The sequence below is a fragment of the Mobula birostris genome, chromosome 10, assembly GCF_030028105.1.
Source record: "Mobula birostris isolate sMobBir1 chromosome 10, sMobBir1.hap1, whole genome shotgun sequence".
In the NCBI taxonomy this organism is placed as follows: Eukaryota; Metazoa; Chordata; class Chondrichthyes; order Myliobatiformes; family Myliobatidae; genus Mobula; species Mobula birostris.
Genome location: NC_092379.1, coordinates 128,440,910 through 128,512,998, shown reverse-complemented (window position 1 = coordinate 128,512,998; position 72,089 = coordinate 128,440,910).

Genomic DNA, 72,089 nt, shown 5'->3' with positions numbered 1-72,089 from the left:
CTATAGATTACACTGAGAAATATACAGTATATAAAAATTAAATTAAATAAGTGCAAAATGAGTACAAAAATAGTGAGGTTTATGGTTTGGTTCATTGTCTGCTCAGAAATCTGATGGTGTTGGGGAAGAAGTTGTTCCTAGAACATTCAGTCTGTGTCTTCAGGCTCCTGTACCTCCTTTCTGATGGAGGTAATAAGAAGAGGGCATGTTCTGGCTGATGAGTGTCCTTAATGGTGGGTGCCACCTTTTTGAAGCCTCACCTTTTTGTTGACATTGCGTCATCGGAACCAGGTTAGGAAATTCACTGCACAACTTATAATTAATCGAAGCTCGTGCTTTATTGTCTCTGCACAAACAACAACATAACTACGTTGGCTCCAGGCCAACAGCTTAGAACATGAATTCTACTCATCCCTCTGTACCAATAATCACTCAGACCACTTTTCCAATTTATTTACCAGAATAGGGGATCTCTGTTGGCCAGATGATCGATACTTTCTTCTCTCAGCCCCTGGTGTGGGAGTTCTTCCCTGTTATGGAGGGTCTCTTGGGAGAGTGATCACTGATAGCTCACTCAAAGTGTCTGTTTTCATATTTGTTCCTTGCCAATTCAAAAATTGCATTCCAGTGCTATTGGCTGCAGGTCATCTGATTGACCTTTAACACCGTTTTATTGGCTCTGACCAGCATCCATTCATTGTCCTCTTCCCAGCAATAAACAGTCAGTAATTTATGGCTGTTTGTTCTGTTCAGTAACCAGCTCAAATCACTCCAGGCAGGCACCAGCCTCAACATTCACAAACCTCAATGTTATGTTGTATCAAAGAACACCTCGCAAATAACTTCTTCTTTGGAAATGATCTCCAGCCCAGCAGATTATCTGAAACATCATTGTGTTTACTTTAAGACACAGAAAGCAAAGCAACTCCATCTCACAAAATGGAGGACATAAAACAGTTCCACAAAATGGCAGCCTCAATCTCTAAGCACCTGGCAGTAACAAAGACAATTGATCTGTCTGCTTCCACTGTCCATGATACATTCGTGTTCAATATTGTCTTCCATATTTTAAATCCGCCAAAGCCAACATTTTGAAGATGTTTTTGATGCTGGTGAGGTTAATGCTGAATGTAGAGCAGGCTGAGTTTGCAACCCTCTGCAGATTTTTTCGGTCCTGTACAGTGGCCCCCTGCATACCAGACTGTGATGCAACCAGTTAGAATGCTTTCCACAGTATGTCTGTAGAAATTTGCTTGAGTCTGTAGTGACATACCAATTCAACTCAAACTCCTACTGAAATATATTCACTAGTGAGGCTTCTTTGTAATCACATCATACATCGGGCCCAGGAGCAATCTCCAGAGATGTTGGCGTCCAGGAACTTGAAACTGTTTCCGCTTTCAATTGCTGATCCTTTGATAAGAACTGGTGTGTGTTCCTTTGACTTCCTCTTCCTGTAGTCCACAATCAATTCATTGAAGTCATTGTCTATCAAAGGCTTTCCCTGGCCACAGCATCCTTCTAACCAATTAACATCAGCAGAAGTGATAATGACTCACACACACAAACCCCAACTTCGGTCTTTCAATGGACAATCCAGGCAATCATATTAAAGCAGCTGGAGTTGCCTAGGACTGAGAGAACCACAGATACGAGGGTTGGGACAGGCAAAGGCTGCAACTCACTATAGTGTTTTCAGGTGACTCTGGAAACTTTAGGGGTACAAAGGGGAACTATGCCCCACTAAGGGGAAAGCCTTTGATTAGAACTGTGGCTGGAGGTTGCTGGATGGTATCACATGTCTGAATTCAGTATTGAATATGGACTAATGCCTTGAGTAGAGTAAGAGATCTTAACAGAGTGACCTATTCTCCACATCTGAGACATCTAAGAACCTCTCGGTCTGTTATGTGAAGCTTATTCCAGAAACCCTTCCTCACAACAACGACTGTACCAGAGGTATGCTCAGTATTCCCAACCTAAACACAGCCTCAAATCTTTGTGCATCTGTCGAGCACTGGCACACTCTCATTGAACAGGATGGCATGATAGTGTAGTGGTTAGCACAATTTTATTACAGTGCCAGCAACCATATAACAATTACAGCATGGAAACAGGCCAGTTCGGCCCTTCTAGTCCATGCTGAACTCTTACTCTTACTTAGTTCCACCGACCTGCACTCAGCCCATAACCCTCCATCCCTTTCCTGTCCATACAGCTATCCAATTTAACTTTAAATGACAACATCGAACCTGCCTCAACCACTTCTGCTGGAAGCTCGTTCCATACAGCTACCACTCTCTGAGTAAAGAACTTCTCCCTCATGTTACCCCTAAACTTTAACTCTCAACTCATGTCCTCTTGTTTGAATCTCCCCCACTCTCAGTGGAAAATGCCTATCCACGTCAACTCTATCTATCCCCCTCATAATTTTAAATACCTCTATCAAGTCCCCCCTCAACCTTCTATGCTCCAAAGAATAAAGACCCAACTTGTTCAACCTTTCTCTGTAACTTAGGAGATGAAACCCAGGTAACATTCTAGTAAATCTTCTCTGTACTCTCTCAATTTTGTTGACATCTCTCCTATAATTTGGTGACCAGAACTGTACACAATACTCCAAATTTGGCCTCACCAATGCCTTGTACAATTTCAACATTACATCCCAACTCCTATACTCAATGCTCTGATTTATAAAGGCCAGCATACCAAAAGCTTTCTTCACCACCCTATCCACATGAGATTCCACCTTCAGGGAACTATGCACCATTATTCCTAGATCCCTCTGTTCTACAACATTCTCCACTGCCCTACCATTTACTATGTATGTCCTATTTTGATTAGTCCTACAAAAATGTAGCACCTCACATCTATCAGTATTAAACTCCATCCGCCATCTTTCAGCCTACTCTTCTAACTGGCCTAAATCTCTCTGCAAGCTTTGAAAACCTACTTCATTATCTACAACTCCACCTATCTTAGTATCATCGGAATACTTACTAATCCAATTTACCACCCCATCATCCAGATCATTAATATATATGACAAACAACATTGGACCCAGTGCAGATCCCTGAGGCACACCACTAGTCACCAGGCTCCAATCTGACAAACAGTTATCCACCACTACTCTCTGGCGACTCCCATCCAGCCACTGCTGAATCTATTTTACTACTTCAATATTAATACCTAACGATTGAACCTTCCTAACTAACCTTCCGTGTGGAACCTTGTCAAAGGCCTTACTGAAGTCCATATAGACAACATCCACCGCTTTACCCTCGTCAACTTTCCTAGTAACTTCATAAAATTCAATAAGATTTGTCAAACATGACTTTCCATGCACAAATCCATGTTGACTGTTCCTAACCAAACCCTGTCTATCCAGATAATTATATATACCGTCTCTAAGAATACTTTCCATCAATTTACCCACCACTGATGTCAAACTCACAGGCCGATAATTGCTAGGTTTACTCTTAGAATCCTTTTTAAACAATGGAACAAAATGAGCAATACGCCAATCCTCCGGCACCATCCCTGTTTCTAATGACATCTGAAATATTTTTGTCAGAGCCGCTACTATTTCCACACTAACTTCTCTCAAGGTCCTAGGGAGACCTATCCACTTTTATGTTCCTTAAAAGTGCCAGTACTTCCTCTTCTTTAATCATCATAGTTCCCTGGGTTCATCTCTCACCACTGTCTGTAGGAAGTTTGTAAATTCTCCCAATGATTGTATGGGTTTCCTCTGGGTGCTCCAGTTTCCTTCCATATTCCAAAGTGGTGGATTAATTGGCCTCATGGGTGTTATTCGGTGGCACAGGCTTGTTGGGCTGGAAAGGCCAGTTTCTGTGCAGTATCTCAAAATAAAAATATTGATTGCGGTCTACCATGGATGCTGCGTCCCAGCTGTCTACATGATACGCAAACCAGGGCAATACAATTTGGAAAGAAAGATGTTGTCCATGTAGCATGCATCCCCTCTCGACACAGCTGATGAATCCGATGAATTGGAAGAGACCTATACAGTTTGGCACCAGCACTGTTGCATTAATTGTCAATCAACTTTGAACGCAATACAGAATGGCCTTGGGGGCTCCACATCTGGGTTTTCCCTTGGGGTTTACTCCTGAAGCCTTCCCCATGTGTGGATATATCTGTAAGGCAGTGAAGGTTTGAGATCAGAGTTTCCCTCCTCCGAGATGAGCTGCTAACCAATGGCTGATGAACCCTATCTACCCAAAGTGACTGGTTTTAAGATGCCAACAACCCAACTTTGCCATTTCTCCTGCAGTAGAAATGGTTCCATTGGGCATAGTAGCTAAACTGTATATGAAGGCCAGGAGCTATTTGAGATTTACACCACTGGGAGCATTTAACAAATAGTGGGAGATTATCCCCACCACTCCCTCCACCTCCAGCTACAACAACCTTATAGAATTATATAAAATATATAAATACAGTAATGCAATGTTTTGATCCCTTTAACTACCTTCCATTAAAGCATCCTCTCATGGCGTTCTTCTAAATCAAGCTATTCTTTGCCTCATTGGTCACAGAAAGAACTCATTGATCAGCAGAGAGATGTAGAAAGCAAAATCATCCTCTTGTCATTGCACAATCTTGTCATCTCGGCAGAAGAGATGGGGTTTCAGTTTTCTTGGCTGTGGGAGTGGATAAAACTCAAAGCTACTCGGAAACAGAATTAAATATCATCCAGCACATGGGAATGTGACAATCTTCATGCAATTTAAAGTCAACAGTGAGCAAAGTGTGATTATCGGCATAATGATAATTTAAAGCATCCGCCTTAAGGATTTGATTGCATAGTGCAATATTTATTGTTCAAAGTTCAAAGTAAATTCATTATCAAAGTGCGCATGTATACGTCACCTTATACTACCTTGAAAGCATTTTCTTGCAGGCATTCACAGAAGAACAAAAAAAATCATCAGAACCAATGAAAAACTACACACAAGAACTGACAATCACAGCACTTAAAGGAAAAGTACAGACTGCAAATTTCAGCAACAGTAGCTCAAAAGAAGTATATCATGTAGTTTTGCGAGCTGTCCTCAAAATATCGGTGTGTATCACCAGTACCATCTTGGATGTGCTGTTTAATTCAACTTCAATGAACAAACCAATCCCAAACGAATTAACAAACCTCATTAACAACCATAACTGTTTTGTTGATTAATGATAACACAAAAATAAAAAATGCAAAAAGAAATTATATATTTGCAAAACCTGTTTACTTGGAAGTAATTTTCTTACAAGAGTTTGCTTAGTAATTGGACAATATGATGGTGCAATTTTCTGCATCCTCAACTAAAATGAAACATCATTCACAAATTCACAAAGGAGAAATGATGGCAATGCTGCCAGTTTTGCAATGCTCAGTAATTTTCATTTCGGATCTCTTTAAATATGATAATTTTGCTTTCACTGCATGGTTTAATGTACATGTGATTAAAAAAGTTCAAGATTGAAGATTGTTTAATGTCATTTTCAATAAGCAGGTGTAATGGAGATGAATTAATCTTTACCCCCAATCCAATGCGGCACAAAAAACACGTAATAAGATAGAGAGTACAGTATAGATTTAGCACTGATTCTCCAAAATGCTTGGTGCTGGAAGTGTTTCGAATCTTAGATTTTTTTCAGATTTTGGAACATTTGCATCTATATAATGAGATACCTTGGGGATGGGACCCAAAATTCATTTACATTACATATAGAGCTTATATGTATACTCTGAAGGTAATTCTATGTCATATTTTAATAGGTTTGTGCATGAAACAATAGTTTATATATTGAGCCATCAGAAAGGTAAGCTATCACTATCTCAGCCACCCAGGTGGACATTCAGTAGCTGTTTGGCATTCATCACTCCCAACTCTGAATTTATTTGCTACCAGTAAGCAGTCTTTGTCTGACACTTGTTCATCACATGTGCAGCCATTCAGCGGGTCAGATTTTCATCAGTGATGACCTTGATGAACTCAACAATGAATTTTTCTGCTGCTTTGTGATCAGCAAACACCTTATCACCACGTCTTTAAAGGATAATGTTGCACCTTTTCTTAAATTCTACCTTCAAATTTCAGTTTATCGTGATAGATCTTTGCTTGTTTCATGATCAGCATAAAGTTAAGTGGCATGTATTCACATGAATACTGACAAATCCACTCTATCAATACACATTTGAAATCTTCATTTCTCACTTTATGCAGTGCTTTTCTATTTTTCATTAATTTCTGTTCATTACGTATGTGAGGTAACTTCTCAGAATTTTGTGGCGCACAGAGACCTCTGTACAACCAGGAAACCTTCCTAGTCCTTCGTGGAATTTTCTATTTATGACATCATTTCAGTGCTCAAAAAATTTTGGATTTTAGAGATTTTCAGATTTTGAAATTTCGGATAAGGAGTGATCAACCTGTAATAATATTTTTAAAACATAATAAATATAAATACATACGGTAGCTTATATACTTAGTTTGATGTAAGGCACAGAAGTGTCTGTACATAGGTTGACTAACAGGAAATTATAAAACAGTGGAGGTTGGGGTGTGAAGGGGTAGGTTAATGATAGAGCCTTTCCGCTTGGGGAAAGTAATGTTTTGAGTCTGATGGTCCTAGCTTGGATGCTACATAGCCTCCTCCTTGATGAGAGTGGGACAAACAGTCCATGATCAGGGTGGGTGGGATCCTTCATGATATTACTGGCCCTTTCCTTGAATCTTGAATCTTGATATTTGAATGCTCAGAAGACCAGCAAACACAGTCTCCAGTCTGTGACTGAAGACCACCCTTACAGTTAGTTGCCCTCTGACAGTCGCTTCTCAATGCATCACATTTGAAACTATTTAGTCCTTAACTGACTCTGTTGGTAAAATATAAAATCAAATCCTTAGAAAGAGGTGAGTTAGAACTGGATGATGTAGAATCCTTGCAGGTAAAGTTAAGAAACTGCAGGGTAAAAAGACTCTGATGCATGTTATACACAAGCTTCTGAACAGCAGCTTGGAGGTGGGATATAAAATTACAATGGGAGATTCAAAAAAAGGCATCACAAAAGGGCAAAAGGGATTTCAATATGCAGATAGATTTGGAAAATCATATTTTTGCTGGATTCCAAGAGAGGAAATTCGTAGAATGCATACAAGATAGCTTTTCAGAGCAGCTCATGGTTGAGTCTACTAGGAGAAAGGCAATTCTGCATTGGGTATTTGATTGGGAAGCTTAAGGTAAAGGAACCCTTGGGAGGCAGTAATCATAATATAATAGAATTCACCCTACAGTTTGAGAAGAAGATAAAGTTGGATGTATTAGCATTACAGTGGAATAAAGGAAATTACAGAGGAATGAGAGAGTAGCTGGCCAAAGTTTGAAGGAAGGGAGTCTATCAGGGATAACAGTAGAACAGCAACAGCTGGAGATTTTTGAGGCAATTTGGAATGTGCAGGATAGACATATCCCAAAGATGAAGAAGCATTCTAAAGGGAGAATGAGGCAACCATGATTGACAAAGGAAGTCAAAGTGTCACGGTCCTGATCGGTTATTGCCCGGGTTCCTTTAAATTTACTTTGTGTCACAAACAGGACCGTTGACTCCTTGTTTTCCTTAATTCATTGTTTCCCCATGTTTCTTGGGCTCTGTAATTAAAGGCACTTGAGTCTCAGCTGAATGAGCAGTATTTAGTGTCGGTCTTACAGCTACTTGGCGCGAGATCGTCATTGGATGTCACCGAAGTAAATGCGAGCAAGTCACTCTGCTGGAACAAGCCAAGTTATATCACCGGAACTACTCAAGTCTTCTCCCTGAAGCGAGTGCCAGTAAGTCGCCTCTCCTCACCGGAGCCAACCTGTTAAGTTATCTTGCCTGATCGAGCCGCTAAGTTACCCTGACTGGGGCGGGACCGTCAAGTTAACCTGCTGGAGTAAGATTAGAGCCGCTGTCTGTAGTTCCTGGGCCGAGTCAAGGGCTTGCCACTACTTGGAGCCATTTCATGCCAAGGTATGAACTGTCTATTGTTGTGCGGTACTGTCTCTTCGTGTCCTCGTCTCCACTGAGTAGGTCTGGCCGTTTTGCTGCTACTCTGAGTTAGGAACTGTCTCTTCATGTCCATGTCTCTGCTGGGTAAGTCCAGCCATTTGCTGCTACCCTGAGTGGGGAACTGTCTCTTTGTGCTCTTGTCTCCACTAAGTAGGTCTGGCCGTTTGCTGCTAATATGAGTTATGGGATCCTGTCTCTGTGTTCTGTGTCCTGTGTCTAAGAGAAGAGTCCCAGCTCTATGTCCTGTATCCAAGGAGGAGCCCTGGCTCAGTGTTCCATGTCCTGTGTCTAGAAAGGTCCAGGCTTCTGATGTTCCGAGTTCCAAGTCGAGGCTTCTGATGTTCCGAGTTCCAAGTCGAGGCTTCTGATGTTCCGAGTTCCAAGTCGAGGCTTCTGATGTTCCGAGTTCCAAGTCGAGGCTTCTGATGTTCCGAGTTCCAAGTCGAGGCTTCTGATGTTCCGAGTTCCAAGTCGAGGCTTCTGATGTTCCGAGTTCCAAGTCGAGGCTTCTGATGTTCCGAGTTCCAAGTCGAGGCTTCTGATGTTCCGAGTTCCAAGTCGAGGCTTCTGATGTTCCGAGTTCCAAGTCGAGGCTTCTGATGTTCCGAGTTCCAAGTCGAGGCTTCTGATGTTCCGAGTTCCAAGTCGAGGCTTCTGATGTTCCGAGTTCCAAGTCGAGGCTTCTGATGTTCCGAGTTCCAAGTCGAGGCTTCTGATGTTCCGAGTTCCAAGTCGAGGCTTCTGATGTTCCGAGTTCCAAGTCGAGGCTTCTGATGTTCCGAGTTCCAAGTCGAGGCTTCTGATGTTCCGAGTTCCAAGTCCAGGCTTCTGATGTTCCGAGTTCCAAGTCCAGGCTTCTGATGTTCCGAGTTCCAAGTCCAGGCTTCTGATGTTCCGAGTTCCAAGTCCAGGCTTCTGATGTTCCGAGTTCCAAGTCCAGGCTTCTGATGTTCCGAGTTCCAAGTCCAGGCTTCTGATGTTCCGAGTTCCATGTCCGGGTCCTGAGGTCCAAGTCCAAGTCCGAGTCTAGCCACGCTTATTCCTGCTTCTGCTTTGGTCACTCCTTGATCTCCCTGTGAACAATCCTTGCTTCCCTGCTTTCCTAGTAACGATTAATAAACTCTATTCTTGTTAACACTACAAAACGTGTTTGTGTCCTGCTTTTGGGCCCAACAGTGCTCTGCACTTATAACACAAAGATAGCATAAAATCAAAAGAGAGGGCATATAATATTGCAAAAACTTGTGGGCGGTCACAGGTTTGGGAACCAACTAAAAAGCCACAAGGAGTGAGAAGATGAAATATGAAAGTAAGCTAGGTAATAATATAAAAGAGAAACCGAAAGTTTTTTCAGATATGTAAAGAGTAAAAGAGATGTGTGATAGAATATTGGACCATTGGAAAATGACACTGGAGAGGTAACAATGGAGGACAAAGAAACAGCAAACAAACTTAATAAATATTTTGCATCAGTTTTAACTGTGGAGGACTCTAGCAGTATATCAGAAATTCAAGAGTGTCAGGGGGCAGAAGTGAGTGTAGTTGCTATTACTAAGGAGAAACTGCTTGGGAAGCTAAAAGCTCTGAAGGTAGATAAATCACGTGGACCAGATGGGCTAAACCCCAGGGTTCTGAAAAAGATATCTGAAGAGATTGTGGAGGCATTAGTAATGACCTTTCAAGAATTACTAGATTCTGGAATGGTTCTGGAGTACTGGAAAATTGCAAATATCACTCCACTCTTTAAGAATGGATGCAAATGATGGAAGAAAGGAAATAAGGAAATGGTGGACCTGCTAGCCTGTGGTACTTGGAGGCGCATGATAAAATATGCCAAAGTCAGCATAGTTTCCTGATGGGGTAATCTTGCCTGATGAATCTTTTGGAATTCTTTGGGGAAATAATAGGCAGGATAGACAAAGGAGAGTAAATGGATGTTGTTTACTGGGATTTTCAGAAAGCCTTCAACAAGGTGTCGCATATGAAGCTGCTTAATAAGATAAAAGCCCATGATATTACTGGAGGGCTACTAGCATGAATAGAAGATTGGCTGGTTGGCAGGAGGGAAAGAGTGGGAATAAGTGGGGACTATTATGATTGGTTACTTGTGACTAGTGGTTTTCTACAAGGGTGGGTGCTGGGACAGCTTCTTTTCAGATTATATGTCACTCATTTGGATGAAGGAATTCATGACCTTGTGGCCAAGTCTGCAGATGGTACAAAGATAGGAGCAGGGGCAGGTAGTGTTGAAGAAAAGGTCCGAAAAAGGACTTAAACAGCTTAGGAGAATGGACAAAGAAGTGTCAGATAGAATATAGTGTAGGGATTTGTATAGTCAAACACTTTAGTAGAAGGAACAAAGGAACAGAATATTTTCTAAATGGGGAGAAAATTCAAAAATTAGAGGTGCAAAGGGACTTGGGAGTCCTCATGCAGGATCTAAAGGTTGACTTGCAGCTTGAGTCGGTGATAAGGAAGGCAAATGCTGAGGCTTTATAAGGCATTAGTCAGACTGCACTTGGAGTAATGTGAGCAGTTTTGGCCCCCTTATCAAATAAAAGATGTGCTGGCATTGAAGCGGGTTCAGAGGAGGTTCATGAGAATGATTCCGAGAATGGAAGGGTTAACGTAGGAGATGGGTTTGATGGCTCTGGGCCTGTACTCGCTGGAGTTTAGAAGAATGAGGAGGGATTGCATTAAAATTTATTGATTATTGAAAGGCCTAGATAGACGAAGGGAGGATGTTTCCTACAGTGTGTGAGTCTAGGACCAGAGGACACAGCTTCAGAAGAGAGGGACATCCATTTATAACAGAGACGAGGAGAAATTTCTGTAGCCAGAGGTGGTGAATCTGTGGAACTCATTGCCAGGGACGATTGTGGAGGCCAAGTCATCGAATATACCTAAAGCAGAGGTTAATAGGTTCTTGATTAGTAAAGGCATCAAAGGATACAGGGAGAAGGCAGGAGAATAGAGTTGGGAGGGATAAAATTCAGCCATGATTGAATGATAACATAGACTTGATGGGCCAAATACCCTAGTTCTGCTTCTATGCCTTATGGTCTTATCGGTGCCTGGAACAAACTGTCAGGGGTAATGGTGGAAGCAGAAACAATAATGGTTTGTAAGAGGTTGTTAGACATATGAATATGCAAGTAATGGAGGGATACGGATCACGTAGAAGCAGGACAGCTTTAACTTAAATCTGTATTGTATTTGTTCCAGATTTTGTTGTCTGAAGGGGCTGTTTTGTCCTATATTCTATTGAAGGCCTATTTTCCACTGTATGGTACCTTGGGCCTTGTGCATTTCTGATCCTTGCAGTAGGAGTCTCCTGTGCAGAATATGAGCTGAGCTTTGTGCTCTGCCCTGTTAATGCCCTGTTAGAGGCATCATACACTTTATGGGTGGCAGGTTTGCCCAGCACAATATCAAATTGGTCAGTCAATATCTCAAGCCGTTGTGGTGCCCTCCATCTATGGCCCTAATCATGTCTGGGGTCTGGAGGCTCTAACATGCATGGGGGGAAAAGACTTTAACTCATCTGTGTACTGTCCATTGACCTTATGCAACTGGAAGGTCAAGGTCATCTGAAGAAGAAGCAGGTATAGAACAGGGACAAGAGTGAGAGCCCCATTGCCTAAATGAAAACAAATAATCATGTTATTAAAATAAAGAAAACATTATAATAGTAAATGTTCAAGAGCATGTGGCCAGAGGCATTCACCTCATTAGACACAGCTGCTGTTTCGAAGATAAGCCAGAGATTTGGAAACTCCCTCTGTGCAGGACTCTTTCCTTGATAATGTTGACCTTTTTGAAGCAGTCCAAAGAAATGGGGATCAGATTCATAAGACATGGGAGTAGAATTAGGCCATTCAGACTATTGAGTCTATTCCTCCATTCCATTGTGGCTGATTTATTTTCCTTCTCAACCCCATTCTCTTGTCTTCGTCCCATGACATTTGACACCCTTACTAATAAAGAAACTATCAACCTCCACTATTTGTTTTTTGATTACCCAATCACTTGGCCTCCACAGCCATCTGTGGCAATGAATTCCTCAGGTTCACCGCCCTCTGGCTAAAGGAATTCCTCTTCATCTCTGTTCTAAAGGGACATCCTTCTATTTTGAGGTTGTCCCCTCTGCTTATACACTATAGGGTTCATCCTTTCCACGTCCACCTTAATTAGCACTTACAATGTTTACTATATTTCAATGAGAACCTATGTCATTCTTCTAAATTCCAGCAAATACAGGCCCAGAACCACAGATTTGAGCAAAGGACTTGAGAATCTCTGCACTCTTCCTGGTCACTGACCAGATGTGGGTCACGTCTCTGTGGCTTTTCATCATTGGTTGGCTGGCAAGATTGATTCTTGGTTGCATATTTACCTGCTCTGGAATTGCATGCATAGAATTTCGACTAAATTAAATCATGTTTGAACATTGCAGCATCTGGAAGAAAGCAGAGGTAAGCATTTCCGTCAGAAATTAGCATTATGTTTGTGACATTATGCCTTATAACTTTTCCTCCCATTGAAAATAATTATGGTTGTAGATTAATGATTATTGCCCACATTGCTGAGTGCTAATGTTTTCCAAATAAATTTTATCAGTATGATAGCTTTGCTTAGAAAAAGCATATTTTCAAATTGTCCTTGTGGATCTTAATAGGTATGACAAACAATTTCATGTGCTGAATTTTGAAAACTAGTAATTTCCAGCTGCATTCTGCATTAAAATGTAAAAGAAAGCAAGAACTTCAGAATGAGAAAAAAGCTTTTATGAGCCATATGTTTTGAGGAACTCTTTGTGAACCATTTGCCAAGCGAACTACTTCTGGGCTCAGACTTGCTTTTCTATGGTTTGTGATAGTCAAATATCTGCCTACCAGTCTGTATATCTATCTGTCTGTCAATTTATCTATTTATCTATCTAATGTCTGACAGTCTGTCTGTCTTTCTATCTGTCTATTGTATCTGTCTGTCTACCTACCTATCTGTCATTCTACGTATCTATCTATTTATATTTGGAGATACTGCATAGTTGCAGGCCCTTCTGGCCCAACAAGACTGTGCCACCGAATTATACCCATGTGACAAATTAACCTACTATCCTGAATATCTTTTGAATATGGGAGGAAACTGGAGCACTCGGAGGAAACCCACATGATTATGGAGAGAATGTACAAATTCTTTACAGGCGGTGGTGGGAATTGAACCCAGGCCACTGGTACTGTAATATTGTTATGCTAACCACTATTCTACCAATCCACTCAGTTACTTCTGCTTTCTTTAGTGCAGAAAAAAATGTAACAAAACATTATTAATCTTTTTTCCAGTGCACAGGGTATAGAAGTGTACCTCAACTTTCAAACAATGAAAGAAAAGATGCACCAATTAGCCATGAATTGTAGTCACTAAAACAAGTGAAATATTATTGGGCTGGTAAAACTTATATACAATCTGAGCGAAACTATAAAATGGAATCATATAGAATGAAAAGAAATTATCCAACCCTTGATAACTTTGCTGGCTTTTTGAAAGAGTCACTCAGGTACAACATTGAATGTGTCCGTAATTCTTTAGAATTATTCAATATTGTAACTTGCTCCCTTAATAAGAAAATACTCCATTGGATAGAAATCCATTACTGTATAGGTGACAGAGGCTTGACTTTGCTTCAGTCTATACCAACAGAAAAAGTGATGAAACTGTAATAGCAAAGACAAAGATTTTGACTAAGAAGCTCTGTTGAGGAGTGGATGTGGGTGGTGGGGGAGTGTGAAAGGGAATTGTAAGCTTCACCAGTGATATGGATTCTACTGGGAGTTCATCTACAAGTCAGGCATTTGCAGAGCTGAGGTAACGCCACAGTGGTCATTAGTGAGGAAGAGCTTTGGATGGTAAACACTGGGAATTTAATTTTTCTTTGTTTTCGAAGAGTGAATGAAAATATAGCAGATAACTTGAATGATAATACATAACCCTACTAGAAAATAAAGACTAACACAAACAAAATGCTGGAGGAAGTCAGGAGGTCAGGCGGCAACTATGGAAAGGAATAAATGATGAAGTTTTGGGCAGAGATCCTTCATCAGGACTGGAAAGGAAGGGGGAAGAAGCCAGAATAAGAAGATGGAAGGAGGAGGAGTAGGAACAGGCTGGTGAAAGGTGAGACCAGGTGAGGGGGAAGGTGGGTGGATGGGGGTGGGGAGATGAAGTAAGAAGTTGGGAGGTGATAGGTGGAGGAGGTAAAAGGCTGAAGAAGAAGCAATCTGATAGGCAAGGACAGTACAGCATGAGAGAAAGGGAAAGAAGAGGAACATCAGAGAAAGGAGATGGGCAGGTCATGAGGACGGGGGAGAAGAGAAGGGAGAAGTGTAACAAGATTGGGGAATAGAAAAACAAAGAGGGAAGGGGGAGAGGGAGAAATTACCAAAAGTTAGAGTAATTGATATTCATGCCATCAAGTTGGAGGCTACCCAGAAGGCACATAAGGTGCTGCTCCTTCGACCTGCGTGTGTCCTCATCATGGCTGTAGAGCAGGCTCTGGATCGACATGTCAGAATGGGAATGGGAAGTTGAACTGAAATAGGTAGCCACCGGGAAATGTTGCATTTGATGGCAGACAGAGCGAAGGTACTCAACAAAGCGATCACCCAATCTTCGTCATGTCTCGTCTATGTAGAGGAGGCCACACTGGGAACACCAGATATCCTTGATGATCCACGAGAGACTTGCAGATGAAGTGATGCCTCACCTGGAAGGACTGTCTGGGGCCCTGAAAGGCAATGAGGGAGCAGGTGAAGGGGCAAATTTAGCACTTCCGCCACTTAGAGGGATGTGTCAGGGGAGAGATCAGTAAAATAAAGATAGGGAGACTGAAATGACATGCTGGAAATACACGTTCAATCTCCACTTTTTTAGATGCACCTGTACACCTGCTCATTAATGCAAATATCTAACCAGCCAATCATGTGGCAACAACTCAGTGCACAAAAGCATGTGGGCACGATCAAAAGGTTCAGTTGTTGTTCAGACCAAATATCAGAACGGGGAAGAAATGTGATCTAAGTGACTTTGACCGTGTAATAATAGTTGATGCTGGACGGTGTGGTCTGTGTATCTCAGAAATTGCTGATCTTCTGGGATCTTCACACACAACAATCTCTCGTGTTTACAGAAAATGGTGTGAAAACCAAAAATAAAATCCAGTGAACAGCAGTTCTGTGGGTGAAAACACCTCGTTATGAGGGAGGTGAGAGTAGAGTGGCCAAACTGGTTCGGGATGACAGGAAGGAGGCATTAATTCCGATCACCCATGAGTTATACAGTGGTGTGCAAAACAGCATCTCTGAATGCACAACACATCGAACCTTGAGTGGATGGGCTACAACAACAGAAGACCAGGAACATACACTGAGTGGCCACTTGATTAATTATTATAGAGGCGCCAAGGCATTGTAGTGGCTAGTGTAACGCCATCACAGCTCAGGGCATCTGAATTCAGTGTTCAGTTTCGGCATCCTCTGCAAGTCCTCCCTGTGAACCTGTAGGTTTGCTCCAAGTGCTCTGGTTTCCTCCCACAATACAAAACATACTAGTTAGTAGGTAAATAGGCCATTGAAAATTGTCTTGTGATTAGGCTAGTGTTAAATAGGTGGGTTGAATTACTCTGCACTGTATTGCTAAAATAAAATATAAATAAAAATAAATTAAATGGCCACTGAGGGTAGCGGGATATCAAATTGGAATCATTTAGTTCATATTTATTAGGGTTCATTATATTTAAGAGTGTATGGGGGGGGGAGTAGCACCTCTGGTGAAGGGGCTTGTCATATCCATTCCGCGGCAGCTCACTCCTTTGGTCCCCACCGGACACTCAGCTCTCAGCTGTGGCTCCAAATAGCTGTTTGCATGTGACAGCAGCCACAACTCTGGTAAGCTGCTTTGACGGACGGACTAAACCAGGTAAAGGTAGCTGATGGCCTCATACCTCAGTGAGACAGGGACAGGCCTGTCCTAGTGAAGTCAGCTCCAGCGGACTGGGCAGATGAGATCTACAGTGAGATCCAACGGACAGGAAGGTAGTTATGCAGTGCTCGGTGGAGAATGAAGGGCATGACAAGGCACAGAAGGCACTATGGTCCTCCACTGCAAACAAGGAGGACACCAGCTTGTAACACTTGCTCATCCCAATAGATCCGGACTTCTGAGGTCGAGAGAGTGGAACAGCCCCAAAGCAATGGCTTTTCCACTTTAAAAGCTCTCCCGCACAGGTTTCCTGCCATCGTTGGACAGGATGGATAACTACCATACTTAAGATGTTGTATTGATGCTGTAAATCTCCTTAAGCTGGAAGTACACACAAGAAATCTGGGAACTGCTCTCCAGCGTTATTAACAAGAATTCAGCAGTTTAGATGGTATCGGTGGAAAGGGAAACAGTTAATGTTTCAGATCAACAACCCTTCATCGGTTCTGGAATGAAATGTTAACTCTTTTCCTCTTTCCGTAGATATTGTTTGACCTGTTGAGTACCTTCAGCATCTTTTGTTTTAATTTCAGACTTCCAGAACCTACAGTTTGTTTTTCCATTTCCCTCCCGCAATTTTAGTCTATTAAATTTAGTCAGCTAAAATCCCCAAGACCTGTACTGAAAGTACATGGGTACCCTTGAATTGTAAATGTATCCTAAGCACACAGATTTAAAAGAAACATTCTGTGCCTGAGTTATTTTATTGGAGTGTCAAATCTGGATATTTCAGATTTACTCCATCATTTCTTTCAGCAGCGAACCTCAAATGGTTAGTTGAGAAGGCTTTATTTCATGTGTACTTAGGATAATTACATCCCTCGTAAAAGTGTGTTGTTGACTTATTTTACACAAAAATGACTTACCAACCACTGTATGAGCATTCTTAGCAAGAGACTGAGTACTTAATAAGCATACTTTGGAGGAGGTGTTCCTGAAATGACTGCAGTTAGCCCTGCAGTGCACCCCTATGGTAACTCACGAGGCTATGCAGTTGTAAGCCTTGGTAATGGATCAGTCGACTTATACCAGGTCTTCGCAGGTGTTTCTGGAGGTTCCGCGGTTTCCTTTTGCACAGAACTTTGTAAGCCCCCAAGATTCTTCACCGCATTAGAGGGAGTGATGGGGGAGGGGTGCGCGGGTGGAGGAAGCAATGGTCAGAGATCCGAGCACTGCTTAGGGCTTGAGGTCTGATACCAAAGATTCAACAGGCAGAAACAGCAAGCACGAGGTATATTCGTCATTACCATGGATGACTGGCTTAAGATAGCAGTCTGCGCCAAGGAAGCAACTTTAACCCATTGATAAACATAAGGGATTCTGCGGATGCTAGAAAACCAGAGGAACGCACAAAATTCTGGAGGAACTCAGAAGGTCGGGCAGCATCTATGGAGAGGAATAAACAGTTAACATTTCTTGCCAATACCCTTCATCAGGACTGGAAAGGAAGTGGGAAGAAGCCAGAATAAGAAGGTGGGCGGGGGTGGAGGGGTGGAATACAAGATGGCAGGTGATAGTTGAGACCAGGTGAGGGGGTAGGTGGGTGGATGCAAGGGGGCGGGAGGATGAAGAGAGAAGCTGGGATGTGATAGATGGCAAAGGTAAAGGCTGAAGAGGCAGGAATCTGACAGGAGAGGACAGTGGACAGTGTGAGAAAAGGAAGGAGAAGAGACAGCAGAGGAAGGCGATAGCTGAGGCAAAGAGGAGGTGCAAATGGGGAAAGCAAAAGAGAGAAGGGAAGGGGAAGGGGAAGGGGAAGAAAATACTGGAAGTTAGAGAAATCATTGTTCCTGCTGTAAGCTACTCAGAATATGATGTGTTGCTCTTCCAATCTGAGAGTGGCAGTAGAGGAGGCCATGGACCAACACGTCAGAATGGGAAGTCAAACCAAAATGCATAACTACGAGGAAATCTCACTTGTTGGGATGAGATCCTCTGATGGTTTTACTGATGTGTAGACTCTTACAAAGAGGGGTTGCTTGGTGCTAAACTGGAACCTATTGGATATGGTTCCAATGGCTGGAAGTTTGGGAGCAGCCAGCCAGATCCCACTTAGTTTGAAAAGTTTTATTTCTTGTATGTCAGTGGCTGATCTATTTGTTTCTACTTCATCTTCTGAAATTTTACTTTGTATCAGGACCATCGCAGAGGCTGCTGAGCAAACCTCCAGAAGGCTTTGGATCAAGAGGTGTGACCCGTAGACCAAAGCTGCTGGGACACAAGCCAGGACCTGATCAACCCTAGCTAGGTTGCCTGGGTGGGTGTGTCTGATGCTGAAAGACCTGAAAAACCCAATGACCCCAGGTTACATTACTGATGGTACATCCAGCGCATCCTCGGATATACAGTTTCTCAGCACCCTACAGCCTGAGTGCTAACTGGCAATCTGCTAACTCAGTGCAGCCCACAATGCGGGCATGGGATTGACCTCTGATCTCAACATTGCATTTCTGTATTGCAGGGTGCATACTAAGTGAACTGGGGATTAGCTGACTAAATAGTAGTTCTTACAGCCAATATGAGGAGTAGAACAAGGAGCAATTTCCACATATCGCTTCTGTCTATTGATATCACTAATTACAAAGGAGGCCTTTGTGTCAGCAAATGAATTGGCTTCACTCACAGTTGTAGGAATGACTTGTAAGAGTCAGGGTCTTTTTTAAAATTATACTGCAACATCCACCAGGTATCTGTTTCTGTGATCTGGAGTATCACATTATCTTGCCTTTTGCTGTCATTGTTCTCTTGCCCCAATCATTGCTGGAATTAGATTTCAAAGGTCAAACAACCAATCTACAGAAGACAAACAGTGCAAATAAAACATAATATTCTGAACAGGGGCTGTAAAGGGCTCTTGAAGGTGAGTCTGAACGTAGAATCAGTTCAGAGTGGTGGTGAATGAATTTATCCATGCTGGTTCAGGGTCCTGATGGTTGTAGGGTAATAACTATTCCTGATCCTGATGGTATGGGACCTAAGGCTCCTGCCGCTCTTGTCTGATGATGGTGGCGAGAAGAGGACATGGTCTAGATGGTGGGGTCTTTGAGGATGGATGGTACTTTTTGTGGTAACTCCATGTGAACGTACTCAGTGGTACTCAATGGTGTTGCCTATGCTGGACTGGGCTGTATTCGCCACTGTCTGTAAACTTTTCTGTTTCTGTGCATTAGTGCAGCGGTCCCCAACCACTGGGCCGCACAGCATGTGCTACCGGGCCGCCAGGAAACGATATGAATCAGCTGCACCTTTCCTCATTCCCTGTCACGTACTGTTGAACTTGAACATAGGGTTGCCAACTGTCCCGTATTTGCCGGGACATCCAGTATCTCAGGCTAAATTGGTTTGTCCCATACGGGACCACCCTGGTCCCGTATTTCCCCGGCTAAGTAGAACGTTCCTATGAAACCTTTTGTGCCAAAATGGCGTAAAGCAAAGAAGCAATTACTATTAATTTATATGAGAAAAATGTTTGAGCGTTCCCAGACCCAAAAAGTTACCTACCAAATCATACCAAATAACACATAAAACCGAAAATAACCCTAACATTTAGTAAAAGCGGGAATGATATGATAAATACACAGCCTCTATGAAGTAGAAATAATGTATGTACAGTGTAGTCGGGAAGATTAAGCCAAAATCGATTTGTGGAAAAAAATTGGCACGTACACGCATGCGCACGTCACATATGCGCAAGTCACGCATGCGCACACAGGTGCCCATGCAAGGCTTCATGGTCATGGTAGTCTTTAGGGGTAAACACAAGTATCTGGTCAACACACACAAAAAATGCTGGTGAATGCAGCAGACCAGGCAGCATCTATAGGAAGAGGTACAGTCAACGTTTCGGGCCGGGACCCTTCGTCAGGATTTGACCGCTACTTTTGTCCCTTATTTGGGGAGTGAGAAAGTTGGCAACCTTAACTGTAAAAGACATGTTGAGGTGAGTTTAACCCTACTGGAACACCCCCCACCCCCCGACCACCACGGTTGGCTGCTCCGCAAGAATATTGTCAATATTAAACCGGTCTGCGGTGCAAAATAGGTTGGGGACCCCTGCATTAGTGTACCATGCCAGGCGGTGATGCTCTCCACTGTGCATCTATAGAAGTTTGTCAAAGATTTTTTTGTATCCACTTTTCAGATAACCAAAATTGAACAACGCGGGGAGCTAAGTGGGCAGAACTACATTTAGTGATCTTTCTGAGTGCTCTTGACAATTGATTCTACTGAAGTTAGTGAAACTGAAAATCAGGTGGAGCTTCTAGTAAGAGATCAATGCAATTACATCTGATCCTATTCAATTCTGTCAGACAGAAATGATGCGTCATACACCTACTTCACATTTATAGGCTTACTGAATGTGCTTACTGGGCGTGGAGGACAGCAGGTCAGGGCACTACAGCAAAGTAGGAAAATTGCACAACATCACTGATACAGGCAAGTGTCACAGGTTTTGACCTCTGGGTCTGGATGACAAATAAACATCCAGCAATTTGGGCCAAAATGTCGACTGTTTATTCTCCTCTATAGATGCTGTCTAATCTGCCTAACGTCCAGCACTTTATGTGTGTGTAATGCACTGTAAGGTTTCACTGTTAATGTAATGGCTTTTTTTTGTAATGTTCACTGCTGAAGTAACGGTTTCTCTTTAGCAGCAATGTTTGGGTTATGGCTGGAGATAACAGGACTGTGCTCGCATGTTAGCCAATCAGGATTTTGTTGCCCTATCTTGTGAAGCAGTTGATTTTGTGGGGGGAGGGCAGGAGAAAAAGTGATGAAAGAGACATACATACAGGGTGGACTCAGAGTGAGCGTCTGAAGGGCAGCGACAATCGGAGGAGGTCGATGGGGACCGATCGGCCTATGAGTGAGCTCCAACTTTGTGCACAGAATGTTTAATAAGATTTGGGCCCTTTTTTTAATTTCATTTCTCTACTAACCATATAGTCAAAGTAAGAGTTATAAAGCTTAATTGTTTAATCGCACATTGTGTACAGTTTGTTATTTCAGGGTACTGATTTGTAACAGGGGACACATCGCGTAGCATCCACCCAAACAAGATTTCTTAAGTTTGGCCGGGCTGGGGGTTATCACCCCCTATATTAAGCTGCTAGGCAAAGCTAGTGTTACATGTGTTATCCAGGAATCTCATTGTGATATGAAAACAGGCTATGCTTAAGATTAATGATAAGCATTTTCAAACTGAAATATCCTTTCTGCATTTTTAGAAGCTCATATCACTTTACCGTGGCCAGGTATCTTGAAGTCTAGCTTTACTCATTCTGACTTTTTATTGGATAAATCGGCACACCATGCCAGCCAGAGATAGCTTCACTGTAAATCTTTCATTTGCTTTCACCACTTGTACCAAAAGTCTTTTCTGATGTTCTCACAGTGGAGGGGTGACCAGTTCTATAGTGTGATGCATCAGCTTGGTGCTCATCTCCACTATGAAACCTTGGTGAACACAAGGTCTTATAGACACAGTCATAGGCAGGAAGAAGGATGAGGTCTTGAAGTGTGAATTTCGAGAACTAGGCAGAAGGCTGAAGAACAGAACCTCAAGGGTGGCGTTCTCAGGATTGCCGTCAGTGCTATGTGATAGTGATGGTAAGAATTGGAAGAGATGGCAGTTGAATGCGTGGCTGAGGAGTTGGTGCAGGGAGCAGGGTTTTAGATTTTTGGACCATTGGGATCTCTTCTGGGGAAGGTGGGACCGTACAGATTGAATGGTTTGCACCTGAACTCCAGGGGGAGCAATATCATTGCAGGTAGGTTTGCTAGCATGGCTCAGGAGGGTTTAAACTAATTTGCAAAGGGGATGGGACCCAGAGCGATAGAGCAGTGAAAGAAGTGCATGGAGTAAAGCCAGATCTAACATATAGAGAGGCTTTGAGGAAAGAGAAGCAGAATAAACGATGTAAAGACAGTAAGGTAGAAGGGCTGAAGTGTGTGTACCTCAATGCAAGAAGCATCAGGAACAAAGGTGATGAACTGAGAGCTTGGATACATACATGGAATTATGATGTAGTGGCCATTACAGAGACTTGGCTGGCACCAGGGCAGGAATGGATTCTCAATATTCCTGGATTTCAATGCTTTAAAAGGGTTAGAGAGGGGGAAAAGGGGGAGGAGGGGTGGCATTACTGGTCAGGGATAATATTACAGCTACAGAAAGGGTGGGTAATGTAGCAGGATCCACTTTTGAGTCAGCATGGGTGGAAGTCAGGAAAAAGAAGGGAGCAGTTACTCTATTGGGGGTATTCTATAGGCCCCCTAGTAGCAGCAGAGATACAGAGGAGCAGATTGGGAGGCAGATTTTGGAAAGGTGCAAAAATAACAGCGTTGTTATCATGGGTGACTTTAACTTCCCTAGTATTGATTGGCACCTGATTAGTTCCAAGGGTTTAGATGGGGCAGAGTTTGTTAAGTGTGTCCAGGACAGATTCCTGTCACAGTATGTGGACAGGCCGACTAGGGGGAATGCCATTCTAGATCTACTACTAGGTAATGAACCAGGTCAGGTCACAGATCTCTCAGTGGGTGAGCATCTGGGGGACAGTGACCACCGCTCCTTGGTCTTTAGCATTATCATAGAAAAGGATAGAATCAGAAAGGACAGGAAAATTTTTAATTGGGGAAGGGCAAATTATGAGGCTATAAGGCTAGAACTTGCGGTGTGAATTTGGGATGATGTTTTTGCAGGAAAATGTACTATGGACATGTGGTCGATGTTTAGAGATCTCTTGCAGGATGTTAGGGATAAATTTGTCCTGGTGAGGAAGATAAAGAATGGCAGGGTGAAGGAACCATGGGTGACAAGTGAGGTGGAAAATCTAGTCAGGTGGAAGAAGGCAGCATACATGAGGTTTAGGAAGCAAGGATCAGATGGGTCTATTGAGGAATATAGGGAAGCAAGAAAGGAGCTTAAGAAGGGGCCGAGAAGAGCAAGAAGGGGGCATGAGAAGGCCTTGGCGAGTAGGGTAAAGGAAAACCCCAAGGCATTCTTCAATTATGTGAAGAAAAACAGGATGACAGGAGTGAAGGTAGGTCCGATTAGAGATAAAGGTGGGAAGATGTGCCTGGAGGCTGTGGAAGTGAGTGAGGTCCTCAATGAATACCTCTTCGGTATTCACCAATGAGAGGGAACTTGATGATGGTGAGGACATTATAAGTGAGGTTGATGTTCTGGAGCATGTTGATATTAAGGGAGAGGAGGTGTTGGAGTTGTTAAAATACATTAGGAAGGATAAGTCCCTGGGGCCTGATGGAATATTCCCCAGGCTGCTCCACGAGGCGAGGGAAGAGATTGCTGAGCCTCTGGCTAGGATCTTTATGTCCTCGTTGTCCACAGGAATGGTACCGGAGGATTGGAGGGAGGCGAATGTTGTCCCCTTGTTCCAAAAAGGAAGTAGGGATAGTCCGGGTAATTATAGACCAGTGAGCCTTATGTCTGTGGTGGGAAAGCTGTTGGAAAAGATTCTTAGAGATGGGATCTATAGGCATTTAGAGAATTATGGTCTGATCAGGGACAGTCAGCATGGCTTTGTGAAGGGCATATCATGTCTAACAAGCCTGATAGAGTTCTTTGAGGAGGTTACTAGGCACATAGATGAGGGTAGTGCAGTGGATGTGATCTATATGGATTTTAGTAAGGCATTTGACAAGGTTCCACACGGTAGGCTTATACAGAAAGTCAGAAGGCATGGGATCCAGGGAAGTTTGGTCAGGTGGATTCAGAATTGGCTTGCCTGCAGAAGGCAGAGGGTCGTGGTGGAGGGAGTACATTCAGATTGGAGGATTGTGACTAGTGGTGTCCCACAAGGATCTGTTCTGGGACCTCTACTTTTTGTGATTTTTTATTAACGACTTGGATGTGGGGGTAGAAGGGTGGGTTGGCAAGTTTGCAGACGACACAAAGGTTGGTGGTGTTGTATATAGTGTAGAGGATTGTCAGAGATTGCAGAGAGACATTGACAGGATGCAGAAGTGGGCTGAGAAGTGACAGATGGAGTTCAACCCGGAGAAGTGTGAGGTGGTACACTTTGGAAGGACAAACTCCAAGGCAGAGTACAAAGGAAATGGCAGGATACTTGGTAGTGTGGAGGAGCAGAGGGATCTCGGGGTACATGTCCACAGATCCCTGAAAGTTGCCTCATTGGTGGATAGGGTAGTTAAGAAAGCTTATGGGGTGTTAGCTTTCATAAGTCGAGGGATAGAGTTTAAGAGTCGCGATGTAATGATGCAGCTCTATAAAACTCTGGTTAGGCCACACTTGGAGTACTGTGTCCAGTTCTGGTCGCCTCACTGTAGGAAGGATGTGGAAGCATTGGAAAGGGTACAGAGGAGATTTACCAGGGTGCTGCCTGGTTTAGAGAGTATGCATTATGATCAGAGATTAAGGGAGCTAGGGCTTTACTCTTTGGAGAGAAGAAGGATGAGAGGAGACATGATAGAGGTGTACAAGCTAATAAGAGGAATAGATAGAGTGGATAGCCAGCGCCTCTTCCCCAGGGCACCACTGCTCAATACAAGAGGACATGGCTTTAAGGTAAGGGGTGGGAAGTTCAAGGGGGATATTAGAGGAAGATTTTTTACTCAGAGAGTGGTTGGTGCGTGGAATGCTCTGCCTGAGTCAGTGGTGGAGGCAGATAGTTGAAGTTTAAGAGACTACAAGACAGGTATATGGAGGAATTTAAGGTGGGGGATTATATGGGAGGCAGGGTCTGAGGTTCGGCACAACATTGTGGGCCAAAGGGCCTGTACTGTGCTGTACTATTCTATGTTCTATGTTCTATAGGTGCAGACAAGGCATACAAAAAACTTTATTCTAACTGAGATGTAGAGTCGGATCCAATACAGTTTTCCTTTCTCTCTGTTCACTGAGTAAGAGAGAGATTGAGAAAGAGGGAGAAAGACAGAGAGTGAGAAAGAGAGAGAATATGTGTGTGTGTGCATGAGAGAGCAAGAGAGAGTCTGTGTATGTGTGCATGATAGAGAGAATGCGTGAGAATTTCTGTGTGTGTGAGAGAGTGAGAAAGTGAGAGAAAGAGTGTGTGTGTGAGTAAGAGATCAAGTGAATATGTGTGACAGAGAGTAAGAGTGGTGTGTGTGTGAGAGAGAGGGAGATTATAGAGTTCTGCCATACCGAAAGCCCTTCAGACCACCATGTGTAGCCATTGTACCTGGCTACACTATTCCCATGAACCCACAGAATGGCACAGTGGGCAAAATGCTGGGGGTACTGAGCAAATCAAGCAGCAGCTATGGAGAAGAATGAACCGTCAACATTTCAGACTAAGACAATTTATCAGTACGACCTGAAACATTGAATGTTTATTGCTCTCCATAAATGCTGCCTGGCCTGCTGAGTTCCCCTGGCATTTTGTGTGTGTTGCTCCGGTTTTCCAGCAAGTGCAGAATCTTTTATGTTTATGATGATAAAGTGAAGTCCAGAAATCAGTGTTCATCCCAGTCATAATGACTTGTAGGTGAAGTTTCTACATGTGGTGGATACCAGGCCATCCTAACCCTGCCATGATTCTGTGACCTGAGCAGAGACATGAGGTAAATGATAAATTAAAACAAGGTTACAGAACTTACAGTATTTGTATTATTTATTGTATTTATTTTTATTTCTTACATCCAAGGGAGTAAAAGTCTTTACGTTGCGTCTCTATTGCAATGTACAAGCAATAAAGAGGGGAAATGTGGGAGGACATTGCCCAAACACTAAGATTGTATACAGGATTGTTTTGTATACATGATATGCAATCAGATCAATGTATATTGACAAATTTGACGGCCTGGTGAAAGAAGCTGTCCTGGAATCTGTTGGTTTTGGCCTTCATGCTGCAGTACCGTTTGCCAGAGGGTAGCAGCTGAAACAGTTTGCGGTTGGGGTGGCTGGAGTCCCTGATGATCCTCCGGGCCCTTTTGACACACCTGCTGCTGTAAGTGTCCTGAACCGAGGAAAGTTCACATCCACAGGTGCGCTGGGCTGTCCGCACCACTCTGTGCAGTGCTCCGCGTTTGAGAGCGGTACAGTTCCCGCACCAGGCGGAGATACAGCCAGTCAGGATGCTCTTGATGGTGCCCCTGTAGAAAGTCCTGAGAATTTGAGAATTCATGCTGAACCTCAGCCATCTGAGGTGAAAGAGGCTCTGTTGTGTTTAATTCACCCCACAGCCAGTATGTACAGTCCAGGTGAGATCTTCGGTGTATACCGAAGAACTTGAAACTACTCACCCTCTCATCTACAGTCCTACTGATGTCACTGTTCCTCTTGTAATCCATGTTCAGTTTTTGATACTGAGGGTAGGGTTGTTTTCTTGGCACCACTGTGTTAGGATGTTGACTTCTCCTTTGCAGGCTGTCTTTGGAAATAAGGCCTATCAGTGTCATGTCATCTGCAAATTTGATCAGCAGATTGGAGCTGTGCATGGCAACACAGTCAGTGTATAGGGAGTAGAGGAGGGGCTCAGGATACAGCTCCGGGGGCTCCGGTGTTGAGGGTTAGAAGGACAGAGGTGAGGGAGCCCATCCTTGCTACCTGCTGGCAATCCCATAGTGAGTCCAGGATCCAGTTGCACAAGGAGCAGTGTAGGCCGAGGTCGCTGAGCTTCTTGTTGAGTCTTGGGGGAATTATGGTGTTGATTGCTGAACTATAGTCCAAGAACAGCATTCTCACATAAGCATCCTTCTTCTCCAGGTGAGTATGGATGGCGTGTAGAGCTGTGGCTATGGCATCGTCTGTTGATTGGTTGTGTCGGAAGGCGAATAGTAGGGGGTCCAGTGTGGGTGGTAGCATGCTGCAGATGTAGTCTTTAACCAGCCTATAAAAGCATTTGTTTACGATTGAGTTGAGTTTAACAGGACGCCAATCGCTCAGACATGTTACTTTGGATTTCTTTGGTACAGGGACAATGGTGAATGTTTTGAAGCAAGAGGGCACTCTACACTGGGAGAGGGAGAAATTAAAAATGTCTGTAAACACACCAGCCAGCTGTGCTATGCACAATTTGAGTGCTCACCCTGGGATGCCATCTGGCCCCCCTGTCTCGCGGCTGTTGGTGCGCTGGAATGACCTACATACTTCAGCCTCGGAGGTGACCAAGGTGCAGGTACGGTACTGATTACAGTATAGTCTGTTGCAAATCTTTATGCAGACAACAAAAGTGTTGCCATGCACAGCTCCAATCTGCAGATCAAATTTGCAGATGACACGACATCTGTTCAAAAGAAGGAATGATTATTTAGTCTAGGGGATGAGGAAATGGGTAATCTCTGAAGAAAAGCTGCAGGAGGGTTGACTCATGTGGTGTAGATTTTGTTTCCTGGATCGGAGTTGAGTGGGTGCCCTGAAGATGACTTTATTTTTATATGCAAAGCCTCAGAAATGTTGCCAAAGATTTAAAGTTTGTTTACTTAAGTCAACTGAACCATAAACATTGTTATTAGCCCAATGGAGCAATAAAATTTTTTATTTCATGCCAACAGGGCATAATGCATAGACATTATTAGGCTAATGGAGCCACAGACGGTTTTTATTGGGCGAATGGGGCCAGAAACATTGAAACAATTATTAAGGCAACATGTCGACATAGTATTTTTTTGAAGTACAAAGTGGAGGCCAGAAACCCTAGCTTTTAGTAGGCCAGCTGGGCCAATATTTATTGAAGCGGATATGACGGCAATGGAATTAATTGAGTTTTAAAATGCTTTATAAAGGCAGCACCTAAAGGATTCTATTACACACTGTAATTTACCTTTTGCTATGGCTAGTCACGGGTTTCAGTCTGGGTATTTTCAGCCTTACTGCTTTGTCACCTTGAGCCATACTCTACTCTCTTGCACAAGCCTTGCCCTGCCTTAAACTCATTCACGAACCTTGCCAAGCCACAGTCACATCACATTCTGGTGGTTCAGGTTTAAAAGTGCTTTCATCATTTTGAAGTTGGCATACTTGCACCTTGGGTCAGATATGGACCCTCCTCCCCATAAGCCCCTGCCAATGATCTAGCTCAACCTCCCCTTTTTTTGTCTGTAGTTCTGGCAATGGAGACCTCCGTTGGCTGGAATTTGGCCTTTGGAATTTCACTTTTCAATAACACAAGAGACGCTGCAGATGCTGGAAATCCAGAGCAACACACACAGATGCTGGAAGAACTCAATAGGTCAGACAGCGTCTATGGGGACAAATAAATAGTCGATGTTTCAGGCTGAGACCCTTCATCAAGTCCTGCTGTGTTCCTCTAGCATTTTGTGTGTTCACTTTCCAATGGCTCATCTCCCTAAACACTCACCTTTAAAATTCTTCCTCAGCAATGCAACACACAAAAAGCTAGATGAGCTGAAGGAGTAATGCAGCATCTATGGAGGGAAATGGACTGTGATGGTTTTGGGTCCAAACCCTTCATCAGCAATCCTCTATCGATGCTGCCAGATCTACTGAGTTCCTCCCAGTTTATGTGTATTCTCCAAATTTCTGACATTTGCAGTTTCTTGTATGTGTGATCACTCTAACTGTCCTTTTCCTATCAGCAATCTCTTCTCCAGATGTCTTTAATGAACCTCTTAGAGAATTTGAGTTTTAGGATTTAAGGCCCTATCTAAATAATGTCCTTGCTTTGTTCAAATCTGTCACTTCAGAAAGTATAATGTTGTGGCTATTGTGTTTGGATTTTTGATATTGAATTTTGAAGGCCAAGACATTATTCAACACAATCTAACCCTAATAGAAGAATCGGTCTTCTATAAACTGGGTTATTTTCATATCCATTGATATTTGTCTTTAGTTACATACAAAACATGGATAAAACATAGAACAGTACAGGCCCTCAGTGCTATGCCAAACTTTTAACTTACTCTATGATCAATCTAATGCTTCCATCCACATTGCCCTCCATTTTTCTTTCATCCATGTACTTATCTAAGAATCTCTTAAATGTCCCAGTATATCTGCCTCTACCACACTCCTGTCAGCACATTCCACTCTCCATATAAAAATGTACCTTTGACACCCCCTATACTTTCCTCCAATCACCTTAAAACTATATCCACTCAGATTAGCTTTTTGCACCTTGGGGAAATGTTTGTGACTGTCCACTATACCGATACCTCTTATCATTTTATACACCTCTATCATATAGAGGATTGAAGACAAATGAACTTAGAATTGAATTTTAGTAACAGAGTACATCATACTGCTTGCTTAGTGGAACTGACTAAGGATGATTTTGTAGAAAAATATATTTCAGTGACATTTATTGGAGGGTAATGAAGTTATCTACTTCATTGCAGAAAACTGGTGATTGGTGAGATGTTCACTTGAGAGCTTTCATTTTTACTTCGGTGGGGAGCTGCGATCTCATATCACCTCATGAAAGCTTGAGGAGTGAGAAATGTAGAATTCAGTAAGTGAGGACCAAAGAGCTGCTAAGGAAAATTTGAGAAGGCCATTTGGCCCAATGGTTTCCATTAAAACAATCTCATTCCCCCTCCTCTTATTAATTTATTGAGATACAGTACAAAATAGGTCCTTCCAGCCCTTTGAACTGCGCCGCCCATCAACTCCTGATTTAATTCTGGAGACAGTTTACAATGACTAATTAACCAATGTCTTTGGACTGTGGGAGGAAACCAGAGCACCCGGAGGAAACCCACACAATCACGGTGAGAACGTACAAAGTCCTTACAGGCAGTGGTGGGAATTGAACCTGGGTCACCTGTACAACAAAGCATTGTGCTAACGACTAGGCTATCGTGCCACCCTATAGCCCAACAAATTTTTCTCTCTCACATTACATATCAATTCTGGTTTGATGTTTTTTTTCCCATTCAGCTATAGTTTGAGGTAATTTACAACTATCAATTAATGATTTTTGAATAATTCCCTAACCTGTATGTCTTTGGGATGGGGAGAAAAACAGAGCATCCAGAGAAAGCTCACACAGCAATAAGGAGATTACGCCAAATCTACATTGATAGTACTCAAGGACAGGCTTGAACTGGGGTCACGAGTCCCTGGGGCTGTGAAGCTACCAGACATGCCACTGAGTATCTGTGATTTTACGTAACACACACAAAATGCTGGAGGAACTCAGTAGCTCCAGCAACAAATATGAAAAGGAACTGACAGTCAACATTTCAGGCTGAGGCCTTCCATCAGGACTGGAAAGGAAGGAGGAAGATGCCAGAATAAGGAGGCGTTGGGGGGTGGGGAGGGAAGGGAGTACAAGCTAGAAGGTGATAGCTGTGGCAGACTGAGGGGAAAGATAGGTGGGTGGGGGAGAGGGAATGAAGTGAAAAGCTGGGAGATGATAGGTGGTAAAGATGAAGGGCTGAAGAAGAAAGAATCTGATAGGTGAGGAGGATGGACCATGGGAGAAAATGAAGGAGGAGGAGCTCCAGAGGGAGGTGAAAAGGAAGAGGTAAGAGGGGAGTAACAATGGGGAATGGAAACAAAGGAAGGAGGCGGAAAAATGTTCGAAAAATCAATGTTCATGCCATCAAAGGGAGGAGGAGAAGCTGGCGGCACAATGCAGCACATGCGGCCTTTCGGGTGATGAGTATCTGTAATCTGTCAAGTAGGAGGCTGTGCACAATTCTGATTTGATAGAGACAGACGTGAGAGCACGGAGGAACATCTGGTGAAACTTCTGAAATGCCTGCTTCGCTGCCGCTGCTACTGTGTGGTCCGAAATCTCCGGAGGGGAAGGCCCCAAATCCTTGGCTTTGCCTGTTGCTTGGCGGCCGAGATCGGGGTCGAAGTGCTCGGCGCAGATGGTGCTTGGTGCTCGATGTCGGAGGGCTGGTCAGACGCTCGAAGTTTTCGGACGGACTCAGAGTCAGACTGTGGTCAGGTGCTTCCAGGATGCTGCATCAGCAAGTTTGCAGCGCTGGAAACTCATGGCAGGGAGAGTTTCTTCCTTCTCCCACAGACTTTTTTTCACCGTGCCCATGGTCTGATCTTATCAAATTACGGTATTGCTTTGTACTGTTGTAACTATATGTTATAATTATGTGGTTCTTGTCAGTTTTAGTCTTCATCTGTCTTGTGTTTCTGTGATATCATACCGGAGGAACATTGTATCATTTTTTAATGCATGGATTTCTAAATGACAATAAACGAGGACTGTGTCCTCATAATCTAATAATCTAATCTAATCAGATTGGAGGCTACCCAGATGGAATATGAGGCATTGCTTCTCCAACCTGAGAGTGGTTTCAGCATTGTGCAAGAGGAGGTCATGGACTGACATGTCGGATTAGGAATGGGGGTTGGAATTAAAATGGCTGGCCACCAAAATTTGTGATTTTGTGTCTTTTTTTGGAAGGTAACACAAAAAAACTCAAACAAGAGAAAATCTGCAGATGCCAGAAATCCAAGCAACACACACACACAAAATGCTGGAGGAACTCAGCAGGCCAGGCAGCATCTATGGAAAAAAGTACAGTCGACATTTTGGGCCCAGACCGTTCGGCAGGACTGGAGAAAAAAAAAGCTGAGGAGTAGATTTAAAATTTAGGGGGAGAGGAGAGAGAAACACTAAGTGAACCTGAAGGGGGAGGGATGAAGTAAAGAGCTGGGAAGTTGATTAGTGAAAGGGATACAGGGCTGGAGAAGAGCACGTCAGATAGAAGAGGACAGAAGGACATGGAAGAAAGAAAAGGGGGGAGGAGCACCTGAGAGAGGCAAGGGGCGGGCAAGGAGATAGGTGAGAGAGGGAAATGGGAATGGGGAATGATGAAGAGGGGGGCATTACTGGAAGTTAGAGAAATCGATGTTCATGCCATCAGGTTGGAGTCTACCCAGATGGAATATAAGGTGTTGCTCCTCCAATCTGAGTGTGGCCTCATCACGATAGTAGACAGTGGATAAAAAAAACTCACAAATTTAAATGTATGGATAAGGTAGATAGGAGATAATGAAAAAGAATGTGAATTCATCTTCATTTGTAGAAAAACACAAGGTAATTTTAATTAATGAGATGGTAAGAGATGTTGATGTCCAGCAGGATCTGGACAAGACTTATTGAAAGTTTACATGCTGAAATAGATATGTTGACTTTTGCTGCCACAGGCTGTTAGTGCAAGAGTAAAATTATTGCCATTATGTAGATACAACATTTGGAACATTCTGTACAACTCTAGTATCCCCCATCTTATTTAGGGCATACTTGTACTGGTGGGAATTCAGAGAAGATTCAGTAAATTAGTTCTTGCTATGATTGTTAAATGAGCAGAGAATGAAGGGACAAGGGCCATATTTTTAGACAGTCTTGTTCTGCACATCCACTTAAATGGCAGCTATGTTGTTTTAATGGGGATAATAACATTTACTGTTGTGTATTATTTTATGACAGTAATTGTAAATCAATGAATTTTCTTGCTAATTACCATCCAGATGCAAAAATCCCAGATGGTAAATGCACCACCTGATGAACTTTCCAGATCGTTAAATTTGATCTTTTACCTTAGTGCCTCTTAACTGGAGCAGAAATTTGGTATATTATGTTAATTTGAAGCGTAAGTGTTGGTTTAGAGTCACAGAGTTGTGCTGTAGAGAAACAGGCCCTTCTATACTGACTATCATGCCTATGTATACTAATCCCACTTGCCTACACAAACTCTGTACTCTGCTTTACACTGTTTATTCAAATATCCATACAGATGCCTCTTAAATGTTATTACTGTTCCATAATACCACAAGACCATAGAACATAGGAGCAGAATTCCGTCTTTCGGCCCTTTGAGTCTGCTCCATTATTCCATCATGGCAGATTTATTATCCCTCTGAAACCAACTCTTTTGCCTTCTCCACGTAACCTTTGACACCTTCACTAATCAAGAACCTATCAACCTCTGCTTTAAACGCAACCAATGCCTTGGCCTTCACAACCTTCTGCGGCAATGAATTCCACAGATTCGCCAACTTCTGGCTGAAGAAATGCCTCCACCAACTCCTCTGACAGCTTCTTCAAGGTACCAGCTTCTCTTCGTGTGACAAAATTACCTCTCAACTCACCTTTAAAACTTTTTCCTTTCACCTCAAACCTATAAGTAGTTTTACACACTACTAGCGTAGGAAGGAGATATTGTCTAACTACCCTACCTAGGTGTCCCATAGTTTTATATGCCTCGATTGTGTCACCTGTCAGTCTCCTTTGCTCCAGGGAACAGATGCAGCCTATCCAATCTGTCCTCAAGCCCTCCAATCAAAGAACATCCTTGTGATTTTTTTTCTGCGTCATCTCTAGCTAAGTCGTATTCTTGCTAAAGTGTGGCAACCTGAACTGCACACAATACTCCAAGTATGGCCAAGCCAGTGTTTTCTACACACAAGGGACTCTGCAGGTGCAGGAACCCCTGAGGAACATACTGAAAATGCTGCACGACCTCAGCAAGTCAGGCAGCATCTATGGAGGGGGGAGGAAACGGTTAACATTTCATCCCGATGAAGGGTCTCAGCCTGAAATATCCAGTATTTACTACAACTGTTTTTGTTTTATACAGCGCAATATCCCAATTCTTATCATCAGGGTCTTGGCCATTGAGGGCAGGTATGTCACATGTCTTCCTCACCACTCTGCCTATCTGCGTTCCCGTTTTCAGGGAACTATGTATTTACTGTGTACTGCAAGGCTATGTCTCTCTGTTCAATAGCACTGCCCAAGGCCTTGAAATTCACTTTGCATATCTTACCCTGGTTTAACTTCTCAAAATACATCACTTCACATTTGTCTGAATTAAATTCCACCTTGGCTAGTTTCCAACTGCACCCTTAAAATTTAGATTGTTATGACCTTAGACGTACGTCAAAGGGCTCTGTGTTGAAAGCTTAATTACATCACAACATACATTCAGTTGCGTATGAATTGCTGCAATGAGTAGGTGTGTTTCGTTGGTGTGTGATCTTAGTTAGTGATGGAATAACCCACAGAATAAGCACAAGAACTAGTAGGTCCTATGGTTTTGTTTAGGAAAGCAAGCAGAATTAACTTCAGCAGGGTACCTTATCAGTTATAGGCACAAAAGATGGCAGATGGTGCAAGCTGGAGTAATGAACAATCTGCTGGAGGAACTCAGCTAGTTGAGTGGCATTTGTTGGGGGAAAGGAATTGTTGACATTACAGGTTGAAACTCTGAATCAGAGTTTCAGATCTCTGAATTGAGATCCACCCACTGATTGTTTGCTGCCTTATCATTTGGGAGGGAAATTCAAATGGGTATTGCCATTGGAAAGAAGCTCAGTCACTGGAAAAAGACACTGAGGACCTAACTTGGTCCCAACGTATCAATGCACTTATAAAGAAGGAAAGACAGCTTGGAGTTTGAAGAGATCTGGTATGTCAACAAATACACTCAAAAACTTTACCGTGGAGAGCATTCTGACAGGCTGCATTGCTGTCTGGTATGGGGGGGTGGGGGGAGAGTGGGGGGCTTCTGTATAGGACCAAAAGGGCTGCAGATGGTTGTAAGTTTAGTCGGCTCCGTCTTGCGTACTAGCCTACAAAGTACCCAGGAGATCTTCAAGGAGCGGTGTCTCAGAAAGGCAGCATCTATTATTAAGGACCTCCAGCACCCAGGGCATGCCCTTTTCTCACTGTTACCATCGGGTAGGAGGTACAGAAGCCTGAAGGCACACACTCAGCGATTCAGTCATAGTAGTCATAGTCATAGTCATACTTTATTGATCCCGGGGGAAATTGGTTTTCATTACAGTGGCACCATAAATAATTAAATAGTAATAAAACCATAAATAATTAAATAGTAATATGTAAATTATGCCAGGAAATAAGTCCAGGACCAGGCCATTGGCTCAGGGTGTCTGACCCTCCAAGGGAGGGGTTGTAAAGTTTGGTGGCCACAGGCAGGAATGACTTCCTATGACACTCTGTGTTGCATCTCGGTGGAATGAGTCTCTGGCTGAATGTACTCCTGTGCCCAACCGGTACATTATGTAGTGGATGGGAGACATTGACCAAGATGGCATGCAACTTAGACAGCATCCTCTTTTCAGACACCACCGTGAGAGAGTCCAGTTCCATCCCCACAACATCACTGGCCTTACGAATGAGTTTGTTGATTCTGTTGGTGTCTGCTACCCTCAGCCTGCCGCCCCAGCACACAACAGCAAACATGATAGAACTGGCCACCACAGACTCGTAGAACGTCCTCAGCATCGTCTGATAGATGTTAAAGGACCTCAGTCTCCTCAGGAAATACAGATGGCTCTGACCCTTCTTGTAGACAGCCTCAGTGTTCTTTGACCAGTCCAGTTTATTGTCAATTCGTATCCCCAGGTATTTGTAATCCTCCACCATGTCCACACTGACCCCCTGGATGGAAACAGGGGTCACCGGTGCCTTAGCTCTCCTCAGGTCTACCACCAGCTCCTTAGTCTTTTTCACATTAAGCTGCAGATAATTCTGCTCACACCATGTGATAAAGTTATAGCCCTGTACTCGACCTCATCTCCCTTACTGATGCATCCAACTATGGCAGAGTGATCAGAAAACTTCTGAAGATGACAAGACTCTGTGAAGTACTTGAAGTCCGAAGTGTAAATGGTGAAGAGAAAAGGAGACAAGACAATCCCCTGTGGAGCCCCAGTGATGCTGATCACTCTGTCGGACACACAGTGTTGCAAGCATACGTACTGTGGTCTGCCAGTCAGGGAATCAAGAATCCATGACACCAGGAAAGCATCCACCTGTATTGCTGTCAGCTTCTCCCGCAGCAGAGCAGGGCGGATGGTGTTGAACACACTGGAGAAGTCAAAAAACATGACCCTCACAGTGCTTGCTGGCTTGTCCAGGTGGGCGTAGACACGGTTCAGCAGGTAGATGATGGTATTCAGGAACAGCTTCTTCCCCTCTGCCACCTGATTCTTAAATGGATATTGAACCTATGAACACTACCTCACTTTTTTAATATATATTATTCCAAGGCAGAGTACAAAGTGAATGGCAGGATACTTGGTAGTGTGGAGGAGCAGAGGGATCTGGGGGTACATGTCCACAGATCCCTGAAAGTTGCCTCGCAGGTAGATAGGGTAGTTGAGAAAGCCTATGTGGTGTTAGCTTTCATAAGTCGAGGGATAGAGTTTAAGAGTCGCGAGGTAATGATGCAGCTCTATAAAACTCTGGTTAGGCCACACTTGGAGTACTGTGTCCAGTTCTGGTCGCCTCACTATAGGAAGGATGTGGAAGCATTGGAAAGGGTACAGAGGAGATCTACCAGGATGCTGCCTGGTCTAGAGAGTATGGATTATGATCAGAGATTAAGGGAGCTAGGGCTTTACTCTTCGGAGAGAAGGAGGATGAGAGGATACATGATAGAGGTATATAAGATATTAAGAGGAATAGATAGAGTGGATAGCCAGCGCCTCTTCTCCAGGGCACCACTGCTCAATACAAGAGGACATGGCTTTAAGGTAAGGGGTGGGAAGTTCAAGGGGGATATTAGAGAGTGGTTGGTGCGTGGAATGCACTGCCTGAGTCAGTGGTGGAGGCAGATAGACTAGTGAAGTTTAAGGGACTACTAGACAGGTATATGGAGGAATTTAAGGTGGGAGGTTATGTGGGAGGCAGGATTTGAGTGTCGCCGCAACGTTGTGGGCCGTAGGGCCTGTACTGTGCTGTACTATTCTATGTTATGTTCTATGTTCTGTTTTCTGCACAATTTTAAATCTATTTAATATACGTATACAGTACTGGAGTTGATTTACTTATTTATTTATTATCTTTTTTTCTTCTTCTTCTTCTATATTATGTATTGCATTGAACTGCTGCTGCTAAGTTAACAATTTCCTCGACACATGCTGGTGATAATAAACCTGATTCTGATTCTCATCCTCATTCTTCACTATTAGGAGGATACAAAGAGCCCAACGCTGATTTGGGAGAACATTGAAATTCTTCCCACTGTTCTAACTAATGTTTATCCCAAGACCAGGAGCTTCCAACCTGGGGTCCATGGATCCCTTGCTTAATGGCATTGGTCTATGACCATAAATAAAGGTTGTAAACTTCTGTTCCACACAAGTAGTCCAACCAAAGGAACTGCATTGCCTATAGACATTTGTTGCACAAAATATTCAGTACAGAGTATCAGATTAACCTCTTTACACTTCCCCTAGCTGACACTAGCAGCATGACCTCCTGTTCTATAAGGAGCTTTTGATGGTTCTAGGTTTGTACTTGCTGGAGTTTAAAAGAATGAAGGGGGGATCTCATTGAAACCTATTGAATATTGAAAGGCCTAGATGGAGTGGACATGGAGAAGATGCTTCCTATGGTGGGGACTCCGAGATCAGAGGTCACAGCTTCAGAATACAAGGACATCCATTTGAAATAGAGATGAAGAAGAATTTATTTAGCCAGTAGGTGGTGAATCTGTGGAATTCATTGCCACAGACAGCTGCGCAGTCCAAGGTATCGGGTCCATTTGTAGAGGAGGTTGATAGGAGGGCATCAAAGGTTGTGGAGTGAAGACAGGAGAATTGGGTTGAGAGAGATAATAAATCAGCCAAGATGGAACGGCAGAACAGAATTGATGGGCTGAATGGCCTAATTCTGCTCTGATGTCTTATCGTCTTATACCATTCTGCTCTGTGTGTTTAACTTGTTTATTTTAAAAGGATTCAATCAGAAGTGTGAGAGGGAAGGGTTAGACTGATGTTGGGGTAGGTTAAAAGATGGGCACAACATCATGGGCCAAAGAACCTGTATGGTGCAGCACTGTTCTATGTTCTATACATTTCTCTGAGGATTCTCACTTTGTCATGGTGGAAAGGCTTGTGAGATCCTGAGATCCAGAGAGCTGTCCGGAGCTTAGCTCCTGGTACAATCAGCCATAGAGGTGAGGTCAATGGGGAGTTTCCAGACTAGGAGCAATCTAACCTAGACTTCGACAGTGGAGCTGGATGAAGGTGATGACACTTTACAACAGCAGCGACAGGAATCCTGATATCATCTGTAAGCAGTCTGTACATTCTTCCCGAGGAATGCGTGCATTTTCTCCGGGTGCTCCAGTTTCCTCCCACAGTTCAAAGACACACCAGTTAGTAGGTTAATTAGTCATTGTAAATTATCTCATGATTGGCCTTGGGTTAAATTAGGCATTGCTGGGAGGTGTGGTTCAAAAAGCCAGAAGGTCCTCGTCTGCGATGAATCTCAATAATTAAAAGGGTCACTTGCATGCCGTGGCATTGGCCCCTGACACCAATTTGTCAAGAAATGTGTGGTGGCTGATGTACATCAGCCTCCCCACTTTAAACAATGTCACGCACAGGTGTCCTCCATTAAGGGAATAACCCCTTGGGAGAACATCATACTGGACTCAAGTGATCACATTAATACTGCAACGTTCTATATTCTTCCCTTGACTCCTATATCAATGAAACATCTATTCAGCATTCCATTTGTTTCAATGCAAACACTTCTCACTCCTTCAATCTCCAGGGAGTTTATTAGTAATTGGTTTATTCTTGTCACATGTACTGAGATACAGTGAAAAGTTTCAGTTTGTGTGCCATCCAAGCAGATTATTCCATACACAAGCACATTGAGGTAGCAGAAAAGTAAAGTACAATATGAAATATAGTGTTACCGTTATAGAGAAGTTCCAGTGTAGGTAGACAAATAAAGTGCAAGGGCCGTCAGAAGGTGGATTGAGGAATCAAGAGTTCACCTTTATTGTATAACAGGTCTGTTCAGGAATCTTATTAGAGTAAAATAGAAGCTGCTCCTGAGCCTCCTGGTACCAATCCCTTAACTTTCTCATCAGGAGACCACAGTCAGGCAAATCAGTAATAACATCTCCTCCTGAATGACTATCAGCATAGTTGTTGCTGGTGGTGATGGTGATGAGAAGGATTATAAATCGGTTGTTTGAACAGTGTCATGACAACGACCTCACACTCATAGCAACCGCAGCAAAGACCAAGGAACTAATTGTGGACTTCAGGAAAGGGGGATTGGGAGAACGCACATCGGTCTGCATTGAGGGGTCAGCAGAGGAAAGGATGAGCAGCTTCAAGTTCCTGGGCATCATCATCTTGGAAGGTCTATCCTGGGCCCAATGCATTAATGCAATTATGGAGAAGGCATTCCAGTGGCTCTGCTTTGTTAGGAGCTTGAGCAAATTTGGCATATCACTAAAGGCTCTTGCAAATTTCTATAGATGTACAGTGGAGAGCATTCTGACTGGTTGCATCATTGCCTGGTATGGAGGCTCCTCCAAAGCACAGGACTCCAATAGGCTGAAAAGTGTTAGAGACACAGCCAGCTTCATCACAGGCTCTACCCTCCTTGTTATTGAGGATATCTTCCAGAGTTGGTGCCTCGAGAAGGTAGCATTCATTATTAAAGGCCCTCATCATCCAAAACATGCCCACTTTTCATTACTACCATCAGGGAGGAGTCACAGGAGCCTGAAGGCATCTTCCACTCTGCCATCAGATTTCTGAACAGCCCTTGCATCCATGAACACAATCTTGTTATTCCTTTCTTTGCACTATTTATTTATTTTTAAATTTATAGTAATTTTATGTCTTTGTACTGTACTGCTTCTACAAAACAGCAAATTTCATGTCATGTGTCAGTGATAATGAATCTAATTCTGATTCCTGATCTGCGAATCCCTCACTTTAGTTACTGCCGGCCTTGGACAATAGCTAATTACAAATCAATATTTTAGAGAAGTTTTTATGTTCAAGACTTCTTCCCCAAAATAAATTGCCCAGTACAGATGTGTTACACTAATCTCCATAGTAACAGACTGCTTTGCAAAGTATGGGCAGATATGGACATTGACGACACAGCTGGACTTAGTTTCAAATTGTTTACCACTGTAACCAAGGGCAGCTGGTGTCCCCTGAGATGAAATCACACATATATATGCCATAAAATTTATTTGTACTGCAACAGGACAGGAGTTTGTATTGCTTTTCTGCATTAAGATTACTTCCAGGTAGGATATATGATCAGAAGCCATAACTGAAATGATATTTTGTTCATTCGGACAACACAGTCCATACCATTACAGTCAAAGCCCTCCCCAGCACTGAAAACAAGGAGTGCCACCACAAAAAGGCAGCATCTATCACCAAAGACACCCATCATCCAGGCCATACTCTCTTCTTGCTACAACTATCAAGCATAAAGCACAGCAGTCCAACATCACCAGGTTCCGGAACAGTTATTACCCTTCAAACATCAGGCTCCTGAACCATTGTGGATAACTTCACTCCCCTCAACACTGAGATGATTTCACAAACTGTAGCAACACACTTGAAAGTTGCTGGTGAACGCAGCAGGCCAGGCAGCATCTCTAGGAAGAGTTCACCAGCAACTTTTAAGTGTGTTGCTTGAAATTCCAGCATCTGCAGATTTCCTCGTGTTTGTGTTTCTAAATTCACAACCTGTAGACTCACTTTCAAGGACTCTAAACTCGCGTTCTCAGTTTTATTTATTTATTTGTTTATTTTTGCATGATTTGTCTTCTTTTACACATTGATTGTTTGTCAGTCTTTGTTAAGTATAGTTTTTCATAAATTCTATTGTATTTCGCTATTTTACTGCTGATACCGGCAAGAAAATTAGTCTCAACATAGTATATGGTTACATATATGTTTAATAATAAATGCACTATGAACTTTGATCTATGTTACTGATGCATCCACAATGTGGTGTGAAGAAACACACTACCTCAGCTTCAATTAGTTACAGTAAATCAGTTTTTCATTGCTTTTGGAGGATGTCAATTGGTTTAAGCACAGCCCAATTGTCAATTGTTAGAAAACTTAAAATATTTAAAATCGAGGATTAACCATATATGTATCAGGAATTTGCTGTGGTGTATTGGCACAACATGCAACAAAAAAACCAACAATTATAATAAATAAATAAATATATAAAATTAAAGTTAAAAATAAGGATTTTGAATAAAATGGGCACAAATACAGGCATGTATTTTCAATGTAAACAGCATTAGAAAAAGTGGTTTAAAATGTTTACGGTACAGTAGCCTCTGAGGTACCAAGACATCTTCAAGGAGTGGTGCCTTCGGAAGGTGGTGTCCATCCTTAAGGACCTCCACTACCCAAAACATGCCGTCTACTCATTGTTACCATTGGGAAGGAGGTACGGAAACCTAAAGCCACACCCTCAGCAATTCAGGAACAGCTTCTTCCCCTCTGCCATCTGATTTCTAAATGGACATTGAATCCATGAACACTACCTCACTATTATTTTCGGACTACTTATTTTAAATTAACTATTTAAAAGACACTCTACTTATTGAAATTCAGGTATTTTTCCTCCATATTTATTTATCATGTATTTCATTATGAAGTTAACAAATTTCACAATACATGCCACTGATATTAACCCTGATTCTGATTCTTGTTCAAAGATAACAGAAAAATTATCCTGAACCCCATTCCTGTAAGTCAAACCTGTACAGATGTTTTGACACAGGTTGGTAAATATAGGGAGTTATAGAGAAAGGTTGAAAGGATTCGGACTTTATTCCCAAGAGTGTAGGAGAAGAGAGGAGATTTGATTGTGCAATACAAAGTTATGTAGATAGGGTAAATGCCAGCAGGATTTTTCCACTCAGGTTCGGATGAGACAAGACTAGAGGTCATGTGATAAACTGGAAAAGGTGAAGTGTTTAAGGGGAACATGAGGGGAAACTGTTTCACTCAGAGGGTGGTGAGAGTGTGGAATGGGCTGCCAGCAGAAGTGGAGGATGCGGGGTTGATTTCAACATTTCAGAAAAAATTGGATAGGTACAAAGATAGGAGACGTATAGAGGATTATGATCCAGGTGCAGGTTGATGGGACTAGGTAGATTAATAGTTCAGCGCAGACTAGATAGGCTGAAGGGCTTCTTTCTATGCTGTAGTGTTCTATCACTCTATGACTCTGCTTATACACTGGCCCAGCTAACATAAGGCTGACAGTGGAAGCAAAGGGAAGCTGGCCTCACTCTGAGCAGCTCATAGTCCAACCATTGGCTGGCTCTGCGATGAAATGTACTGGCAACTGTGTTTCAGCATGCATCAGCCTTCCATGTTTGACCTCAAAAACCTGGAAGTCCAAGATGTTATGAGATATGAAAGGCTGATAGCCAGTGGTGCCCTACAGATACCAAGCCATCAGGCAGTATAACTGTCCTGAAGAATACCAGATTTAATCTGGGCTGAGTGAACTGATTTGTCTTCTAGCTGCTTACTTTGGTCTCAGTGTTCTGAGTTAAAGTGGTCCCACTTTTGACTGATGTCCAACAGTCCCTTTGATATTTACAAGTTTGTGGATAGCTGTTGAGGGCAGATGGTATTTCTTGGCCAAAGCTCACATGTGTAAAACAGATAATCAAGAGTAGTTGCACGATTTCTATATAAAAATGAGTTACAACCACTAATATAATTATGGGGTTGAAACAGATGAAAGACAGAATAATGAGCATGTGCTGTGATGAATAATTGTTCCCTCTCAGATCCCAGTAGCTGCAGTTTGGCTTCACAGATACTGGCAGCCCCAGTGCATCTTCAGAGTAAACATTCAAGTGTGGGAACGATTGAAGGTTGCCAGTCTCATGACTGAAGATCCACTGGGGGCTCAGAACCCGAGATGGAAAGGCCTTTATTCCGTCTTGCTCAATACAAGCATCATGTGAGGAAGATCAAAACACTCTGTGTTTTATTCATCTTCACGTACATAACAGATAATTGACATTTCTTGAAATGTGATCGTGACAATTTTAGAACACAGAGCATTGAACATACCAGCATAGCACAGGTCCATTGGCTGATGATGTTGTGTTGACTTTTTAACTTTCATTCTAAAACTTCCCTGCTACACAGCCCTCCAATTTTTCTGCCATCCATGTGTCTATCGAAGAGTTTCTTCAATGCCCCTAATGTATCTGCCTCTGCCACCATCCCTGGAGGGCATTCCATGTACCCACCACTCTCTGTGTAAAAAATTCTCTGACATCCTCCCTATACTTTCCAATCACTTTCAGATTATGCTCCCTTGTATTAGACATTTCTGCCTTGGGGAAAAAAGAAGTCTTCGGCTATCCTCTCCTCCTATGCATCTTATCATCTTGTACACCTCTATCAAGTCATGTCTCATCCACCTCCACTCCAAAGAGAAAAGACCTATCTCACTTAACCTACCTTCATAAGACATACTCTTTAGTCCAGACAGCCTCCTGGTAAATTTCCTCTGCATCTTCTCTAAAGCTTCCACATCCCTCCAATAGCGTTATGACCAGAACTGAACACAATATTCCAGGTGTGGTTTAACTAAGGTTTTACAGAGCTGTAGCATTACCTTGCAGCTCTTGAGCTCAATGCCCTGACTAATGAAGGCCAATAAACCACACAACTTCTTACCAACTCTATCAACTTTCACAGCAATTGTGAGAGATCTGTAGACAAGGTCCTCTGTTCCTCTACACTTCTAAGAATCCTGCCATTAACCCTGTACACTAAATTCAAATTCAGCTTTCCAAAATGAATCACTTCACACTTTTCTGGGTTGAACTCCATCTGCCACTTCTCAGCCCAGCTCAGCATTTTGTCAATGTCCCAGTGCAACCCACAACAACCCTCCACACTACCCACAACTCAACCAATCTTTGTGTCATCTGCAAACTACTGACATCCCCCTCCATTTCCTCATCTAAGTCATTTATGAAAATCGCAGAGAGCAGGAGTCGCAGAACATATCCCTGCGGAACATCGCTGGTCAAGGACCTCCAGATAGAATATTTCCTATCTACTACTACCCTCTATGGGAAGATAACTCTGTAACCACACAGCCAAGCTTCCTTGGTTCTCATACCTCCTGATTTTATGAATGAGGCTACCATCGGGAAAGTTATCAAACATCTTACCAAAATCCATATATAGCATTTCCACTGCTTGACAAAAACCTTCATCAATGTGTTTTGTCATATCCTCAAGGAATTCAATTCCTTGTGAGACGACTCACCTGACTGCTGTCTGGGACCTCCCATGGTCCAATACGTAAGTTTGAGACAGATAACATTTGTTGATCAAGGAACTTTTCTCTAAAATGTTCAGTGGTTCCAATGTCCAACCCATTCGTCTATCATTTACCTCTATTGATGGCTAATTGCTTGTGGCATGTTGCCCAAATGCATTAAATTTTAACCATTCGAGGCCTCTTAGCCAGAGCCCTGAGTCTGCAAATCTCTACCGTTCTTCAGGGAAAGTCAAAGCCCAATGTCTATGAGCCCAAGTTCAAGTCCACTGGAGGCAAGAAGCCAAAGAAGTTGTCCCTGTCTAGGGTTTAGAAGATTGTGTAATGTGTGGGTGAGAGGGAGGAATGGGGTTTGTTTTGTTCTTGTTGTTTGTTGCTTGTTGTGTTCCCTGTTGTTCTGCTGAACATTGTGGGCTTGCTATATTGGCACTGGAATGAGTGAAGACATGTGTGAATGTGGCCTTGGGTGTGTTAGTTGTTAATACAAATGAAACATTTTGCTGTATGTTTTGATGTACATGTGATAAACAGACTTGAATCTTGAATTATCAACAGTAATTTTTAACACGTGTTATTCTTTGACCTTGTCACTTTCTCCTTTGGGAAATAAAAATGGTTACATGGCAAGCAACAATGTGCAATTTGCAGAATTTACATGAAAAGTCCTATATAATCTTCATGTGCTGTCTCTAATCTTAAGTCTTTCCTACTGCTGACAATTCTGTATGGATATTAATCATTCTAAACAAAACTATTGAGTGATATTACATACACTGGTTCTATTTTGATTTTGATTTGTGTACAATAGATGAAAAGTTGTTTCAGAATGTGTTCCTCTCATCTGATTGATCTTGATAAACACATTCCTGCTTGCAACCCTTCTGATTGATTTCTATTGACATCCACCACAGGGTGTAGTTGAAGTGAATAACATACATTAGACACACTTAAGGAAGACTGCACAGGTATTCCGGTGTGGAGTGAATGACGAATAGATTTATTGGATGTTGTTACTTTTGCGATCCAAGGGTTCTTCGGAGTCAAGAAAATGGCATAGTACTTGTTTATAGCCATTTTATTAGGTATTACCCAAATGAAAAAATGAACATGAGAGAAGAGCCGAGAGAACAAAGAAAAGAAAAAGGAAAACGCAGTCATGGTCTTATCATACTTAGTCTAGAGATAACAAAATTCCTGTGTTGACAATTAACCTTACATAGGTTTTAGTGATTACAAATAACCTACAGTATACAATAGCTAGATTCGAATAGTGTGACACCTGCTATTTGTTTAATTCTTGGATTAGACTGTTTAATTTTTATTCTCTTTGCAGTTTAGCAATTAATTATCTGCTTGTATTTTACATAATTACTTACATACAAGTAATGCTTTCTATGATTCCTGGTGGCTATAATATGTACATAACAGTTTAGAATGCCTCTAGTGGTTATAAACAGTATAATTCTATCAGCTTTTTTGTTCTGCATTAAGTGAATAAGAGTTATTTCATTGGTTATTTTTTACTGCAGTATTGAATAAGTACTTTCTAATTGGTTAATTATTATCTATAGATTTGAATGGAATTTTTCTTATCTCTATGGGTATAAAATAGCTAAACATAAAGCACTGCAATCATAATCTTCTTTAATCTTAGCTTTCCCTGTCATTATCTGTTCAGTTATTAAACTATCTGTTCTATCAACTCCTATTAAAACAATCATCTAGCAACAAGCAAGCATAGGAAAGTTAAACTACAAGAAAAATAACAATTCTACACCCCAATCCAACAAACCATTAATGTCAGCATGGACTGGTTGGGCTGACTGGCCATTTCCTTTGCCCTAAAATTCTCATGTACTGATTGTCTGTTTGTGACCTCCAATTAGCCCAAACGGTGCATTATAGCGGCACTATTTTTGACTAAATCGACTTAAAGTGGGCTAATTTACAGAATGCATGCAAAGTTCAGGGTTATATATTCGTATAAAATTGCTCACTCGTCAATCAACAGGCCCCACCTTCCACAACCCGAGCCGATTCCACCTTTCATGGAAACCGCAACGTGACACCACGACGCATGCGCACGGCCAGCCTCAGCAGCGCCTCATAATGCTCACAGAGCCGATTCCACCTTTCATGATTCAAAATACCCCTCACAGTCAATGGAGATGCCCTTTGTAACATCGATAAAAACACCAATACTGCAAATTTACTCCAAAATGCAAGACTTATTGTCTGGGATGAGTGCCCCATGATTAGGAGGTTAGAACTTCAAAGCTGTGGACGGACTATTCGTGATGTATGCAGCAAGAATGAGTCCTCCGGGGGTATTTTAACCATTTGCTGTGGCGATTTCAATCAGCTTCTAGCAGTTGTGAAACGCGGAAATGATGCTGATGTGGAGAAATCATGAATAAAAAATCCTACTTATGGAGAAGCTTAATCAAGTTTCAATTGAAGAGAAACATGTGACTGAGTGAGGGAGAAGGATGATATTCTGAGTTCTTATTGGATGTTGGAGAAGACAAGATTGAAAAAATGAAAACGATGAAATCGAATTATTTGAAGATGTGATTCTGCCAGCAAAATCTATGGAAGAATGCATTGATTTCATCTACTCAATATTCGACAATCCTGCAGAACTGTTCTCGAGGAATTCTATCTTGGTTCCTCTCAATGAAATGATGCAAAAAGTAAACTACCCTTTTATTAGACGCTCCCCTGGAATCATGAAAAAATACTGTTCCTTCAATGTCGTAAGTGAAGGAGCTAACGCCACTCATTTTCCAACAGAATTCCTTGATTCGGTCAAACTCTCTGGATTTCCAGCACATAAACTGGAATTGAAGAGGGGATCTCCCATCATTTCAATGAGGATCTTGGATCCACCAAGGCTTTGCAATGGAACGCAAATGATGGTGGAAGAACTGCACGACAATCTCATCGTAGCAAAGATAAACATTGGTGCATTCAAAAATGACATTGCCATGATCCCAAGAATTACTCTCAATTTATCAGAAGGGGAAGATGTCCCCCTTCAGTGGAGCCAGTTCCCAATACAGTCACGCTTTGTTATGACTATACATAAGGTGCAAGGCCAAACCGTGGAGAATGTGGTGATTTATTTGGAGAAACCGGTATTCCAGCATGGTCAGCTGTATGTGGCTTTAAGCCGGGGAAAAAGAAATGAAAATGTTAGAGTATTCTTGAAGGATGGCAGATCAGCCAGAAATGTTGTCATCAAAAGTGTCCTTTGTTAAATGAGGAGGAGCTATATTTGTCTTGCTACACGTCTTTCTTCTTTAATAAACTGAGTTTTTCTTCTCTAATTTCCAAAGCACATCACATTAGACTGCACTACCTTTCTCTCAAAGGGTGCCCCAACGGGTCACCATATTGTCTAGTCCTACCTAATCCTTTTTGAGCCTCTATTACTGTGCTAAAAGCCCATTTTCCGATGAAATGTTAAAAGCCTGAGCTGAAAATTTGCCAAATGTTTAAGAAGCTAATGACAAACTTAACCATAATTACAGCTAGTTATGTAAGTAATTACCTGGATAAAAAAAAGGAAGACAGTTGATAATTCTCTGTGTGTAACCAGAATGAGATTGGTTCTTCAGTGGGCCAGAGAGGTACTTCATAACAAAAGTGGCTTCACAAATAATGCTCAGACCCAAGAGGATTAAGAATATTTTTCTAAAGTATTATTTCCCAAAGTGTTTTCCTTTTTATTCTTAACCTTATAAAATTCAGACCATCCACTTAAATTAATGTCCTTACCACCAACTGAGAGATTACAGCATTGATAGTCTGGCATAAACATTATAATTGCTGAATGTCGCATGTCATGCGAACACACTACACTAAGGTCCTAATACATGTATATGTATACAGCGAATAAAATTAATCCATCTGTTATTTATTTATATACACACATTGTTTTTCTCTCTCTCTCTCCTTTTTCTCCCTCTGTCCCTCTCACTATACCCCTTGCCCATCCTCTGGGCTTTCCCCCCCATCCCCCTTTCTTTCTCCCTAGGCCTCCTGTCCCACAATCTTCTCATATCCCTTTTTCCAATCAACTGTCCGGCTCTTGGCTCCATCCCTCCCCCTCCTGTCTTCTCCTATCATTTCGGATCTCCCCCTCCCCCCCCCACTTCCAAATCTCGTACTAGCTCTTCTTTCAGTTAGTCCTGACGAAGGGTCTCGGCCTGAAATGTCGACAGTACCTCTTCCTAGAGATGCTGCCTAGCCTGCTGCGTTCACCAGCAACTTTTATGTGTGTTGCTTGAAATTCCAGCATCTGCAGATTTCCTCGTGTTTGCATTTTTAAATCCTTAATTCCTGATCCGTTGTCAATCTGAAGTTGTAGGAGCAACTCGTAGAGTGACAGAGTTAAAAAAAGAGATGACATTATCAAATAAATCCTTTGGAGATTAAGCAAAATGTTGTGACGGGCTGGCTTGTAGTAGTAAAGAGGAACTGGGTCTTTGGAGTCTTTCAGGGCAGTCTAAGAGTATTAAACAGTAACTTTCTAAAGATAAGTACTGAACAATATGTGGAATTATGAAAGAAAATGGGACAAATTTAACCTCAACCCTAATGCTCAAAATAGCTGTCAAAGTCAGAATAGTTCTGGTCTCTATCTGTGCTGACTGATTTCATGATTCAGTTCAATAAACTTTCGAGGTGACACATTTGGAGTGAAGCCCCCTTCTAGATGTATTCTGTTGGATGAGCAGGCAGTGTCTGACCTATCTTGCACTGCATTTTTGTTCTCTTCCTAATTCATTTTCAAGCAACAAATAAAACTGAATGGAAAATCAGGAGTTAATGAGCAATGCAAGAGCTGGATCATTTTCCTTCTGGGCCATGTGTGCATCTGATGGGATGACCTCACATCCAGGGAATTTATGAACTTTTTCTCAAACGACGTCCTATTCCCATCCAATAGTCTGCTGAACCTACCCAATCACTTCCTGCTGAGCTGAACTGATTTTAACCCCACCTACTTGCTGAATGTTTAAAGATTAAAAGATTAGAGTTATTTGTCACATGTCTACTGAAACATACAGTGAATTGGGTAGCCTGCATAAATGACCAACAGAGCTTGAGGGAGTGCTGGGGGCAGTGCACAAGTGTAGGTATGCTTCTGGCACCAACGTAGAATGTCCACAACTTACTAACCCTGACCCGTACGTCTTTGGAATGTGCGAAGAATCCAGAGCAGCCAAAGGCAACTCATGGATCACAGGGAGAACCTACAGGGAGTAGTGTGCATTGATTTTTGATTACTTTCTAAACACAATTTCCCTACTAGAGACTTTGCCAGCTACTGGTTATCACTCCCAATTACAGGTCCTTGCCCCAGCTATTGATCACTTTGCAACATCATGTGCAATTTCCAACCAACCCCATTTCCAACCATCATTATTGTCAAAATATCCCACCAATCTATCTGAACTAAGTCCAAGGAGTTTTCCTCCCTGGATTTAGTTGATCTCCATGTGTCCAACTGAATTCCCCATCAACTAATCATCAAGAGTAGCATTGATTGGCCTGCTATGAGCCCCTGTTGGTTAATGCACCTCAACAGGTACTTTTCAATTTGTATTCAAAAGTGTCTCAAAATCAAAATCAGGTTTTTTATCATTGACATATGTCACAAAATGTATTGTTTTGTAGCAGCAGTACAGAGCAATAATAAAAAATACCATAAATTAAATAAGTATTGCAACAAGAGAGCAAAAATAGTGAGGTAGCGTTCATTGGTTAGTTCATTGTCCTCTCAGTAATCTGATGGTAGTGGAGAAGAAGCTGATCGTAAAACTTTGAGTGTATGCCTTTTGGCTCTCCAATGGTAGTAGTAAGAAGAGGGCACGTCAAGGGTGATGCAGGTCCTTAATGATGGATACTGCCAAAAAGAGGTATCGTCTTCTGAAGATGTCCTTGAGGGTGGGGAAGACCAAAGCCCATGACATAGCTGGGTGAGTTTACAACCCTCTGCAGCCTTTTCTTATCCTGTGTAGTGGCCCCTCCAAAGGACATTGATGCAACCAGTTAGAAGGATCTCCATGGTATATCATTAGAAATTTACTACAGTTTTTGGTGACTTACCAAATCTTCTCAAACTCCTCATGAAATATAGCGTCTGCATCCCTTCTTTGTAATTTCATCAATATGTTGGGTCCAAGGTAGATCTTCAGAAATGTTGACAACCAGGAACACTTCACTCGACCCATCACTGTTCCTACAACTCATGGATTTGCTTTCAAGGATGCTTCATCTCATTTATTTTCTTTCTTTCTTCCTTTCCTCCTTCCTTCCTTCCTTCCATCCATCCATCCATCTTCTTGGTGCCGGCTTTCATTGATTCCATTATGTTTCTTGAATTTACTGAGTATGCCTGCAAGAAAAGGAATCTCAGGATTGTATGTGGTGACATATATGTACTTTGATAATAAAGTTACTTTGTACTTTTAACTTGAAACTGTTCCTGATTGCAGTTTCAAAAATGTCCTGGCCATCTTCTAGTGCCTCTGCCAAGTGCCATTTTCATAGGCAAGTACAGGGACATTGGCAGGTTACAGCTGCAAGCAGAATCCCAGTTGTAGGTAACATTCCCTCACTAATATGCAAACTCACATTTTAAAATTCGAGTCACTGAAAGACAATTGAAAACTAAGGTGAATTCCCCGCCCCCATAGATCAATAATTGTCCCCTTGTGGGTTTGGATTTGATGAATCATCTCTACCCAACCATGTTCATCGTTGGTACCAGCAACGAACAGGACACAAGGAACTGCAAATAGAAATGCACCATTGGGGGAATACAAATGCACTGTCTCTGTTTCATTTTCTGAGTGCTTAACTCTTAATTTTATGAAAAAAACAGCAAAGCGCTAAGAGGTGCGAAAAATCCCACTTATATAGACTGGAATAACAGAAATCTACAGAACTGTTTGGAGAAGTGGGTTTCATCTCGTTTTTTTTTATATAGAAAAGAACTTTCCTAATTGCAATCTCAAAATATGACAAACCCTTTCAAGTACAATGAATTGCTTTGGAGATGTTCTCACTGCGGGCAAAAAAAACGTGGCAGTCAAATGGCAAGAGGAAGATCCCGTAAAAAAGCAGTTTACAGTGCTGTTGGAAGGTGGGACATTGACATGGTCACCACCCTGGAAGGGCATCCTGCTTTTTTATTGGTATGGTGGGACCCCTCGCATCAGTCAGACATAGTCTTAAAGGGAAAAGCAGCCTTTTCTAAAAAGGGGCCTGTAATGTTGTAAGGGTTATCTCTGACTCTGGCCAATCAGTATCCTTATTTGGGTATGCTGCTTCAAGTGAAAAGGCGTTGTCACGGAGCTGAGGTTTTATGGGAAGGTTGAGTTCCTGGAATGTTCAGCTGCAGTTTACGCTATAAAAATTTCCATAAGAGCCCACAAGGGAACAGTTCACACTCAGCAAGATACTTGATCTGTTGCAGTGTGAACTATTCCCTGGCTGCCCCGATCACAAGAAGCATCCATAGTTCACTTCCATTAAAGCAGGGGAGATAAAAAATGCAAACCATTGCGGGTGCTTTTGTTAGGGAGTGTTGCAGGTAGGGGTTGCTTGTCAACTGTAAACCTTGGTGATATAATACATGGTTGCTGTGATGGTCCATATTGACATGCATTTTACAGCTTCATCCAAGTCTTCACAAACGCAATTAAATCTCCTGAACATATGTGCCCTTTTAATTTTAATTTGAGACTGTGTTCTGATTAATTCCTGTCCAAGAAACTCAAATGAATATCCAAGAAAGTGAGGCAGAGAAATGGAAGGCATTTTAACAGATAAGAAAATAAACCGTCAGGACAGTTGAATAATTTAAAATAATTATTGAGGTAATATTTCTGTGTGTTTGGAAGTAGCCAAGACCTGATTAAGAAAAATCTTTTATTCAGATACTTTGGTGTAACTGCAGAATGTTTGCTATAATTATTTCTCCTGACATTGTCATCATAAGCATTTTCAGAATTCGAAAAGCTAGTTTGATCCCTCAAGCCCCATTAAGGACTGATATACAGTATTCTCTATCAAACTAAAGCTGCAATCAAATCAGAAATGATCAGTTACATTTCTGTTTATATCTATCAATATTTCCTCTTCAAACTGAGAAGCCATTGGCGACAAATTATCGTTAACGACCTTGACATATACTCATTCATTTTTAAAATAATAACAAGCAACTCATCAACCAAAATGGTTTAGAAATATTATCATGTAGCCCACGTGTAAGGGTGTTATGCCAAAGAATTTCATGAGATAAATAACTGTGATTTGTGACTTTCCATGATCATCATTTACTGTGTGGTTTTCTTTCTGGATCTTTCTTTTTGTATGATGTGAGAATGCGTAGAGGCAGTTGGACATGACGAGATATTTCTGTCCCACACATCTGGATCTATTTCCACAAATGTAGTACATGTGGCCTGCAGAAGTCATGAGCCATTCTTGCGGAGCGGTCATTCACAATGCAAGTCAGGGTTGTTTTGGTAAATATTAAAGGAAACCTGCATTTTTGGAGTCAGACAGAAGGAACATACTTTCAGGATGGCCCACTTTAAGTGTTTCTCATGGTGCTTCTTGCTTGGACTCCCACCACTGGGCTACCACAAACTCCTCCAATTACACCCTCACCCCTAGAAGCTGATCGTAATCAGTGAGCTGCTATGTCCCTACTTTTTGTCCCACAAAATGTAACCTGAATTTGTCCTGACTCCCCACCTCTCTCAAATTTCACTTGAATTTGTTTTAACCAACTCCCTACTTCTCCCAAAACTCACCTGAATTTGTCCTAACTATTTAAACGCTGGTCTACATAGACTGGAAGCCCAAGTGTTAGGTACAGAGACGAGAGTCAGGCTGATTTCGCTTGCTCTCCTGCAAATGTTTATTCCTTTCTCCGTGGCGCCGAGGCTGTGAACTGATCCGACTGCTGTGCGTCTCTGCCCCGCTGGTGTGATGAACTGGTGACTGAGGGTTTGGGCCTACTCTGGCCGATCCAGGAACAGGTCTGGGACTCACTCTGGTTTGGGATGCTGTTGGCTTACTTCCATTGTTTGCAAGATTTGTGAGGTTTTCTCTCTCCCTTTCTCTGCACAGTGGCTTTTAGTCTTTTTTTAATTGGGTTATTCAGGTCTCTTGTGTTGTGGCTGCCTGTAAGCAGACAACTTTCAAGGTGCATACTTCATACATTCTTTGATAATTAATGTGCTTTGAAACTATTTCGCTACCTCTCCCAAAACTCACCTGATTTCCTGTTTTCATTTTGCATTGGTGGAGAGAATGGAGGAAGGGGGCAACAAATGTGATAATGTTATAAAGTCCGTTCTGTATACACTTGCAAACACTCAGTTGTTGGCTTTTAATAATTTGCATGTTTGAAGTGTCCTTCAGCCAAGAAATTCCTAACCTGTGGTCTTGCTGTATTCGGCAACCTCCTATGCACATATTACTGTAGATCCAATGAAGAGCTACTTCATTGAGGGAAGACTGAGATACTTGAAGTTTAAGAAATACACTGCAGAATGTATCTTCCTTCCCCCATCAACTAAATCATTGAGGGAGGACATAAAAAGTACTGTAGTATGGGAGATGTAGGGAAGGTGTTCCAACCTTTTCCATGCCATGGACCAATACCATTAAGCAAGGGGCCCCAGGACCCCAGGTTTGGAACCTCTGTAAAGGAAAAGTTTACACTCATTAAGTTGTGGAAGGTCTGTTTTAATGATATCTCAGCATAGCCTTCCAAAGTTACTGAAATTTATGTTCCTCAACATGAACTCAAAGGAAAGCACCTCATCTTTCAACCAGACACTTCTGAATCAGAATTAGGTTTATTATCACTGAGGTGTCATGAAGTTTGTTGTTTTTGTGGTGCTTGTTCTTGCAGAAAAAAATCTACAGGTCATGACACTTCGGTACGGGTTATATTATATTTTTGTGACTGTATGTTTTGCTGCTACCGTAATTATATGTGCTATTTCGGCCTTGTGTTGTGCGTGGCTGTTGGTACTGTGTTTTGCATCTTGGCCCGGGAAGAATGCCATTTTGTTTGGCTGTATTTGTATGTATAGTTGAATAACAATTAAACTTAAACGTGAACTTGAACCCAGTTTCCACAAAATTATCAGCATCACTGTTTCTCATTCAACAGATGCTATCTGACCTACAGAGTATTTCTAATAGCTTCTTTTAATTTATATGTGAAAAAATATGACAATCTGAAACAGCTTGACGGAAATCTGTTAACTATTCACATATACCAGGCTGCTTCTCTCCTACATATGCTCTTCTAGCAGTGTTAGCCGAAGAATTGCTAGTACTTCTTTACTCATCATATTAGTGAATATAATTAAAAAGCTTGTAACAATGAAGCACAGTAGCATAGTGGTTAGCGTAACACTATCGCAGTGCCAGGTCCCTGGTCAGTTGTACCACTGTGTTCAGGGATTTATCTTTGAATCTGAATGAGCATGCTGCAGTTGGTACCAACTTCACGAAAACCTGTGTGGATGAGTGTGTGCCCAGGAAAACTCGCTGTACATTCCCAAACTAAAAGCCGTGGATGAACCAGGAGTGTCATTGTCTGCTGAGTGGCATTTATGTCTGGCGACCCAGGCCTGCACAAAACGAGGTATGACCAGAGGAGGGCTATTTCAAGAGTGTAGAAACAATTCTGAGCAAGGTTGGAGGTGACATTGGGTGCACATCAACTCTGGCAGGGTTAGCAGGACATTACTTTCTACAAAGTGAAACCTAATAGCGTGAATAGTAACGATATTTCACTACCAGGTGAGCTCAATGCCTTTTACGCCTGCTTTGAAAGAGAGAATATAACTACAGCTGTGAAGATCCCTGTTGCACCTGGTGACCCTGTGATCTCTGTCTTGGAGGGTGATGTCGGGATGTCTTTCAGGCGGGTGAACCCTCGTAAGGTGCCAGGCCCTGATGGAGGACCTGGTAAGGCTCTGAAAACTTGTGCCAACCAACTAGCAGCAGTATTCAGGACATTTTCAACCTTTCACTGCTACAGTCAAACGTTCCCACCTGCTTCAAAAGGGCAAGAATTATACCAGTGCCCTCGAAGAGTAGTGTGAACTGTCTTAATGACTATCGGCTGGTAGCACTCACATCTACAGTGATGAAATGCTTTGCGAAGTTGGTCATGGCCAGAATAAACTCCTGCCTCACCAAGGACGTGGATCCACTGCAATTTGCCTATCACCACAATAGGCCTATGGCGGATGCAAACTCAATAGCTCTTCACACGGCCATAGATCACCTGGACAATACAAACAACTGTGTGATGCTGTTCGTTAACTGTAGCTCAACGTTTAACACTATCATTCCTGCAGTCTAAACTTGGGTTTCTGTGCCTTCCTCTGCAATTGGATCCTTGACTTCTTAACTGGAAGACCACATTCTGTGTGGATTGGTATTGATAACTCACCCTTGCTGACAATCATCACCGGCATACCTCAGAGATGTGTGCTTAGCCCACTGCTCCACTCTCCCTATACCCACGACTGTGTGGCTAGGTATAGCTCGTGCTATCTTTAAATTTGCTGATGATGAAACCATTGTTGACAGAATCTCAGATGGAGACGAGCGTGCATAGAGGAGTGAGATATACCAGCTAGTTGAGTGGTGCTTCAGCAACAACCTTGCACTCAATCAAAGGGTTGATTGTGGACTTCAGAAGTAGTAGGACAAGGGATCATGAACCAAACCTCATAGAGGGACCAGAAGTAGAGAGAGTGAGCAGCTTCAAGTTCCTAGGTGTCAAGATCTCCAAGGATCTAACCAGGAAGACATTGCTGTTTCTCTAAAAATAATTCCTCATGCTTTTCAATTTAATACAGTGATTCCTGCTCATCTTGAGCTTTTTTTCAACACTGTGGAAATGGAATGCCATTGGGACATAGCTTTATGCAGCACCTTCGTTAAGTTCATTAGTGTGACCACAGTAGTACAATCACTCAAGTCGAATATGATATTCTCCCAAACAAGGAGTAATTCCCTGAAGTGCTACAGAAAAAATGCGGTGCAGGTAGACAATAATGTGCAAGGCTACAATGATGTATGACGAGAACCCATCTTATCATACCAGGGGAAAACACAATACACTTAGAACAGCAAGATAGAAGCTGGTCTTGAGCCTGGTGGTATGTGCTTCCACGCTTTTGTACCTTCTGCATGATGGAAGAAGGGAGGGGAGAGAATGGCTGGGGTGGCTGGCGTCTTTGATTATTTTGGCTGCTTTTTCGAGGCAACCAAAAGTTTAGACGGAGACCATGGAGAAGAGGTTGATTTCCATGATGAGCTGAACTGTGTGCACAAATCTGTAGTTTTTTGTAGTCATGTGCAGAGCATTTGCCATACCAAGCCATTATTCATCCCAATAGGATGCTTTTTATGTTGTATAAAAATATTGTTGAGGTTCGAAGAGGACATGACAAATTTGTTTAGCCTCTTGAGGAGGTAGAGGTGCTAGTGAGCTTTCTTGGCTCTGGCAACTACATGGTTGGAACAGGACAGGCTATCGGACATGTTCACTTGCAGGAACTTGGAGCTCTCAGCTTAAGCATGATTGATGTAAACAGGAGTGTGTGCACAACACCCCTCTCCAGCCTCCTGAAATCAATGATCAGCTCCTTTGTTTTACTAACGTTGAGGGAAAGGTTGTTGTCATGTCACCATGTCCCTAGACTCTCTAAATCTGTCCAAAACACCCATGATTGGGGCAAATGATTCATTTTTTTATTTGCTGAAGTGTCTTATGATTTTATGACTACCTCCCCTACTGTGTAGTCAGAGAATACTCAGAAATCTCCAAGTGGGAGTGCTTTTGGTGGGAAGACTTAGATCTTTAGATGAATGCAAGCAGGTACTAGATTCCTGTAGGTGGCTTTGTTGCCTGAGCTTTCCTTCTCTTGGTAATCCATCAATTCTCAGAAGGAATTTGTATTGCACACTTGGTTCCCACTAATGAGACAGCTGCTATCAACCACACAGTGACAGCATGTAATACAGGCAGACACGTGTTCTATCGAAAGCAAAGGCCCAGACTGCAAAAGTTGGAGATAATCTTCAACAGTATGCACACTCAGGAAACCAAATCCTGAATGTTGGGAATTCTCAATACAAAACAGAAAGTACTTAGAAGGTCGTCTTCAGAAAGACAAAATAAATCTTCAATGACTTCAGTGACTTCAAAGGTCAATGTCTGTTCATCAGAATTAGGAAAGGTCAAAGATAAAGAAGTTTTCAACTAAAGAAAAAAGAAGGGGGGAGAAAGATTAAATGTGGAAGGTCTGTAATTGGGTGAAAGACCGGAGAGACTAAACAGCAAAACAGTGAAAGTGACAGAGAACAACACACACAAACTGCTGTAGGGACTCAGCAGGTCAGGCAAAAAGTTCAAAGTTCAAAGTAAAATTTATTATCAGAATATATACCCGTCACCATATACAACCCTGAGATTCTTTTTCCTGCGGGCATACTCAGCAAATCCTTAGAACTGTGACTGTAAACAGTTTCAATGAACATCAAACTGTGCACATGCAAATATAAATAAATAGCAATAAATAACGAGCATGAAATAACATGAAATGAAAGAGCATAACAAGATAAAGAGCCGTTATAGTAAGATCATTGGTTGTGAGAACACCAGAAATAGAATGACTGTAGTTATCCCTTTTTGTTCAAGAGCCTGATGGTTGAGGGGTAGAAACTGTTCTTTAACCCGCTGGTGCAAGCTCTTAGGCTCCTGTACTTTCTATCTGATGGCAGTGGGGAGAAAGGAGCATGGCCTGGGTGGTGAGGATCTTTGATGATGGATGCTGCTTTTCTACAGCAATGTTTTATGCAGATGTGCTCAATGGTTGGCAGGGTTTTACCCGTGATATACAGGGCTGAATCCATTACCTTTTGTAGAATCGCAGCAGTGATAGAAATAAATGAACCATCAATGTTTCGGGTCAAGACCCTTCACCAGGCCAAGAAAGACAGAGGGATGACACCCCAATAAAGTGGTGGGGCAGAGGAAGAAGGACAAGCTAGGTGATAGGTGATGAGCACACACATGGCTGAAGAGTTGGAGAGCAGCAGAGATCACAGAGGGCAATCAGTGAGAGTCTCCCGATGAAGGGACTTAAACTTCTTCAGGGTAGGTATACCTTGAAGAAATTTCACAGTGAAGAAGATTCACCTTCTACCTTGTCTTCCTTCCCCTTCACCCACCTTTTTATTCTGGCATCTTTCCAATTTTCTTTCCAAAAGAAGGGTCTCGGCCCGAAATGTCAAGTGTTCATTCATTTATGCAGATGCTGCCTGACTTGCTAAGTTCCTCCAGCACTGTTTATGTGTTGCTCTAGATTTCCAGCATCTTCTGAATCTCTTCTGTTTATGAAAGAGAGAAAGAGGTGTTTTGAAAGATTTGTAGCTTTGTTTTTGCTGCTCTGCAATGGCAAAGTACTGGAAGGAGTGAGTGTTTATGCTATTCAGTAGTGGAATTAGCCTCAGGCATTACATAACTTGCAACAGCAGGACCAAGGTTATTGTCATGTTCCTTTTAGCAAGACTCTGCTGATCAATAAATTTCTAAGCTGTTAACTTCAAACTCAGATAGAGTTATTTCTTAACATTTAATTTCCACTACAAAGAATGTTGGAACAAATTCAATACAAGCATATCATCTTGAATGTACTGATATGGCACCAGCTCATTGATTAATGTTGCAACAGCATTCAAGAAGCTTGGCACCATCCAGATCATTTGATTAATCCTCTCACTACATCAACTCAAGGAAGTCACTTCAAAAGCTCACAGTCTTTCAGTCTCTACTACCTAGGAAGTCAGAAGCTATATCATCCTAAAAGCGCTGTTAAGTTTGCATTCTTTTCAAGTTTACACATTGCCTTTTCTTGTCACTCCTTCGTGGTTATTGAGTCAAAAACTGAGAGGTATCTTACCTTATTGAATGAGCACCACTTCCACCAGAGGCACAGGTGACCAAGACAAGGCAAAACATGGTAATTATTTCCTACTTGTCATTTATGCATATGCAATAAATGTGGCCATACCAGCATTGCCCACATTCCAAGAACAAGTGAAATGGTAAGAAATCAACATACCCTATCATAATTATATTGGTGAAGAGAGGATGGTTAATGTTAAGTTTTGTAATTCCAGAAATGAATCAAAAGAGAAAAACATGAGAGGCCCGGAAAATGTCTACTTTATTTTACTTTGGTGAGGTGTTTGCTTATGACGTGATGGTGTAATGACGTATGCCATTCACATACTTCTACATATGACATGTAATGAATTACATAAACAAGCAAAGAATGCTGAATCAAATAATAAATTTACAATATTACTCAAACATTACTGTAATATTAAATACACAGCACTCCTTCCTGCTTAGCTATAAACTCCAACTCCATATAGAATGCATCTCAAACCAAATATGTAATGCATTGCTCTCTAGTCATCTAATAATATGTACACAATACTGTAGTAATTTTACATATTGAACTGTACTGCTGCCGCAAAAAAAACAGATTTCATGACATACAGGAAATGAATTTGTAAAGAGATCGCAGACTGTTGTAAGAAACATAATAGATGATTTTAACTTCCCACATATTGACTGGGAATCCCATACTATAAAAGGACTAGACGGGATGTTTGTTGTTGCATGGGTGATTAGATATTTGCATTAACAGGCAGGTGCACAGATGTACCTGATATAATGGCTACTGAGTACATATTTCTGTTTGAAATTTCAGTTGGGAAAATAGACCACTTGCAGAGTTTTGCATGTTCTGACAGTCACTATATCCAGTCATCCTAAAACCAATCTCCCAAAGCCACCACCTGAAAAATGTTGTCTTCCTCACCAGTTTCAGGAATGAGCTTTAAATTCCTCCTGCTTTTGAAATGACGTACCTGGACTACTGACAGACCTCTCTACCTGATGCTGCTTGTGAACAATCAGTTGTGTTACTTTGTATAAAGTGATACAACTCAGGCACCATGGTTACATTAACAGAAATCAGCTTCCCTGGGCAGCTTCCTCAATGGAGTGGTAGAAGGACTGAATATCCCAGTCAGGTGCTGATTTACAGGCATTTAATCAATGACCTTTACCACTACCACCTCCCAGTATCTCAATTCATCCCACCTCCCCCACCCACCCTCCTTCCCTTCTCACTTGGCTTCACCAGTGTGTATTCCTCCCCCTCCCCCACCTTCTTATTCTGTCTCTTCCCTCTCCCTTTTCAATTCTGATGGGGTCTCAGCCTAAAACAACCCTTTACCCCTTTGCAAAGATGATGCCTGACCTGCTGAGTTCCTCCAGCATTTTGCATGTGTTACTTTGAACTTCCAGTATCTGCAGAATCCCTTGTGTTTAATAAATGGACTGTGTTTGATTGTTATCTCACTCGCAATTTTTCCTTATTAAACCAGTGATTATGATCACAAAATTAACTTATTTGCCTATGGTATTTCTTTATTATTATTATTATTATTATTATTATGAGTTTTACTTTTGTATGTGTACAGCTTCTTTTATTTTGCACATTGATTGTCTGTCTTTCGCTGTGTGTAGTTTTAACTCTCAGATACCTCCTCTTACTTACCCCTCAAACAGGATCCCACTAAGGAGCACCAGGCCATTGTCACCTGCACCATCACTAACCTTAGTAACTCTGGGGAGCTCCCATTCACTGCTACCAACCTTATAGTTCTCTTACCCTGCACCTCTGGTTTCTGCCTGCTACCCGATATCCACAAATCTCTCTTTCCAGGAGACCCATTGTTACTGCTTGTTCCTGGCCGACTGAACTTACATCTGCATATCTCAACTCTGTTTTACCCCCCTGGTTCAGTCCCTTCTTACCTACATCAGTGACACTTCACACGCTCTGGATCTTTACAATGACTTCAAGTTCCTTGGCCCTCATTGTTTCATTTTCACCATGGACATCCAGTCCCTATACACCTCCATCTCCCATCAAGAGGGCATTAAAAGCTCTCTACTTCTTTCTAAATGGGCCCAAACTATTCCCTCCATCACCGCTGTCCACAGTCTGGGGGAACTGGCCCTCACTCTCTATACTTTTTCCTTCAGCTCCTCCCAAACCAAAGGTATAGCCATGGGCACTCACATGGGTCCCAGCTACACCTGCCTTTTTGTCAGCTATGGGGAACGGTCTATGTTCCAAGCCTACACTGTTATCACTTCCTAGCTTTTCCTATGCTACATTGACAACTGCATTGGTGGTGTTTCTGACACCCACGCTGAGCTCGTCGACTTCATCAACTTTGCCTCCAACTTCCACCCTGCACTCAAATTTTATCTGGCCCATTTTCCGATACTTCCTTCCCCTTTCTCAATCTCTCCGTCTCTGTCTGTGGAGAGAGTTTATCTTATGATATCTTTTACAAACCCACTGACTCTCACAGCTACCTGAAGTACACCTCTCCGACACTGTCACATGTACAAATGCTATCCCCTTCCCTCAGTTCCTCTGTTTCTGCTGCACGTCCTTTCAGGATGAGGCTTCTCATTCCAGAACTAATGCGATGTCCTTCTTCTTCTTCAAAAAAGGGCTTCCCTTCCTCCACCATCAACGCTGCTCTCAACGGCATGTCTTCCATTTCATGCATGTCTACTCTTACCCCAACCTCCTGCCACGCTACCAATCCTCTTGTCCTCATTAACCACACCTCTTGGCTCCACACCCAGCACATAATTCTCCATAACTTCTGTTCTCTCCAACAGGATCCCACCACAGGGATTGCTTCCTACATGACTTCCTTGTCCATTTGTCCCTCCCCATTGATCTCCCTCCTGGTACTATCCTTGCAAACGGATACACCTTACACCTCCTACCTTACTACTATGCAGGGCCCCAAACAGTCCTTCTAGGTGAGGCGGCACTTCACCTATGAGTCTATTGGGGGTCATCCACTGTATCTGGTGCTCCCAGTGTGGCCTCCTGTATATCAGTGAGACCAAAAGAAGATTGGGAGACTGCTTCACTGAGCACCTATGGAGCACCCGCCAGAAGAAGTGGGATCTTCTGGTGGCCATCCATGTCAATTGTACTTCCCATTCACATTCCAGCATGTCAACCCATGGTCTCCTCGACTGCTGCAATGAGGCAACACTCGGATTGGAGCAGCAACACCTTATATTCCTTCTGGGTAGCCTCTACCTGATAGCATAAACATCGATTTCCCAAGCTTCTGGTAATGCACCCCCCCCCCACCCCTTCTCTATTCCCCATCCTATTTTCCCTTTCTCATCGTATCTCTTTTCCTGCCCGTCACCTCCTTCTGGTGTGCTTCCCTCATTCCTTTATTCCATAGTCTTCTACCCTCTCCTATCAGAATACCCCTTCTTCAGCCCTGTACCTCTTCCACCAAACAACTTCCCAGCTCTTTACTTTTCCCCTCCCTGTCTGGTTTCTACCTACCACCTTGCACTTCTTCCTCCCCTCCTCCCACCTTCTTGTTCTGACTTCTCATCTCTTTTTCCAGTCCTGATGAAGGGTCTGGGCCTGAAACGTTGACTGTTTACTCTTTTCCACAGATGCTGGCTGGCCTGCTGAGTTCCTTCAGCATTTTGTGTGTGTTGCGTAGATCCTGATTGATTCTATTGTGCTTCTTTGTATTTACTGTGAATCCCTGCAAGAAAATTAATCCCAGGGTGGTATAGGATGACACATTTACTTTGGACTAACTCTTTAAGATCCATGCCTATTACAGGTGGTCTGGAAATTAAGGAACTGAATAAGGTGAAAAGTGATGCAGAAATTGAGGAGGATCGAGGGCAAACTACAGGCAGGTGGTACTAGTTCAAGAAGGCAACCTGGCTGGCTTTTTACATCTTGAAATTCATTGTGGCAACCACCAGTTTTAACAGGTGGACAAGCTTGATGGTATTTTGGTCATGATTTGTTGTATATTGTAAATCAAAAACATTACTGAGCAGAAGCAACAAGATTTGTAATAGATTAAAACTGTGATTTCACTCTAGTGCATTTTCCTTCTCTTGAACACCTCATTTTTTTTGCTAAGCGCTTAATGTGGGGAAAATCATGTAATACAGCGATGGAGTTGTGACGTCGAATTTGCTTCTGTAGAGGTGATGGAAACAAAGTCAATCAGAGTCTTTAAAAAGGAATTAGGCAGTGGCTTGAGGTTAAATAATTTTCAGTGGCGTGGGAAAATTGTGAGGAAAGGGGACTAATCACCTCAACCCTTTCAAGGACTCTACTGCTCATCTTCTCAGTAGGTGTGTATTTATTTATTTGTTTGTTTATTTGTACTTATATTTGCGCAGTTTGTCTTATCCACATTGGTTGCTTGTGAAAATGAATCTTAGGGTAATATATGATAACACATACATACTTTGATAATAAATTTTCTTTGAATTTTGAACTTTAATCGGATTGCACTACTCAGAGCCCACATGGGCTCAAAGGCTCAATGGCTCCATTGTGTTCTGTAACAATTCAAAGCAATTGGGAAGCAAAATGTTGAATCTGTGCCCAAAGATTCAGCAAAATACAAAAGAAATTAATACAATGCTTTTCAAAGAGTTATCTCCTATCTTCAACTGGAAACGTTCCTTGATATGTTCTTTATCACACTTGCTGTTTTCTTATTTTTTCTGGGCAATCATGATCCCTGTTATTTTTCCGCAGAAAAAGGATTCTATGTGATTCATGTCTATCTAATTATTTGTCTTTTAGATTCTCTTTTTTAACTCATTTCTCTTCTGAATCCAGCACTTACATTTCCTAATCTTCCTTATCTCCTGTCTAAAGTTGTCTTGGCCTTGGGCTAGCTTTCTCACACAGGTACATCTAAATTAATTCCAACATTCCAGGTGCTATAATGTCTACAATTCCAACAGCAGAATTTTAGAGACGCAATAAACTTCCTGTGCAGAAATGTAAAATGTACTATTATTATTGAAGGTACCGACAGTTGATTCCAACTCAATTTTTAACCTCAGCTGTTGACAAGTTCTTGGGAACTCTCTCAGCAGTAGGCAGAGACAGTTCAATAATAATTACTTACAGGTTTCATAAAAGGGGGAGAAAATGACTTTTCTTAATTTGTTTTGGCAGAGTTTAATGTGAGACTTTTTTCTATGAAAGAAATGGAAGTCAAAACAAAATTAAAATGTATATTGTTGAGATTCTTACCAGCCAAAAGAAGGGCTAAATGCAGCCTTGACTACAAATACCAGAGAATAGCATCATCAGCACTTGTTTCTGGTTTTTGTTTCTGATGGGATTTTGAGTTTTGTGAATTATTCAGCATAGGAAGTGATAGCTGGAGCAGAGAAGTTAGGGACAGACAGTAACACACTTGGAAAATGCATTGTAGTTGCACTTTGTCATAAAATTGAATGCCTGGTGCATTTCATCCGCAACTTACTTTACTCAACCTCAAATGAATGACTTACTATTTCACCGAGGCTCTACCCTACAATTATACACCTCCTAATTCTATACATTCTCTTGTATGCCACAATGTAACTATTCTATCTCATTCTAGCATCCCTCCATTAGGATGTAGCTTAACCATTCACACCACTGAGTCTGATTACCCTTGTCTTGAACACAAGTTATTATTTTCACATTTGCTCCAGTACAATTGGAGCCCGTCATGTTAAAAATCAAGTATTCTAACTGGTTGCATCACCGTCTCATATGGAGGGGCCACTGCAGAGGATTGAAAAAAGCTGCAGAGGGTTGCAAATTCAGGCAGCTCCATCATGGGCACTAGCCTCCCCAGCACTGAGGACATCTTCAAAAGGTGATGCCTTAAAAAGTCGGTGCCCATCTTTAAGAAACCCCACCACCCAGGATATACCCTCTGCTCTATTTTACGTGTGTGTGTGTGTGTGTGTGTGTGTGTGTGTGTGTGTGTGTGTGTGTGTGTGTGTGTATATATATATATATATACTTCCTATTCCTACACCTAATAAAATGGCCACTGAGTATATGATGTTTGTGGTCTTCTGCTGCTCTAGCCCACCCACTTCAAGGTCTGGCGTGTCGTGCATTCACAGATCCACTCCTGCACACCACTGTTGTAAGGTGTGGTTATTTGAGCTACTGTTGCCTTCCTGTCAAATTGAACTAGTATGGCCATGCTTCTCTGGTCTCTCTCATTAACAGGGCATTTTCACCCACAGAACTGCTGCTCACTGGATTTTTTTTTTCAGCTTTTTTTGCACCATTCTCTGTAAACTCTAGGGATTGTGCGGTAAAATCCCTGTGGATCGTCAGTTCCTGGGAGAATCATAGAGAAGTACAACACAAAAACAGGCCCTTCAGCCTGTCTAATCCATGCTGAAACCATTTAAACTGCCTACTTCCAATGACCTGCACCAGTGCCATAGTCCTCCATATCCCTACTATCCATGTACATATCCAAACTTTTCTTAAACATTGAAATTGAGCTTATAAGGACCACTTGTGCTGGCAGCTTGTTCCACACTCTCACGACCCTCTGAGTGAAACGTTTCCCTTCACGTTCCCCTTAAACTTTTCACCTTTCACCCTTAAGCCATGACCTCTGGTTGTAGTCCCACTCAATCTCAGTGGAAAAAGCCTGCTTGCATTTACTCTAACTATAGCCCTCATAATTTTGTATGCCTCTTATCAAATCTCCTTCTAGCGGAAGGTATGATTTGATACCTTCTGGCACAAAGAATCATTCCATGGACAAGCTCACTTAGATTACATTTCTTCCCCATTCTGATGTTTGGTCTAAACAACAACTGAACCTCGTGACCAATGTTTTTTGCATTAAATTGCTGCCACATGATTGGCTGATTTGGTATTTGCATTAAGGAACTGGTAGTTCTTTATGTATGGGCTGTACTGCTGCTGTAAGGCAACACACTTTACAACATATATCAGTGATAATAAGCATGATGCTGATACTGAACAATTATGTTTAAACTCAGATGTTTCTTGGTCTCCACAAAATTTCTCTTCATTGTTTGAAAATTAGGCCATCATTTTTAAGGCTGTTATCAAGCAAGACTTGTTAATTAGCAATGAGTAGTTTATAATTCAAGCAAACTATATGGTCATATAATTATAGCCAAACTAATTAAACACTGAATTTGTAAGAACTTAACAACTCCCTTTGAAACTACTTTTAAGTACCAACTAGTAACAAGAACCTGGGGAGTGAAGATAATTGTTGCAATAACTGCCAATATGCCCACATCCCTTCAGACATAATGCCTCGGGCATTTAACACTTCTGCTTTATTTCTTTAGAGACACCGAGTAAGATTGCCCAGAAGCAGGTCCTTCGGCCCAACTTGTTCATGCTGACCATGATAGCCATTTACGTTAGTCTCATTTGCTTGCTTTTGGTCCATAACTCTCTAATCCATGTATCTATCCAGAGTCTTTTTAATGTTGTTCTTAAGAGCATAAGACATAGGACCAGAATTAGGCCATTCAGCCCACTGAGTCTGCTCTGTCATTCCACCATGGCCAAATTAATATCCCTCTCAACATCATTCTCCTGCCTTCTCCCCATAACCTTTAAAAACAAGAGAAATTTTGCAGATGCTGAAAATCCAAGCAGCACACTCAAAATGCTGGAGGCACTTAGCAGGCCAGGCAGCATCTATGGAAAAAAGTACATTTCTCGACTGTACTTTTTTCCATAGATTCTGCCAGGCTTGCTGAGTTCCTCCAGCATTTTGTGTGTGTTGCCTGTAACTTTTGATGCCCTTACTAATAAAGAACCTATCAACTTGGCCTCCATCCACATCTGTGGCAATAATTTCCACAGATATATCACCTTCTGGCTTAAGAAATTCCTCCTTATTTCTGTTCTAAAGGGCCGCCCTTCTATTCTGAGGCTGTGCACTCTGGTCCCAGAATCCCCCACTACAGGAAACATCCTCTCCACTTCCCCTCTATCTAGGCCTTTCAATGTTCGATAGGTTTCAATAAGATACATGCTCATTCTTCTAAACTGCAGTGAGTTCAGGCTCAGAGCCATCGAATGATCCTCAACTCTTTTATGCCCGGGATCACTGTATCACTTTCTCTGGCATCCCGTTACACCTTGGCCAGTCTAGGACTCATGCTCAAGCTTGAGGAAGGTGAATGAAGGCAGGAAAATACAACAATAGCTGGATTAAATTATTAGGATTGGGTGATTATTCAGGACTGTGTTGGGGATAGGCGTCTGTACCAGAAGTGGGAGAGGCACTAAGTACCTCTGTAACGTTAAGGAAATGTGAACATAGTCTTCCCCAAGACTAGATCTTTGCTGCCACCAGTTTTAATCGTTTGGGCCTTCTAGACTCAGGGGTGTAGACTAAGAATAAAGAGCTGAACTATGAAAAATGAAATAAGAAGCAATTTATTCTCTCAGAGGTCTGAGTTTTTGGAATTCTCTACTATCGGAGGATGACTCGTATAATATTTTCAAAGTTGACACTATCTTTGCTTTCTTTTTGCACTACTTATTATTGTTACTTATTTAATTTCTCTTAATTTATTTTATTATTTACATACTGTTATTTAATTATTAATACTAAATTATTTTATGTATATTTCTTGCCATTTATAGTATATTTTACGTCTTGCGCCGTGCTGCTGCCCTTAAACAATGAATATCATGACACACAATAGGTCAATAATAATCTACTTGATTCTGATCCTGATTCAGAACAGCTCAGGATTGTGGATACCAGAAGGAAGTGGATTGAACCCACAGATTTAGCACGTCATAACCTTATCCAGTGGTGGAACAAGTATGAGGAATTGGTCCATTTATTCCTGCTTCCATTTTTTATGTTATAATAAGCCAGGGATTGTTTTTTTTTCTGTGGAAATAGCTATCATTTAAATAATGTGCACATCTGAGAATGTCACAGATGATGATACTGTCATTAGTTTGGCCTGAAGATGTGTGTGGTGGAAATACTATGATACGACTTCTGTCCTCGATATTTAACTCCTCCTGGCTGTATCTTTCCTACTAGGCAGCAAAATTGTGATTAATTACTTCTCTTCCCACTCAGCCCCAAGGAAATCAGTATCCCTTTTGAGAATTTTGGATAACCTCCTTATTTTATTAAGATTTCAGAACTGACCCCCTCATAGCATTTTATACAAGCCAACAGTATTTTCAACTGAACAGCCTCTTATCTCATGGAATATTGCCATTTTTGAAAATAAATTGAGCTGATGGTTGGATACAAACTAATCCAATCATAACGTGTGTGTATATTTAAAAGCTCTCTGTTAAAGTTTCTTACAAGCTTGTTACCAGGGAGCACATACTAATAAACTTTACAACTTTTTTTAGGGCAGACTCGGTGAAAGACGTTGACTGTTAATAAAGAGAGCTAAAATTAGAAAAATATGTTAGTATTGCATTACATCATTAAGAATAAAAAAAGCAATTTGGCTCAGTCATGGCACATGTGGAAGAATTGCACCAACACTACATCAGACATAGAGCACAGAAACCTGCCCTTTGAACCATTGAATCTGATATGGCCATCAAACATCGATTGACATTAATCCCATTTTATTCTCTCTATATTCCCATCCACTCCAACCTCTTCCCCCATAGTCTGCCACTCACTAACACACTGGGGCCAGAGAACCTACCAACCCACACATCTCTGGGATATGGGAAGAAATCCAGGCAATCACAGGAAGTCCATGCAATGACAGAGAGAACATGCAAACTCTGCAAAGACAGTATTGTGGATAAGGATTGAGCGATCACTACTGGAATGGTATAATAGAGGCACTATAATCTGCCCCAATGTGCCACCCAAAGGCCGTGCCTATTAATGACTCCTGATGCATCAGAATGTATTTGACATTTAAGTATTTAATTAAGCCATTTAGATCAAATGCAACTATGGTTAGAAAACAAATTCTGATATCTTATCCCTTGAATACATTTAAAACAAGACCTTATCAATAACCAGACATATAACTCGTCATGGGTAATAAAAAGCTATCTTCACTTATCTTCACTTCGAACTAACCTTTGTCAAGAGAAAATAAGATTCCACTGTGCCTTACTATGGCGATCCAGACCCTGTGATCTGGGGTTTGTGGTTTCCTCTTACAACTCCTACAGATCTTTATTGGTCTCTTGAGCCCAACTTAAATCTTTTATTTAAAAGTAATCCTAATAAAGTAAAAATCCAAGAATTCTTTGCCTGAGGCCAAGTAATTTCATTAGGAATTCTGCAGCATTACTGCTCTACCCGATTCCTTCATTTTTCCAATTAAACATTGCAGACTCATTTGACATGTCGGTATATTGCCAGTGACAGATCTGACCCCTCTCAATCTATAGACAGAGGGCTGCTTTGAAATCAGAGAGAGAACTGCACTTTCAGTTCAATAAGAAGACTGATCATTATTTGTCCTTCAGCCACCGTTACTATGAATAGAATATTCTGATTATTTTTGTGGAAATTTGACAAAATTCATTGTATTTTCTGCATTATAACAGCAACCTGCCTCAGGTGGACTTCATTGTCCATAATCTTTTGCAAAATATTGATGTGTTCAGAAGGCAAGCATGTAAATATAAGAGTTGGACTTTACTGGTGGCCATCCATTTTAATTCTACTTCCCACTCCCAGTCCGACATGTTAGTCCACGGCCTCCTCAGGCCAAGCCTCTCTCTGGTTGGAGGAGCAACAGCTCTGGGTAGCCTCCAATCTGATGGCATGAACATTGATTTCTCTAACCTGGTAATTTCTCCTCCCTCGCCCTTCTCTCTTTTTCCATTTCCCATTCTGCCTCTCCTTTTACTCCTTCCCTTCTCCTCACCTGCTTGTTACCTCCCTCTGGTGTCCATCCTCCTTCCTTTCTCCTATGGTCCACTGTCTTTTCCTATCAGATTCCTTCTTCTTCAGCCCTTTACCTCTAACACTGTCACCTCCCAGATTCTTACTTCATAACCCCCCTCCTCCACATATCTACAATCCCCCTCATCTGGTTTCACATATCATCTTCCCTTTCCCTTCCCTAACATTATTATTCTGATTTCTTCCCCTTCCTTTCCAGTCCTGAAGAGCTGCAACCTGAAAAGTGGACCGTTGATTCCTCTTCATAGATGCTGCCTGACCTGTTGAGTTCCTCCATCATTTTGTGTTTGTTGTTTAAATACAAGTCCTCCTTTCTAAAGGATGCATCAAAATATGTAGTATATACTCAATGGAGACTCTATTAGGTACACTTGTATACCTGCAAATTAATGCAAATATCTAATCAGCCAATCATGTGGCAGCATCTCAATGCATAAAAGCATGCAGGCATGGTCAAGAGGTTCACGTGTTGTTCAGATCAAACACCATAATGGGGAAGAGAAGTGATCTCAGTGACTTTGACTGTGAAATGATTGTTGGTGCCAGACAGGGTGGTTTGAGTATCTCAGAAACTGCTGACCTCCTGAGATTTTCATGCTCAACAGTCTTTAGAGTTTACAGAGAATGGTGAACAAAATTTTTTTTAAAATCCATTGAGCGGCAGTTCTGTGGGCGAAAATGCCTTGTTAATGAGAGAGGTCAGAGGAGAATGGCCAGACTGGTTCAAGCTGACAGGAAGGTGTCAGTTACACAAATAACCACGTGTTACAACAGTGGTGTGCAGAAGAGCATCTCTGAAGCACAACACATCAAACCTTGAAATGGACAGGCTACTGCAGCAGAAGACCATGAACTCACTGGCCAGGGGTACCTTATAAAGTGGCCACTGAGTGTGGTTATATGTTTCTGGCTATCAAGAAACCATATCCCTCAACAGACCCACTGAGTTACACAAATAAAGATTAACTTATTTAATTTAATAAGTGGCAAAATAATGTTATTAAAATGGACTTAGTTATATGTAATAGCATTATCTTGGTTTGTCCTCTGCCTGTTTTTCAGTAACATGTTGAATCCACCTCCCAGAGAACTAGGTTGGGAAAAAAAATTACTGGCACATTTCCATTAATTGTTAGGCAAGAGACATAATCACAGTGAAACAGTTGTTTCTCTGTAAACTACACGGTGATGATACACGATACAGGGATCCGGGGCATTGTTTAAAAGCTATTTGTTGAACAACTAGTTATTGAGTGCATGTCTCCTGCTGACTTTTACAGGGCCATGACTGCTGATTACTATTTCTTATCAATGCCAGAGCACCGCTCATTGTGCAACAAATCAATGTTTTAATTCTTTGCAAATCTACAGCCAGCAGTGAACAGGTTACATTCGCTGGTACTTCATGGCTTCCTTTTCAAGACTGTAATAGTAGTCTTAATATTTATATCTCTGTAGACCTCTCATCTTTGATTTACATTAATTATCTTACAGATGACTTGGTGACAGAGTGGTTACATTTCCAGGTTAGTAATCCAGAGCCATTATCTGTTAATCCTGTAATAATGGTACAACTCCCTCTATCTGCAGTTTGGGATTTGGAATTCAAGTTTGCTCTTATTATAGCCAAATGAGTAATTAGCAGATTGTTGTAAAAAAAAACCATCTGCTTCACTTTAGGGATAGAAATCTGCTTTCCTTAATCAGATTTCTTTAAGGCAGGGAATGAGAGGGAGAGGGAGAGAGTGATAAGGAGAGAGGAGGGAGAGGGTGGATGATGAGGGACGGGGGAGAGAGGGGTAGAGAGAGAGGGGGAAAGGAGGGGGAAAAGAAAGAGGGGGAAAGGAGGGGGAAAAGAGAGAGGGGGAAGAAGGAGAGGGGAGTCGGAAAAGGGAGAGGGAAAAGGAGAGGGAGAAGGGGAGAAGGAGTAAGAGAGGCCAGGTGAGGGAAAAGATGAGAGAGAGGGAGAGAAGGGGAGACATGTGGAG